General features: G+C 49.7%; 3 protein-coding genes across 3 annotated transcripts; 1 reads left to right on the top strand and 2 right to left on the bottom strand.

Moving 5' to 3' along the window:
* Window positions 1-20,433: 20,433 nt before the first annotated feature.
* On the bottom strand, window positions 20,434-23,431 carry CAMK2N1 (calcium/calmodulin dependent protein kinase II inhibitor 1; the record flags this gene model as incomplete). The annotated part of the gene is made up of 2 exons (XM_081057103.1): window positions 20,434-21,751; window positions 23,266-23,431. 2 exons carry the CDS (start codon window positions 23,429-23,431, stop codon window positions 21,681-21,683), a joined length of 237 nt encoding a protein of 78 aa, XP_080913229.1. The 3' UTR covers window positions 20,434-21,680.
* Window positions 23,432-34,647: 11,216 nt separating this feature from the next.
* MUL1 (mitochondrial E3 ubiquitin protein ligase 1) lies at window positions 34,648-65,603 on the bottom strand. Its single transcript, XM_081057101.1, has 6 exons — window positions 65,404-65,603; window positions 42,091-42,401; window positions 41,875-42,008; window positions 38,302-38,389; window positions 37,771-37,891; window positions 34,648-36,593 (listed from the first exon to the last, which is right to left on the bottom strand). The coding sequence occupies exons 3-6, from the start codon at window positions 41,992-41,994 to the stop codon at window positions 35,864-35,866; spliced, it is 1,059 nt and encodes a 352-aa protein (XP_080913227.1). The 5' UTR covers window positions 41,995-42,008; window positions 42,091-42,401; window positions 65,404-65,603; the 3' UTR covers window positions 34,648-35,863.
* Window positions 64,524-67,035, top strand: FAM43B (family with sequence similarity 43 member B). Its single transcript, XM_081057102.1, has one exon. It carries the CDS (start codon window positions 64,981-64,983, stop codon window positions 65,965-65,967), a length of 987 nt encoding a protein of 328 aa, XP_080913228.1. The 5' UTR covers window positions 64,524-64,980; the 3' UTR covers window positions 65,968-67,035.
* The last annotated feature ends 4,060 nt before the right edge of the window (window positions 67,036-71,095 follow it).

Raw genomic sequence — 71,095 nt, 5'->3', positions numbered from 1 at the left:
AGTCAGCTTAAACCATTCCCCCCGAAGTATTCCCCACCACCGCAAAGTAAAAGGTTCTGGGCTCTGGAGTCACCCAGCTTTAAAGCTCAGTTCTGGCATTTACCGGCCAAGTTACTAAAACTCCATCTTACTTTCCTCATCTGAAATATGGTAAGAATAATCTTACCTCATGGAGTCTTTGGGAGATTTTAGTTTCATTTACTCAGTTAGTTAATGTATGTGCTACACATGAGCACCACGCTTGAAACAAAGTGAGCATTGGGTAAAGGATGACTACTTCTAGTTCATCTTGTTTAGCTTCATTTGTGCAACTTTCTTGGTTTTGAAAGAATGGATGGATGGATGGATGGATGGATGGATGGATGGATGGATGGATGGATGGATGGATGATTGGTTGCATGAATGGATAATTACAGAGATAGGTGGGTGAATGGATAATGGATGGATCATGGATGGTTGGGTGGATGGTTGTTTGTTGGATGGATGGATAGGTGTTTTGACAAATAGGGGTCGAACGATAAGTGGATGGATGGATGGATCTAATGGTTGGCTGGATATTTACTCGTTGGATGGATAGATAAGTTATTAGATGAGCTAGAGATGTGTAATACATTGTCCCTGTCCTCACTGAACTCACAGTTCAGTGGAAAACAAAGACACAGAAACAGATTATTACAACAGAGTGAGGCATAGAATCCAGTTCCCTCAGGGCCTAGGGGCAAGTAGGAGTTAGCCTGGCAGAAAAAGAAGAGAGATGATGAAGGCAGTTCCTGCCCTCAAGGGACTCACAATCTAATTAAATGGCCACTTCAGATTCTCTTTGAAACTGAGCCAGGTATAAATAAATCTGTAAACAACAGTTAAGTAAGCAAGGTGTTCTTTAAAAGGCAGTGAGCTCAGATGTATAATAACTCTTTATTCAAAACATCATTTTCTCCTTGGAACAACCTCAGAGTTAATTCGCCAAATTTGTCAGAATACACACATTTCTTTGTCCCTGCTGCTCGGCCTCACCTCCTCCCTGGGCCGCCTGTGCTAGCTACTGTGATAGGAAAATAAATATACGAAGCCGTCTCCTGCATGCATACCCGCAGCTGTGTATTACGAGGTGAAACAGGCCCACTCATCTCCCCTGAGCAGGCAAGCAGAAACAGAGACCAAATGTCCACAAGCTTGTGTGGTGTTGGCCTTCCCATTAGTGGTTTAGGTTTTAGTCTTAAGTGGGAAATAATTCATGGCGTGAAATTGGAAAAATCCCCAACCAAGAGTAATTGAATTCACCCCAGACTCAGCCCTGGCTGTGTCTCTGCCACCTGTCATTGTGCCATCTGGGGGAGAAGGGGAGCTCAGACCTCGAGGCCCTATTTGTCAAACAAAAGGATCCCACAGGATGATTTCTAAGCTCTCGGTTTTGATATTTAGCAACACACATATTTTTATGTGTAGGTTAAAAATGAGGGAATTTCAAGAGTTCTTAAAAGACCGAATGGCCTGAGGCAAGGTCGCGTCTAGCCCCTGAGCCTCTACTCCCATCTGCCCCGGGAAGGTGATCATCCAGCCTCACAGCGGAACTGTGGGGTTCAGATTGATTGTGTCTGTGAAGGTGTTGACCAATGGTAAATCTCTGCACTGGTGAACAAGGAGATGGCTTTCGGGACATTCGGAGGGTGTGGCCATCCACGTAGACGTGAAATACATCGCATCAGCTCTGACGGACACTTAGAAGTCCACTGCCCATCTCTGCCTGGGGAACAGAGGCCCAGAGAGTGCAGGGACATCTCCCCGAGTCCATGGGGGGTGCTGGGACCAGAGCCAGGTCACCTCATGACCAGGACACTGCTCGTCACAGGTCCTGGCCTGGCCAGAACCTCCATCCTCCAGGGTCTCAGATCTCGGGGTTAAGGCAAATCAAATTCCAAATCTTTTCTGCCCGCAGTTCCCTCAGTGGCACCAAGCACATGTGAGGCAGCACACAGGCGAAGACACCCACCTTGGCAGCAGTAACAATGGTGTGACATCGGCAGCTGAGCAGTGGGTGGCTGAGGGAGGTGTTGTTTTCCACTGTGCAAAGCTGGCACGCAGGGGAGGCTCATGAAGACTGCTGCTGCTGCTGCTGCTGCTGCTGCTGCTACTATCCCGGCTGCAGGCCAGATGGGGAGGAGGACAGGGGACGAATGGCAGTGGTCCAGAGTCATCCTCAGCCCGACTCTTGGGGCAGGAAAGAGTCTTAACTACTTACCTCCCTTTGCTGGCTGCCTGTACCGGGCCAGGCTCCAGGGGGTGGTTGCAAGCTGGGCTGTGGAGTCAGGCACTCTGTTCAAGTCCCAGTTTTGCCATTTACTACCCTGAGTGCCTGCAAGCAGAGAGCTAATCTCTTTACTCCGGTTTCCTTGCGTGTAAAAATGATTTAATCATGGTGTGTCATTCAAAGGGCTGTGGGGAAGATTTCAGGAGGTAATGTGAGCAAAGGGCTATCCCAGGTGAGACTCCTGAGAAACAGCCTCTAAGATGAAGACTCGGACCTGGGAGGTTTGTCACGGAGGCTCTCGGGAAAGCACCTGTGAGGGGTGCAGGTTGCAGGATTGGGTGGAAGGAGAAGCTGACCTGGTCTGCAGTTACCACAGTCTGGAGCCCTGGGACAGGTTTGCCCTTCGAGTTCTCCCAGGCTGAGGCCAGGGGGCTGCACCCTGGAAGGGGTGTGCCCTCAACTTGGGCTGTGGGCACTTCTGAGGAGGCACTCAGCCATGAGCTCTCCGCAGGCAAGACTCCTGGAAAGTCGAGGATGAGCAGCCCAGTCCTGAAGCGGGGACCTCAGCAGTGTACCATACCACCCACTACAAGGGTTACGGACTCAGAAAATAGTAGCTGTTAATGCCGTCATCATCACCATCACCATCGTCTTCATCTGGTGTCACCCTCAAAACTGCTCTGAAAAGTGGCTGCTATTAATATGAATATCATTTTACAAACAAGGCAGCTGAGGCTCAGAGACGCTAAGTGATTTACCTGAGAATGCACAGCTGGTGCATGACAAAGCCGATTCCAATGCTCATGCCTCGTCACTCCAAGGTGAAAGTCTGTCCATCCCAGTCAGCCTTCCTTTCAGAGCTGGACAGAAGATGGCCACCCAGCTACCCCATGAGTGGAAGTTCTCTCCCACTCGGTGGCCAGATCCAACATGAGACTCATGATGGAGCCAAAGTCTGTCTCGCCAAAGCATTCACCCCCTGAAGCCCTAGATCCATGCTGAAGAGCTCCAGTTCCCCTTCACACGAGCTTCAACCATAAGCGTCCACCTCCAGGGTAAGAGAAGAAGAGAACACCAGGGGAAGGACCTTCAAAGCCCTGAGTCTCGTATAGACACCCACAGTCCTGAAATACCCTTGGCCAGATCCCTTCCTGAAGAGGCGCTTCAGGAGGAAATTTGGCCCCAGGTGGAAATTGGAACCCATCGCTGTCCCACCCTCCCCAGCCCCCAGCCCAGGCATCCTTTCCATCACATTTGGTGTGTTTCCGACCCACACCCCCCACCCTGCTGGTTTTCACTCCACAGGTCTTCTTAGACCCCTCCCTCTTCCTGATGCTCCCTTTCCCTGTCTCCTTTCCTGGCTTTCCCCCCTTCACCCTTTGGGTCCCAGCTTAGATGCTGGCTTCCCCGGGAAACCTTCTCTGACCTCCAAAGCCCAGGTCAGGGGCCTTTTCTCAGTGCTCCCCAGCACCCTATGCTGCCCCTCCCCCACCACAGTGAGAGCCCTGTGAGGCCCGGACGTTTCTTGTTTGTTCATCACATCCAGCACAGCATAGGCATGCAGCCTGTGATGAAGAATGAGTGAGTTTTTGTTTCTAATGAGAAACAAAAACTCATAGACGGAGACAATAGTTTAGTGGTTACCAGAGGGTAAGGGGGGTGGGGGGTGGAAGATGAGGGTAAAGAGGATCAAATATCTGGTGATGGAAGGAGAACTGACTCTGGGTGGTGAACACACAATGGGATTTATAGATGATGTAATACAGAATTGTACACCCGAAATCTATGTAATTTTACTAACAACTGTCACCCCAATAAATTAAAAAATAAAATAAAATTTAAAAAGAATGAGTGAATGAGTGAATGAATGAAGTGGTGAAAGAAGGAGAGTCACTTGGTGTGATTTACCCAGTCCCTTAGAAATGACCCAAGAAAGGAGCGAGCCCTTACTCCAAAATCCGAATATTCCAGTCTTGCCCTGGCCCCTCCCCTCTGCTCCACGTCACTCCCTAAGCTGACATCCAGGGGATCTCCCCTAGCCCAACCCAATGAGAACCAAACTGGCTTTCAGACAGGCATGTTGAAATTGTCTAACATCATAGCCACTAAAGTCTTTAAAAACTTGTCAAAGCCAGATAAGGAAATGAGACCCAGAGAGGGTACATAAACTACCGAAGATGACACAGCAAGCTAGTAGCTGAGACTGACGGGCTGCTCCAATCAACCAGCCCTCCCCAGACCCCAGCAAATCCAACCAGCTCTTTTCCACCATTGTGCTAGACCAGCAGTCCCATTGGCCCTGCTCTCTGGGGGTGGTAGGTGGAGGACTCACCTTCTCCCTGTCCCTGCCACCAAGAGAACACTTGGAAGTTCTCTGGAGCCTGTAGATCCCTTTCCCTCATCCCTTCCCCCACCTCCCTCTCCTCCCTCCGTCTTCTTGCCTTGCCTTGCCTCTGGCCAGGGGTGGCAAGTGTAGGAGGTTGGCACCAAGGGAGGCTGCAGGTGGAAATAAGTTCTAATCAAACACAGAATCATTCTGTCTTCTCCCTCTTCTCGGAGGACAGTTTTGCCATGTATTACTCATATGTTCAGAGAGAAATCTGAGGTGCTCGCTTCGGCAGCACATATACAGAGAGAAATCTGAGGCTTCTCAGAGCCGGAGGGGAACTTGCAGGTTAAGGAGGATAAAAATATTTTCTTTCCCCCCCAGGCTGTTTCTTGCTTTGATTATCTTCTCTCTCTGCCTCTCATTAGGGCAGGACTTTTAGGAGATAGATTTCATTTGGCCCTTTTCTCCCCATTTTAAAGGTACAGGACATGGGGGGGGCGGTGCTGACAGCGGACTAAAGCCCAAAGGCACAGGACTGACAAGGTGGGGGGTGGAGCCAGCCCTGTAAGTTGGGTGGGAGACAAGAGGGGACACAGGTGATGGCTTGTCATCATCACAGAGGACAGGGGCTGCTAGTAAGGAAGCCACTAGAGAAAGGACAACCTTTCCCAGAAACAAAGATCAAAGGAGTTCAGGATAATAACTCTGTTATTCTTGAGAACCTTAATATCTCTCTGTCCTTCATCACAAACCCACCAATCCTCTCTACCCCCAAAATGGACCCAAACACCTCTTTCTTTTCTCACAGCACCCCTGTTCTGGCTGTCATCATCTGCTCTTCAGACCACTGTAGGAGTTCCACCATCTGCGAGGGGGCCCCCCACCCCCAACCAGCAGCATGGGTGAACTTTCAAAGGCTCAAATCATGCCACATCACAGCCCTGCTGAAACCAGAATCAAAGGCAACCATGACCTGAGAGGCGCTACCTGTGTCCTCTCAGATTCCCTCATCTCCAGGTCCCAGCCACCCTGCCCTTATCCCTGTCCCTAGAACATCCCAAGTTCTCTTCCCCAGGTCTTGTGGCAAATGCCGCTTCCCCAGAGGAGCCTTCCCCACCCAGCTGAGCTAAAGCAACCCCCCATCCCTGTCACTCTACCACGTTATCCCCCTTCATCTCTTGCTTTGCTCTGTGTCAGTACAACTAACATGGTGCAACCAGCAGTGCAACTAACACGGTTCAACTCACACAATGCAACTCACACAATGCAACTCACACAATGCAACTCACACAGTTCAACCAACGCAGTTCAACTAACACACTACAGCTAACACGGTGCAACTAACTCAGTGGAAATGACTTCTCCCAAAATTCCCTCCCTTGGATAGGGCCGGGGTAGCGTGGGGAACAAGAGACATCTTCCATGAGATTTGGAAGGTGAGAGTGACGCAGCAGCTGCATGTTTTTATGACACTCGGAAGGCCAGGACAGGGTGCACCTTGCCTCCAATCTGCTGCCCACCTTGCTGGTGAGGGGTAGCACCTGGACCTGCCTCTCCCGCAGCCCCACCAGATCTCCCCTTCAACTTCCTCTAGTCCTAGGCCAGGTATGCATGCAGCTCCATGGTGAAAGGTGCCCACTTGTCCAGCAGGTCACTCACAGCATTGAGGCTGGACGTGGGGAGATGCAGGTGTGGGTCCCAATGTCCTTGCTCTCCCTCTCATCCAGCTTTCCTTCCCAATTGCCCGTTGGCCGATCTATCGCGACTCAGGCCTCACCCCAGATGAAGAGGCAGCAGCCGGCACAGACTGCCCCACGAGCTCCCACACTTGAATAAGGCCGACCCCCTATAACAAAGCCTTAGTCTGTCCCATTCATAAAGCTGCTACTTCTCCGATTGAAGCCCGATGGATATTATCTCCATTTTAGCCTTCATCAGTGCCGAGTTAGTTTAGTTATAATGTGCTCGTTGACTTTCTCACCACACTAGACGGGAAGATCCTGGAAGGCAAGGATCCTGTCCATCTTTTCACAGTGGTATCCCCAGCACATAGAACGGAACCTAGCACAGAGCAGGTGCTCAGTGGTTACTGAGGGGCAAAATAGCTGGCAGCACTTGAACAAGGAGAAGACACTGCAGACGTGAAAAGACAACCGGCCAACGAACTCCATGTACACACAGTATGTTCACAACACCGAGGAGACCCTTGCCTTCTGCCTCAAACTGCATCCTGACCAAAGCTGTTCCCCCCGCCAAGACTACCCCCTCCATCTCCCTGCCCCGTCTTCCAATGAATGACCAAGGCTCCCTACCTTTCCAGCCCCACCTCTTCTAACTCCCAACTCCCTGCGTTCTGGTTCCTGCCTCATGGTCACATAGGTGGCCATACCCAAGGTCATCGAGATGACCACCACGCTCTGGATCTCCTCTACATTGTTAACCACCATGCTGTCTTCAAGCTTTCATCCCATCCAGTTCTGCTCCCATCTCTCAGAGCATTTCTCCTCTGGCTTCCCAATCTTTTAACAGATCGTTCACAGGGTTCTCTCCTCCGTGCCTTCCTCTGTTCTCTTCTGCCCCTCACTTCTTTCTATATCCCCCCAGCCCAGGCAATAACACCTGCCGCCATCTTTTGACTCATTGCCTCCAAGATCATCTCAAATCTTCATCTCCCAGTTGCAACAACTCTCCTGATTCCCTCGTTTCCACTGGTCTGTGAGATCTGTGACATTTTGAGGCAATATTTGGACCCCGAAGTATCAAAGTAGATGTGTTCAATGATAAGTTTATGCTTTTCATTATCAAGTACCATTCCCAACCCACATCTCTGACCCTAATGACATTGAGTCTTGTAAACAGACCCCTGGGAAGGGGAGAGAAGTGCCTGGAACCACTCATCAGATGCACCCAAGCTCAGCACCAGTCATCCATGACACCCTTTCATATGCAGGGTTCAGCACATGTAGGATTTAATACACAAGTGCTGAATGGATTAGTGCATGGGGGATAAGTGCTGATTCAACCTCAAGGAAGAAGGTTGGAGTATTTGGTGGGAAGCCAAAGCGTTCCTTCAGGCAAGGAACATAGAAATACAGGGGTGTCTTACATAAATCCGCAAGGGAGAAAGTAAGGGAGGGCACCCAGTAATGGTGACCGAGGATGTTGGGGGATGTTGGTGTAGGTGAAATATTTGCTCTCAGTTTGTAAGACTTCCTACAAAGTCCTGTCCAATTAGATCCAAGAGAGGACAATCAGATACCCACCAGTCTTAACCTACTCTGTGGTGATATGCCACCCCCGCCCCCCAGACACCATGTCACAGCCAGCCCAGGACTGCAGCCCCAAGGATCCCAAACCACTCTGAATGCTGCTACCTGCATCTCCAGCCACCTGGGCCTCTGCTTCTGCAGGGGGAACATCTGCAGAGCACTGGAAGCTCCTGGAATGACTCTCACACTAACACGGTGCTTGGCAGTTTGCAATGACATCCAGGCACGTATTACTGTGTCCATTTAACAGAGATGTCAAATGATTTACCCAAGAGCTAGCAAGAGGTTTGGTGAGATTTATACCCAGTCCTGTCTGACGGGGACCTCACCATCCTCACTCCAACACGATGTCTTTTGAAGAAAGCTGAAATCTAGACCACTTGAAATTCACAGTAAAGGCACACATGCAATGTTTGATCATGCAGTCAACGCACATATTCAGGGCTCAAAATACACAATAATTGCACACAACTGGTGCTGAGTAATGCAGTCAGTGTTCCCAACAGGTGGTTTCATAGTACACAGTAAGTGCATTCACATGATGGTAACAAATGCTACCAGAGAGGAGTGTCTCAAGAACATGTTACTACCTACTGGCCCATTTACACAGCTGGATTAACAACCCAATTAGTTGCCATCTAGCAAGAAGCAGGGCTCTGGGGACAAATACATTTGACAGGTAGTGGGTATGGATAGAGGGTCAGGGAGAGTGGAGAACTGGGCCAGGAAAGGCGACAGAGTAGAGAATATGGGCCAGGGGTGTGAGGGTAAACGTGCCAGGGACAACAGGCATGCCAGGGACCAGGCCAAGCTTACAGGCCAGCTGTGCCAATGACTCCATTTGACCGAGGCCCTTACCACTGGTCAAAGGAATCCGGTGGTGATGATCGTGGCCATGACTGATGAGCAGCCTCTCCTAAAGCTCCCAGTGTGTGTCAGATCCCTCCTCTCTGTAGACAGAACCCTGCACTTTCCCTGCCACCTCAGTGTCGGTCATCTGTCTGACTCCCAAATTTAAAACCAGGCAGTCTGACCCGAGGGTCTAATCACTTATCCACTATTATATTGCTTCACTATGGCTGGATGGGTGGATGGCTGGATGGGTGGATGGGTGGATGGATGGATGGATGGATGGATGGATGGATGGATGGATGGATGGAGAGATAGATAGTTGGAGAGATGGTTAAGTGGATAGAGGCATGGGTAGATGGATGGATATACAAAAAAACAGGATGAGCAGATGAGAGGTGGTAAAATGTTACAGTGATGGTTATCATGGTCATTTGAGCCCATATCACATCCCAAGAAGAATTAAATCAAAGCCTAGCATAGAAATAGACCCCGTAGGTCAGAGATCACCATCCCAAAAGCCCAGAACTCGCAATTCTCAGCAGAAGGGCCTGCAAGATCTATGTGCCTTACTCCCTAAAGGGATGGTCATCCTTCAGCACCCCTTCTTTTCACCAGGATAGTCCCCAGGATAGAGTAATGCATATAGTCAAGACCTAACAAAATTCCAGTTGAACTTGACAAGGAACAATTATTGAACACCTACTGTGTGCCCAGCACAGGCGTTTGCTGACCAGCTGGCCAGCTGGCTGGCTTCCTCTGGCAGGCTGCCGGCCTAGCCAGCCAACTGACAAGGCCCCTATCAGCTTACACAGCAGTTGGCGTTTCCTTCACTGTAAATGTCCTTGTCTCACTGGATAGAGGGAGGGTGTGATGATGACAGGAATGATCAGAATGATTTAGTTTCATTTCTGATGTATCCTGCCTGGGGAGCTCTCGCTGTCATCAGGCGATGACAGTTTATGGTTGTGGGTATTTATACAGCTCAGCTATATGTTTCCATAAGCATCATATAAAATTATAAACAAGCAGATGAGAGACGAAAGGGACAGCCTATCTGTTTGGAGAAAGATTACGTGGGAGCTGCTGACCCAGGCAAAAGTAAAATATTGACATGGGTGTGTTCTCAGGGTGTCCCAGATGTTACAAATGGAGCCGACTCTCTGCGATCACCCCTGTTGAGTCCAAAAGGAAAGTGTTCCTGAGTGTGTCCCCCTACTATGATGGTTTTGGGGAAAATAGTTTGTCCTCTCATGATAATAAAAGTAACCCACCTCATATTATATGATAAAATATTTAGACAATTCGGGGAAGTGGGGGGAAAAGAAAATAAAACTCATCCATTTAAAAATAATCCTCATCACAAGAAAACACCATCAACCTTTTCTTCCATCTTTTTTATTTTTTCTTATGTGTATTTGCAATAGCAGAGATGATGATAATTAATAATAATAATAATAATGAAATCTTAATATCTGCGAGGCATTGTTCTAAGTGCTTTACGCGTATTAACTCATTTGATCCTCCCAAAGGTTCTATGAGGTAAGACTGTTGTTACGCCTATTTTACAAACAATGACACCGAGGCACAGAGAAGTTAGCTTGCCTGCGGTCACAGCCCTTTGAGGCAAAGCTGGATACAAACCAGCCCATAGCACTGTTTCCTATCAAAGGTCCTTTATGCCTTGAGCACAAGACATAGGCGCTTTCTCCCGTCAACAATCTGCAGAAACATTATTTTTAATGGTTGCTAAATATTCTAAGTGGATGGACCACAGTTTACTTAGTCATTTCCCTATTTCGGATGTCTTTTTCCTGACTTGTCAGTGTTCTAGACCATCACCAGCACAGTGGTGAACAAACCTTTGCAGACGCCACCGTTGCAGACGGAACCTAATTTCCAGAGATTAGGTTCACACACAGCCACCCCATCGCCGCCGTGCAGAGCTGGCCCAGCTCCTCACGCGGACTTGAAAGCAACGACCCCTGCCCCCCAACTCTCCACATGCCCCGTCCCCCAAGACAGAAAACTGGAACCAGAATTCAGGAGGCTCCCACCCTGGACCAAATATATCCACACCTGCCTCGAACAAGACAGTGGGTGCAGAGCACCTGTCCTATGGCCACCTGGGCAACGCACCGCATCTCTTCCAGCCTCGTTTTTTTTCCTTGTAAAATGGAAATACCAATGCAAACCCTGCCTACCTCAAATGGAAAGTTTTCTGTGAGGATCCAATGACATCATTGCCATAAAAATGCTTCTGAGACTGAAAAAGAGCTCTACATACACAAAAGATTGTTGTTTTTTATTATCACATTCATTCGATAGCATTCCCTGAGGAGCTGCTCCAGGACAGACATTTGTGTGAAGTTCTAGGGATGTGGAGACGAACGAGAGAGCCCCAATGCTGCCCAAGAGGCGAACACAGTCTGATGGAGGAGGACAGACCAGCAATAACACAGTGGGATGAGTGCTTGGCCAGAGGGAAGGATCAGGGCAGCAAGAGCCTAAGTGAGGGACCTAATTCAGGTGGAGGGGACTCAGAAAAGGCTTCCTGGAGGAGCTGCCATGTCACTTGAAACCTGGAGAAGGAGTAGGATCTGGCTAGGTGGCGAGGGGTAGGAGGCTGAGGGAGCAGCATATGCCAAAGTGCAGAGGCATAAAAAGAATGACATTCTGGAAAGAACGGTGTGGCCAGGACACAGTAGGTTTACAGAGAATTGGAATGACAGGAGGCTTGCAGTATAGGCCACACTCCCATCTGTTCTTTTAAATGCTTTTGATCAACATTAACGGTCTGAAAGGTGAGGGTGCTACACAACCCACTCCCAGGAAGGTGACTTCCCCAGGCACACTTGTGGATGAAGGCAAAGCATCGCCTACCTTACAGCCTAAGGGCAGGACAGCATTGTGGGAAGGCTCCCACAGGGACGGGTGTGTGGGCCAAGCTTCATAGAAAAGTACAGGATAGTCTTTAGAGGCCTCCTCCATCCCAGCCTTTGCCCACCCTTGGCCCGCCTTCCTCGAACCCTGGCTCTATTGCATCCCAGCAGGGCTACCCCAAAGCTCGAACTTGATGGGTCTCCAAGAAGCCCAGGGAAAGCACGTATTAGGTGCTGGGAATTCTATCATTTTGTCACCTTTAAATCCATCAGTCCTTTGAGGCCTGGATTCATGGTCCCGTTTCACAGATGAAGGTCAAAAACTGAAGTAACAGCCCCAGGTCACTCCGGAATGTGTGCTTAGGGTTCAGATTAACGTAGGCAGCACACAGGCCAGGACTCTTCCTCTCCGTTGGTGCCCTTGGACAAATTACCACTTCTTTAAACCTCACTTTCACACCTGTCCACGGGGGGACAATAGTGCTACTCCCTGTGGGCTGCTGAGACAAGCGCCGAAAGCATGTAGAGTGCAGACCGCCAACAGCTCAGACATGACCTAACAGCGCCTCTGATTCTCCCACATGCCCTGCAAGTTCCCACTTTCCTGAGGTCAGGACTAGGGCTGGATTCAATTTGAAATCTCTCTGCATTCACCAGATTAGTGGACAAGTCCAATGTCAGACACTAGACACATGTGCTGACTAAGTTCTGGGTTTGGTCAGAGTCCAACATGACAATCCTTTCCAGCTCAGCTGGGATTCCAGGGACACCCCTGGCCCTGCCGCCCTCTGGGCATCTCAGAAACGCCCCACGCAAGGTCCCTTTCTGCCAGTGGCAGAGCGAGGCCCAGTGGCCCAGAGAAACTACCCAGGAGCTTTCCTGAGGCCTCAGCTGGAAAGCAAGGCGGTGAAAGTCCTGCTGTGACGCCACACAAGACCCTCAACATTTCTGTGCCCCAGTTTCTGTCCAATTGCAGGAGTTTCGTGGGACCACTGAAGTCCGAGGAGGGTTTATGTTTGTATTTCCTCCTCAAGAAATATTTTTTTCGACACTGTTCTAGATGCTGGGAAGAGAGGCAAAAACAAGACATCGCCCTGGGGACGTTTCCATCCTCCTGTGCCTCTGTTTCCCCATTTGTTAAATAGAGAATATCATAATGCTCCCCCATGAAACTATAAGAATTAAGTAAATTCATAGATAGAGAGGGCTTGGTATGAGGCCTGGTGCTTCAGTGGCCCACCAAATGTTCTTGAGCAGCATTCCTCTTCCTGGGTTATAGGCTCAGGTGACATCATATGTGTAAAGCACTTAGGGGTGTGACTGGCACTGTGCAAGCATGAAAAAGATGACAGCTATTTCCTCAAAGGTTAGCCAATATAATCAACCCGTTTCGGGGAGGAGGGAACTGAGGCATGAGAAGTTCAGTGATGGCCCCAAATCCCACTTTGGTTAGTAGGCTTTTGAACACATCCTAACGAGGATTTCTCAACCTAGGCACATTTGGAGCTGGATAATTCTGAGTTGTGGGGCCGTCCTGGGCACCACCGGACGTTTCACAGCACCCCTGGCTTCTGCCCACTAGATGCCAATAGCTCTAACCCCCTGTTCACATGTGACCACCAAAAATGTCTCCAGACGTTGCCAAATATCCCTTGGTGGGCAAAACTGCCCCCTGTTGAGAAGCACTACTGGGAACTGATCCATGAACTTCTATTTCAAGAACGTGCAGGATCTGACCTGTACCCCCTCCCCTCCAACCCTGGCAGCACCGTAAGTGTTTGTTCCAAGCATTCCCCCAAGGACCTGCCCTTTGTCAAGCAAATCGCAAACCTGCCAGCCTCTGCTCATGGTCTCCCCTACACCAAGACTGCCCTTCCCAGCCCCATCCCAAGGCCCACTTGAAGTCCCACCTGCTCACTGAATGGTCTCCCTGACCCAGAACTCATTGTTTTTGTGCCCAGCCCTCCACCTTGTAGCATAATTAGTCATGCACATGTCTGTCCTTGCCTGCTCCCTGTTCCTGACCTCCTTGACCCCCAACTCCAGACAGAAACAACTTGAGGGCAGAGGCTGTGCCTAACTCACCCATGTGTCCCCAGCAGCCAGCACAGGGCCAGGCACACAGAGCTGACTCATTGCTCTACGCATGTGGTGAATCACAGATGTGACCGGTTCCCAGGCAGCCTGTGGGCTGCTGGTACAAGGCCTTCAGGCTAAGGAGACAATGTGGCATCTGGTTAGGACTGCCTAAGAGTGACCAGTGTGAGCCAGACTGGAGCTGTTTCCATTTCTGGCTCCTTCCTGAGGACGGATAACTCAAACCCTGTAATCCTCAGTTTCTTCATACCGTGTTTCCTTGAAAATAAGACCCAACCTGAAAAGAAGCCCTAGCATGATTTTTCAGGATGACATTCCCTGAACATAAGCCCTCATGCGTCTTTTGGAGCAAACGTTAATATAAGACCCGGTCTTATTTTCAGGGAAACCCGGCATGTGCGATGGGGATAATATACAGTGTCCGTGATTCTAGGATTGTTGTAAGAATTACTAAGTGCTCCCGACTCCCAGTCCAGGGCTCACTCGTTCTCTCTCCGCTTACAGGACAAGGGTTCCCAGGTAAAGGTGGACGGAGGGGGGAGGCTCCTGCCCCGTGTTCCTCTGAGGCCTGACACGGGAACTTCTTGGATAGGAAGAGGGGCTGCTGCAAACCAGGATGTGAAAAGGCGGTGGGGGCAGGGAGGGCGGAGGCAGGCGGGGAAGCCGCTGAGGAGGCCGCCAGACAGTAAATAATTCACACAGATGAACTGGAGATAAGTGAGGCTTCTGGGGGATAGAGTTCAGGTCGGAGGAGGCCCAGGAGGCTGGAGGGGACTTGTGGTGTCCCCTGTCTAAGAGGGGAGAATTAATGTGGCTCCGTCTACCAAGAAACCGCGGCCCCAGGTGTCGGCTCGTGGCCACTCCCTGCCATTGGCGAGAGCTACCCGGAACTGCCCCGCGGGGCCACCGGCCTCCGCCAGCCGCCTCCGCCCAGCCGTTCCCATGGCAACCGCTGGCCTGGTCCAGGGTTCATGGCCAACCGGATCCTCAGCCTCCCCTCCCCCATGGGAGAATGGGCGTTTTAGGCTCAGAACCCCGCGCTGTCTGAGCTGCCGGGAGCGAGAGAAAGTTGTCTAGTCCCACCGACCCCCTCCATATATTGGAGCAGTTGAAACCAGGGTGTCTTGGGGTCAGCCTTCCTGGGTTTCAATCCCAGCTCCACTTTCTAGCAGGTGACTTCACTGCTCTGTGCCTCAGTTTTCCTTATCTGTAAAATAGGGGTGATAATAATAGTAACTCCCTCCTACATTTGTTGTGAAAATTAAATGAATTAAATGTAAAGCGTGTAGAACAGTTACTGGCCAATAGCAAGCACCTCATAAATACGATTTTCCATGTTGGGAAATGAGCTCCAGAGAAGCAACATACCTGCTCCCAGTGATACTCACACAGCCTGTTACCGGCACGTTTGAGAGTGGAATGCAATTGCCAGTGCATTTTAAGACACCCACTGTGAATGTTGGCAGCGTTCTACTGGGGTTCCCCAAGGGTTTCCTAAGTTTCCTGCGGGCCACCCCTTCCTGACTTCTGGAAGCTTCACTATCATTGAATGGTCACTGACCAGGCAGTGAGGTCCCTGAAGGCCAGAAAAGGCATTGCTTTAGCAAGCCCTGTCTTCCCAGTGCCACGCACAATACCGAGCCCCCCACGCACACACCCCCACCCACAGCTGGCAGATGAGTCCTTGAATGAATATGGAATTAAACTCTTTAAGCCCTTAGCCACCTGCTTTCTGCCTTACAGGACACCCTTTCCCTGACAACTTCCTGTCCTCACTGTCTCCCCCCACCCTCCCTACCCCCATCTCCACTCTGTTAGGATTTCCCATGGCACATTTCCCAGGTCCTCCTCTTTCTTTCAGCCTGTCCTCCCTGTCCTCCCTTTCCCGTCGGTGACCCGCTGTCCTCAAAAGAGCTGTTTCTGGGTCAAAGGCCTTCCTCCAGGCCCTTGGGTGTGCACTGCCCCACGTTAAGGACAAACCCTCCCATGTGAGGGGTAACAAGATAAACTAAATCTTCACCCCAGAAAGGGGGGGGGAATGGATGTGGGCCCAGTACTGGCAGGTGGGGCTGTCTGTCTGGGACTCTTGGTCTCACTGGAGAAGTGGTTCAGGCTTGAGGACACAGGCTCTCTATCCCAGAGGGCCACCCCACAAGCTCCAGCCCAGCTGCCAGGTTTCCCTGGATACAGCCCGGTCTCCGAGGATTTATTTTTGCATACGGTTTGGGAGAATCTCTGTTGCTGGAATAAGGACAACCTTTTTTCCCCATCTCCTTCCCTTCAATAGGCATATTTTATAAACCAGAGCAGCTGCCTGAAGGTTTCCAAGAGAAAATTCTGCACAGTTTCTAAGCAGAATGACAGTTCTCCTCCACAGGAAGTTGCTTTTATTAAGTTTTTTTTTTTTAATCTTTGTTTTGTAAGGTTCCACCTATCAGTCATCAGGCAGTATCTTGGGCTTGTGGGCATTTTTTGTTTTTCCCCCCTTGTGCTTTGCCTGGAACTCATGATTACATCAGAACCACGATGGGCTTGCCCAACACAGGGGCAAAGTTGAACGGCTGAAAAGTGAGCCACTCACATCGCCTGGGCAGAAGAATCCAAAGTAATTTATGGAGATATTCCCTCCTCAATGAGATGGAACATAACTGCCCACTCCTTAAGTGGGCTCCACATAATGATTTCCTTCCAAAGAGGACAGTAAGGAAAGGGGCTGGGGAGAGAAGCTTTGCTGTGGAGGAAACTGACAAACATTGTCTCTGTGATCAAAGTCACCATCAACAGTGATAAGTCATGGTGATAGCGTGTACCCTTGATACAATGTGATGAGAATTTCCCTCCATGATCTTCCTCCCAAAACCCATAACTCCAGTTGAACCATGAGAAAAACATCAGACAAACCCCAAATGAGGGATAGTCTACAAAACACCTGACCAGTACTCCATCAAAAACAAGGAAAGTCTGAGGAACTATCTCGGCCAAGAGGAGCCTAAGGAGACCAGGTGACTACAAGTAAAAGTAATGTGGTATCCTGGATGAAATCCTGGAACGGAAAAAGGACATTACATAAAAATGAATGAAATCCCAATGAACTATGAAGTATAGTTAATAGTAATGTACCAATGTTATTAGGTTGGTGAAAAAGTATATCATTTTTTGCGATTATTTTTAACCCTTTAAACCGCAGTTACTTTTGCACCAACCTAATAGTTCCTTAGTTGTGAAAAAAATGTACCATAGTAATATCAAATGTGAACAATAGGAGAAACTGGGTCACGGTAGATGTACTATCTTCACAACTTTTCTGTAAATCTAAAACTATTCTAAAGTAAAAATGTATTCTTTTAAGTGGGTCTCATGTTTGGGTTTCAGGCGATCCCAAGACCCAGTTCTCTTTGGTGCCCTCTTTTATGCCAGCGCTAAGGATCTGAGCCACTGACTTTATGGGTATCGAAGCCCCTAGCTCCCAATAACATTTTCATGGAAACTATCATCATTTTCAAGCCCAGGGAAAACTCCCATTTCCTCACCACTGCATACCCAGTGAGCCTGGCACAGGACCTGGCCCATAGTACATGCTAAGTTGTTATCTGTCAAATGAATGAAACTTGAGGATCCAGGATCCAACAAGGGGACCCAGGCACAAAGCCAAGCTCTTCCCTTCCCAGGGCAAGAGGTCAGTATCTGCTAGTCTCCATCCAGAGAGGGAAGACTGAACAATCTGGTTAGAAGGGGGTAGAGGACATTGCTTTGGAGAGTAAGCACACAGATTTACTTAGGATTACATTAATTGGGGGCTTTGGTGAGCTGATGGAGATAATGAGAGGCAAGCTGACTCCTCTACTCCCCAACCCCGTGGTGATGCCTTCAGGGCCCCTCAGTACCCTCGGGGTCAGCTTCAGGCTGCCAAAAACCACCTGCAAAGAAACTTCATGCAGCAAGAACTGTTTGCTAGATCTTGAAAGTCCATCGCCTGGCACACAGTGAGCACTTCACATGTGTTCATATTGATGGCTACCATTTATTATGTACCAGGCCCTGTACTGGGGAGGATGAAGGGGCTTCCGTTTAATTGTCTGTGCAGTAGGCATTGTTGTCATCCCCATTTTACAGAAGAGGAAACAGAGGCCCAAAGAGCTTGAGAAACTGGCCCCAAGTCACAACTAGAAAGCACAGGAAAGAGGTTTCTAATCCAAGTCATCTAAGTCCCAAACCCATGCCCCTTATTCTCACACCTGTCTGCCCCTTCTACCGGGCCCTTGAGCCCCGAGAATCTACTGCCTGCTGTCTGCAGAGGCACCCCGTGTTCGTGCCTTCCTCTGTGGCCTCCAGACAGCAGTAATTTTCAAGTCTCTTTCTTTTAAAACTTAATTTGCCAATTTCTCCCTTAGAGGTGCTTTTTGATATTCCTTCAGGCTGTCAGCCTGGACAGGCCACAGAAGCAGAATCCAAAGCGATGAATGCTTATTACAAGCATTCAATTAGTGGAGTTGGAATAATGCGGCCCTGGGTGCGCCATCCATGCATGGAGGCTTTGAGACACCCTCCCGTACCTCGGCCTTTTAATGGCTTTTTCCATATTTATTGCTACCTAACCAGATATCTTGTACTTGGTATAATTTGATATCTGCCCAATCCCCAAAGTGTCTTCTCAACAAATTTTACCCCAATGTTAGAGTGTATTTAAAAGATTTACATTCCCTTTTGCTGAATGGAATCCTCGGGAAAGGCAGACTGTCTTCCCAGGGAGAAGATCCTGCCTTGGCTGACAGGGTGGGCCTCCAGCAGGAACATTTTAATCCATCACTTATTAAAATGAACCTGGATCCTTGGCCAAAGGCTCCCACACTCCCCCGTTCCCAGCAGAGGGCAGCTCTAGGCCATAGCTGACCACATCCAAGCCCTGCCTCCCTCTGACCCCTTGCATAGTTCCGTGGAATACTGGGAGAGCCCAGCCTCAAAACAGCAAACCAACAAAAGGATCTGTAACACTGAAAGACCGTGCTGCAGCTGGGACTGAGCCCGGGTCTGGAATCCGATGGCTCTGAATCCCCATCCTGGAACTTGAGCTCTGGGTTTGAGTCCTGCCCAAGCAACTTACCAGCTGAGTGACCTCATACAAGTCATTAATGTGTTGGAGTCCTGGCTTCTCCTGTACAGTCAGGATAATAAGAATGCCTGCTTCATAGGGCTGTTGTGAGCAAGGCATATAGTTCAGTGTAATTAACGTGGATGTGGTGTGGTTCTATTAGCCCCTCTGGGGTGTCAATTTCCTCACCTACTAAAGACAGTTCATGGCAGTGGGTTTCCAGGATTGCTGGGTGGATTATGTGAGAGGGTGGAAGGGCAGTGCTTTGATCAGGCAAGAGGTAATTACTCCTGGGTGCAGACACGTCTGTGACTTCTGAAAGAATCTTTCCATATGGCTGTTACCTGTCTTAGCAGATTAATGGTGCACAGAGGTGGGCCCTGCCCCTAACTCTCTTTAAGGCACACCCCAGGCTTCTCATGGGAAAGGGGGATTGCTGGGCTCCGTGGTGGCTAAAGGCCCATCAGCTCTAAAAGACTGGGTTTCTCTGGGGTCAGCAGGGAGAAGAGCCAGGTTCAGGGACAGTCACATGCCTAGGAAGATCAAACTCGCATCCCTAAATCATCCTGCTGGTACTGCCAGATCCAGCTTGCCTGCCATTTCTAATAATGACTGATGAGACGATGAGCTCTCTACTGGGCCCCTCTGAGCTCTGGGCCTCCGCTGCCTGGGAAAGGGGATGAGACATCACCCCTCCCCCACAGGCCCCCTGGAGCCCCTCTTCCTCCACCCTCACCCCCACCACAGGGCCTGTCTTACCTGACGTCTGAGTCACAGGCAGGCTCCTGTCACTGTGAGCTGTGTTGTGACTCCCCAGTTGACAGTTTTACAACAAACATATTAAAAGCTCCCGGCACTGGGGCTCCTGGATGTGGAACAGCCCAGGAGGAAAACCTCTCCCGTCCTTTCTTCAGCCAAAATCCTTCTCCCAACCCCTCCTCCCCCAGGGGACTGCTCCAGGGTCATTAACTGCCCTGAGTATAAGGGGCTGAGAATTTTTCTTCACAGCCTTTTTGAGGTGATGGGAAAAAAGCTGCCGAGTAAGGGAGCCTGAGACATCCCAGGCTGTGGGCCCCAGAGGACCAGGCTCATCCCCCATGTGGGAACCTGTGAACTCCGGAATGAGCAGCATCTGGCTCCTCAGCCCTGCCTTTGAAGACAGGTGGCCCTCGGGGAAGGATCATGTGGGCATTGGATCCTGAGCGCTACGATGTCATGGATATTGTGTTCCAACCCTGACATGTGGGAGCTGCATTATCCCCACTTTACAGATTTGGAAACTGAGGCTTAAAGTGACAGGACAGGCTCAAATCCACAGAGTTAGGTAGGAAGTGAAGGACCTGAGATTTGAAGCCAAGTCGGCCAGCCTCCAAACATTGCTCTTAACAATACTGCCTGCCTCCTAACACACCAGCCCACCTTTTCTCAGCAGTCCACCAGGATGGCAGAAACCTCAGAGAAGCAGGGAGAGCCTGATGCAAATCCAAACTGAATGCACTTACTCTTCGGGGATGGCCTTGATCATCCAGCTTGTCTTTCCTACCATCTGAGCCCAACCACAGTGCCCTCCCTGCTTCACAGACCAAAGCTACCCTTCCCTCCTTCCTGTCTGCAACCAGCAGACAAAAAGCATGTCCCCCCACTAACAACAACCAAAGCAAAGAGAGGAGTGAGACACAGGAACAGTTCTTTTATTGTACATCGGAGAAATAGCCCTGTGTGCTGGTTAAAGGTGCAACATACAGAATATCGAATTAAGAAAAGAGGGAACAGGGAAAGGGAAGGGAAGAAACCTCTTGAGGTCCAAAGTTGCAAACAAAAAATGGTAAAAGATTTCCTCACGCAAGAGGCATTTTTGCAAATACCATGCAAAACAGGCAGCTGGTGTGCCTTAAAAGAACCCCTATAAATAACAGAAAACACACTCCAAGCATTCCTTTACGTGGACTCAGAGCACAGGAAAAGAGAAGAAACCAAAATGCCTTTTGGCATTTCAAGATATTTGGCACTCTTGTGATTACATTTTTTACAGTCCATTAAAGAGAATCAACTGACACAATATTAGAGAAAAAAACAGGCTGCTCACACAACAGACTGCAGGGAGAGGTTAGAAAAAGCTCAAGCATTTTGTGTGTGTGTGTGTTGTGGTTTTTTTGTTTTTTTTTCCTGACATATAAAATGTGTTCATCTGCATTAACTTGGGCAAATAGCTTGCAGCAACAAAGAAACACAAGCTTTACAATTCATTTTAAAATAAAACAAGGATTCTTTCTATGTTTCATTCCTTCGCAAAGTTCTCTTATTTTAAAACACATTCCTGATAACTTCCAAAGATGACCAAAATAAAACAGAGTATCTATCGAGATCACTTTCTGATTTTCTTTGTACATCCAAGGATAACATAAAAAAATAAAACTGAACAGCATTTCACATCCAAGTGCAGCACAATAATTTTTGCAAGATTAAATAATGTAAACATTGGGAACAGCCAAATCAGCGAAGAATGCCAACACCTCAAAACACCGGGTGTTGCCGCTTCATTATTTAAGTGGTTCAAAACCAGATCTATAATTGCGCAATATTCACTGTATATAAAAAGAAATTGGTATTCATTTTAACAAATAGCTGCAACTGAGACTTCTTTATTTCTTTATATGTGTGTACATAGTGATTTTGTTATTTTTAATTTTTTATTTTATTTTTGTTTTTGCAGAGGAGCCCAGAGCCTTCTCCTCCTCCTCCTCCTTCTCACACCTCATCTGTCTCCCGGCCTGACACGAGATACAGGTTGTTGATTTCATCGTGGGTAGCAAGCTAGCAATAAATTTCAAAGTGCTTTCTCTTTCCATGCTCTTTTTGCCAATAACTGTTAATCGCCGTTCTTATTCTCTCCCTTAACTCATTGTCTTTGGGGGAGTTAGACACCAGGAGGTGCCTTGTCTGTCATATTTTTCAGCACGTCATCAATCCTATCATCTTCAATAACAACTGCAAAAAAGGGGGAGAAAAGGAGAAGTGAGCGCTCTTGGGCCTCGCCAGGGGTCTCCAACGTTTCTCGTGACGTCCGGGAGCCAGGGCAAGATTGGGGGAGGGCGGGAAAGGAGGGCTCCTTTCGGGCTGACACAGCCCTATCCTCTGCGGCCTCTGCTAGGGGTCCCTTTGTGGCTTTCCTCCGAACCACGCCCCCCACCCCCTGGCTGTGTCCCATCTGGGTTCTGAGAAAAAGATGCAGACAGGGAGCAAATCCCACTGCCCTGGCCACGTCTTCACCACCCACCCCACCGCCGACCCTGGGCGCATTTCTTTAGAAAGGAAGCCCCAGGGCAGAAGAGAGAGGGGAAGGAGGAGCCAAGGGCTCCTGGTCTGGGACCCTCGGGATGCTCGGAGCGCGAAGCGGGCAGCCCAGGCTGGGTGCGGCGGCGCGGACGGGGGAGGGGACGCCAGGGGCCGGTTCCCACGGCGTGCGGCCTGTGGAGGGGTCTGGCCTCGCCCGCGCCCGCGCCCCGGTCTTGCGCGGACTCGGCCTCTCCGCTCTCCCCGCCGCTGCAGAGGTCAAAGCCTCCCTTCAGTGTCTGCCTGGGGCTCGCCCGCCTCTCCGCGTCTGCCTGTCGCCGTGTCCTCCGCCTCTCTCGCCATCTAGACCTGGCCTCGCCTTCCTCAATCTCTCCATCAGTCTCTCGGCGCGACGGTCACCTGTCGAGGTCTCTGGGTCTCTCTGTGTGTCTGGGGTGTCAGTCGCCCTCATTGTTTCAGCTGCTTCTCTGTCTTCCCCAGACTTGCGTGCCCAGCTCGCTGTCTCTCCGCTCTGGCTCCGTCTCCGAGCTTTGTCTCGGTCTCTGCCTGTCCCGGTCTACCCCCCATCCCCGCCCCACGCCTCCCTCCCTATCTCCGCGTCTCAGTCTCTCCAGGCTGCTGTGGGTCTCCCTCCTCGTCCTCGCGCCCCTCAAGTTCCTCTCCGAGACTCTGCCTCCCAGTCTCTCCGGGGCTTTTCCAGCTCTGGCGCCGAGCGCCCAGGCTTGGCAAATTCCCTTCCCCTGCCAAGTCACAATGAAAACCCTTGCGACCCGAAAGCCCCCGGTCTTCCCAGTGGGAATGGGGGTCCTGCCGCCGCAGTTCCCCACAACGTCCCTTGGTGAGTCGTGGGACACCCCAATCGCGGTTGTAGAGCGAGTGCAGCTGCGACTACAATGCGCAAAACAGGGAGTGGGGGGAGCGCAGAAATAAAAAAGCAAACTTTGGCGCGGGTGGGGTTCCACTATAACCTTTCAGCCCCCGCTGCGGCTAGAAGCCGCCACGCCCCCTGAGTGACCCCACTGGGGACCAGGCTGAGGGGGAGGGAGTCCCGAGGCCAGCCCGAGCCGTACCCGCAGTGCGGGGTCCCCCCAGTTCTGCACGATGGGACTGCACTGGGTCGGAACAGAGGTGCCGGAGACCCCCGCAAACCCACGCCAGGCCTCGGTGCCCAGGAAAAGGGGTGTCTGGGGGGGAGGCCGCGAACTCACCCCGCTTGCTCCGGCCGATCTGGCCCAGCTTGGGCGGCCGCTTGTTCTGCCCGGCGCCGAAGAAGTTGTTGGTGTCCTGCAAGCGGCAGGAGAAGATCTGGCCCACGTCGCCGCCGTCGCCGTAGGAGCTCAGCTTCTCGTCGCCGTAGGGCAGCACCTCCGACATGGTCGCGTCCGGGGGCTCCGCGGCGGCGCCTCCTCCGCCCGCGTCCCCGCCGGCGGCGGACAGGGTCAGCGGCGCTGGGGCCGGGGGCGGCCGGCCGGGGACGGCCCGCGGGCTGCGGCGGCGGAGGCGCCGGCGAGAGGCGGGGGGACGCCGCTAGGGCGAGGGCGCGCAGCCCGCGCGAGCGACCCGGCGAGCGCCCGCAGCTGAGCTGCGCTGCGCTGCGGCTCCGCGCGCGAGTGACGGCTGCTCCGGCAGAGGCGGCAGGACTCACATCCTCGGCGCTCTCGGGCGCTGGGCGGGGGCCGCGCCGGGCGGGGCCGAGCCGGGAGGAGGGGGGTGTCCCAGCGAGCGCTCGGGGCGCGGGGCCGAGGAGGGCGCACCTCCGGGCGCCGGCGGGCCGGTGCTGCGGCGAGTGCAGGCGGAGCCCGCGCGGGTTCGCGGAGGCTGAGTGGGGAGCGGAGCGCGGCGGGGCGGCGAGCGGCGAGCGGCGGGGGGGAGGAGGCGGGAGGGCACGGCGGGGGGTGGGGACCCGGACGGTGGGGGGGGGACCGAGAGGGAGCTGGGGGGGGAAACAGACCGAAAGGGAGAGGGAGGCAGGGCAATGGACAGAAAGAGCCCGAGGAGAGGGAGAGAGGAAGGAGCAGCGGAGAAGAAAGGAGGGAGGGAACGACTAGGTCTGCAGCGGAGAGGCCGGGGAGAGATAGGAGAGGGGAAGGGGAAGCAACGGGAGGGAGAGAGAAAGGGTCGGGAGGGAAGGAGGAGAGCGAGAGCGGGCCGGGAGGAGGCTGGGACCCGGGCGCCAGCCCTCCTGCGAGCTGCGAGCTAGAAATGCCGGCCGCGGCGCGGAGGCGAGGCGGCGGAGGAGGGCAGAGGAGGGCGGGGAGAGGGGACCCGGGGCCTCGGGGAGAGATCCCTGGAAGCCAGACGACGTCACGGGGCCGCGCCGGCCGGCGGGGCCGCGGCTCGCTTCCTGCCCCCGCCCCCCGCACCCGCCGTCCCGCCCGCGCGGAGGGGCCCCCGCGAGCCCCGCCTCCGCCCGGCGGCCTCCGGGCGCCTCCTTCCTCCGCCCCCCCCCGACCTCCCTCCGGGTGTTTACCGGGTCCCGAGCCGGTGCGCGGCGGCTTCGCCCGGGACTCGCCTGCTCTGCCTCCCGCGGGGAGCTGGGGAGAGTGGGGGTTCCGGGAGCGGGAGGGGGGGCGGGCCGACGACGCACAAGCGGGGAAGGACAGATGGATGTCGGTCTCCTTGGAGGCCAGATGCTGGGGCAAAAGGTCGGAGGGCACCAGGGTGACCCGAGGACACGGCCTCTCCTGCCAACGTCAAACCAGGGAGCCCCTTCCCCACCACCCCTGTGCCCCACTTTGGAGTCTCGGGGCCCAGCCTCTTGGGCCTCACAGTCTCCCTCTCCCACTCCGTTCGCCCCGGAAGGCCCTGTTCTCGGGATCCCGCGGGGCTTGGGGGCTGAGGCGCTGTGGGGGAGGGAAGGGGATGCCTGGCTCTCAGCCTCCTCTGCCTCCGCTGGGGACGTCCCGGGTGCAGCCCTCTGCCCTCGGGGACCTCCCTTTCAGCAACAGCCAGGAGCCCTGGGGAAAGACTGTGGCTTCTGAGCGGAGGAGCGAGCTCCCGAATCCCAGAAGGGAGACGGGGCAGCCCAGAGGCCTGGGAGGCGCATCTGCCCAGCAGACGGCAACCCGAGGGGACTTGGTGCGTGAGGACGGCTTGTTATCCTTGCCCGGAGCCAACAGCACCTGCTCTCCCCCTAGAGACTACCTTGGCTCAGAAGTGCCAGCCTAACCACAGAAAGAGGCAGCCATCCCAACGTCATGCTTCCTGCTGAAGGCAAGGTTGGGAAACACGTCTAGGTTGCCCTGGTGTGGTCTCAACTGGCTCAACGTGCTGCCTTGCAAGGGCTCCGTCAACAGTGAAGGAGAATCCTCAGGTTCACTCTCCCCTTAATTCTAAAATTCTGGGTAGGTGGGGGACTGGAGGGAAAAGGGGGTTACCTGCTGGAGCTGCTGCCTGAGAGAAGCCAGCCCATTCCCCTCCCTAAACTGTGTAAAAGGGTCAACAGGCCTCCAGCCCAGGTACCTTGGGGGTAAAGGGGAAGAAAGGGGCTGAGAAACGGGAGACAGAGGCCCTGGAGCAGAAAGAATGAATGTGAACTTTGGATTCAGGCTAGGGATTCAAACCCATTTCCTAGCTGTGTGACTTTGGGCAAGTCACGTCCCCTCTCTGAACTTTCATAATTTCAGCTATCAAGTGGTGTTTGTGACTAGCAGTCTGTGTACCTCAAAGGACTGTTATGAAAACAAAACAACATCTGCTCTTGGTGCCTGGCTGAGAGTGGATGTGCACTAAACCTTTGAGAAATGACTTAGAAGTGAGTGAGAAAGAACAATAGCACTTCCTTCACTCCCATTTCAGAGCCATCAGAGCTAGGGGAATCCTCAGAGATGACCCAGTCTAATCTCTCATTTATAAATGGGGACACCCGAGCCCAGAGAGGGTCAGGGGTTTGCCCCCAACCCCACAGCTTGTCAATGCAGAAGCAGCAAGTCTCCTGCCTCCCCTTGCTTCACCCCGCAAGTCACTCCACAAGCTGCCTGTCTCCATTCATTAAGGCTTTCCTTTCCACATCTGCTTTGAGGTTAGCACCAGGCCAAGGGCTGGGAGAGTAAACAAAAGCGTAAGGAGCAGGATGATAAAGTTGTAACAAGAAGCTCAGACATTTGTATCACACTTTCTATTCCCATCCCCCCCCCAAAAAAAAACATTTTTACATCCATTATTGACCTTGCTTCTCAAAATAAATACCTTTTTTTCTTTTGTGATTTTTTTTTAATTAATTTTATTGGGGTGACAATTGTTAGTAAATTTACATAGATTTCAGGTGTACAATTCTGTATTACATCGTCTATAAATTCCATTGTGTGTTCACCACCCAGAGTCAGTTCTCCTTCCATCACCATATATTTGATCAATACCTTTTGAGATAGAAAGAGAAGATCCCTGTTTAACTGATGTAGCAGGAAAAGGGTAAGTGGCTTGCCAAGGTCACAGGCTAGTGATGGAGCCAGGAGAAGCCACTCTCCCCAGCTGGGATTCCAGGTCGGAGGGGAAACCCCCACAGTGGTGACAGCATGCAGGGCTGCGACCCACTCATCTTGTACTCACCTGGCTCCTTCCTTGCTGCTGAGTTATGAAGCAATTTACACATTGAGTGCCTACCACAGTCCCACTGCACAGAACGTAAGCAGAAAGGCACAGAGGGGCTGAGGAATCCCTGCACACACAGCAAATGAGAGGAGGAAGAGAAGCCAGGTTTTACACCCCGTCTGTTTTTACATTTACCTTGCCTTGTTCCAGAAAGGTTACAGGTGGCAGTGCCACACCTTCCCAACTCAGTACACATCCCCTTACCGAACCACACACCCCTCCCGGGCACATGGCACTTTATAGTTAGAAAAGGATTTCCGTGGCTACTGCCTCCTTGGAGCCTTCCATCCAGAAGCAGCAAGACTGGGATGGTCAGGCCCGTTTTATAGATAAAGTACCTGAAGTTTGAGAGTGATGTCTCCAAGTTCACACAGAAGTTCTACAAGGCAAAGTGTGAATCAGTACGGCACCCCTCCACCCCTCCCACCCCCAACATTTTTACATTACATTACAAAGGCCTCACTCATTCCTCCATTTCTGCCAGCCTTCAGTAGGACACCCCTTCATCCTAGACCCCTAGACCTGGATGCAGACACATCCTGGAGCCCCATTCCTGCCTTCCCCAACGCAAAGGGGGCTGGCTCAGAAGCCCACGGCTGTGTTGAAGAGGCCGGGTCCAGATGGAGGCTGGACCAAGTGAGGCAGGAGTGGAGGCAGGCAGCCTGGCAGCACACAGTCTAGTGCAGTAGTCCAGGGTGAGCGGGCCGGCCTTCCCGTTCAACTCCCTACCCTGTTGTTTCCCAACTCTGTCCTCATTGCACCTTTGTTCCTTGGTCTTCTCATCTGTCAGATAGGGATAATAATTGTTCCTATTTGGCGGTTTGTTCTGGGGAAGAACATGCGTGGATTATATGCTGACACATAGTCTAAGTCTGAAATAAATGGTCTCATTACTATTAACTATTGACTCTCTTTGTGGCCTTGAATAAGCTAAGTCTCGCCTCTAGGCCTCTGATTCTACGTCATCAATTGGGAAACGTAGAGAAGGAAATCCTTTTTTTTTTCAGCTGCAAAATCACCCAGGTCTCCCAAATCTACTTAAGACCAGCTTGAGGCAAAGGTAGGGGCCTTCCCCCTCAAACCTCTCCTGAAAGCTCCCTGACCTAACCTTAGAACTTTGTAGAACTGAAAACCGCAGGACTGGACTATCTCCATGGGCCCTTCCTGCACAGACATTCTAGGGTCCAAAATCTATATATGCGCGCCCCTGCTGTGTACTGAGCCCTACACCAGTGTTGGTGAGGTAGAAAATGGGCGAGTCAGCCCCAGCGATGCCCAGCATACAGTAGATACTTGGCACACATTAGCTCTCTTTGTTCCCTTCTCTCCCTGCTCCTATCCAGATGGGGAAAGCGAGGCACAGGCAGCTGCCTCAGAAACTACGAGAATGTGGCTGTTGGATACCTCAGCCCTGGTGCGGGCACCAGCTGGCAGCTCAGCACCAGGAGCCCACTGAGGTGGAGTCCTGGGTATGCTGAGCCTTGTCAGGGCTGGCTGCAACCCCTGCGGTCAGCAGGGAAGGCCAGGGTGGGGTGCTGTGTCAGGGGCAAGCTGGTCACCTCCAAAGAGGCTAAGTGGCGTGCCACTCGGGGACCACCACGCTGAGCCAAGGCTGGATAAAAACCCATCCCACCCCTACCCCTCTCATCTCAGTGACTGGAGCCTCGGTGCAGCCAATTCCCCACCAGTCTTGAAAGGGGGGCCTCCACCCCATCCCCACAACACAACGCGTATGCACAAACACGCGCAGTGAGAGAAAGCCTGTTAACTGACTGAGGCTGAGCTCTCAATTGTTGGGTGACACTGCCTCCCTGAGGACACCTGAGAGTCAGGAAACCAAGGACAATCCTCTTCTAATCTCTGCATTTGGTGTACCCACAGAAACTGTGAGTGTAGATAAAAAAGTCCAAACGTCTTGCAGTCCACGGCCCCCTTTGGGAATCTGATGAAAGAGATGAATTCTTTTCTTCCTAGACACGGAAAATTGAGTGTACAATTTCCATGGATCTCTGAACCCCAAAGGTTCAGATAAAGAATGCAGGACTACATCCTACAAATGACAGTTCCCACCAGTGCCCTGTGACAACAGAAGGGCTTCTCATACCTTAAGCCCAGAGGCAGCAGAACCAACTGAGGAGGCCCCCAACGCGACTGTCCCCCAAACCTGGGGTCAGACGTGCAGGGGCTCACCCCTGAGCAGATGGATGTGTCTACTAACTGCTGAGCCAATCTCCACCAAGGGGACCGTGCATGGTTCTGGACCCTTCCGTTCCCACATGATGGTACTCTCATCCCACACACGTGATGTCATTTGATGTCCACGGTAAGCCTGTGAGGTTGGCAGGGCAGAGAAGGGGTACGTTCCCCATTGTACAGTGGGGGAAAGTGAGTCCCAGATGAAGAAGATGAGCTGCCCTACGAGAGAGAGCCAGAACCGAGCCCCCAGGTCTCCCAACAGCCAGCTTAGTGCTCTGTTCACTAGACCTGATGGAGGGCAAATGAAATGAAGGGAAATCCGAAGGCCCAAGTTCAACCCCAGCTCCACTCCTTCCGACCTGCGTGATCTGGAGGCAGGCACTTCACTCTCTGAGCCAGAATTCTTCTCAGCTATAAAATGGGGGTAACCGGATCAGCTTCAAAAGGATATTGCAAGGCTCAGAAGTGGTGCTGATTGCATCACCAAATAAGGGCAGGGTTCAGCTCCATGCAGTGAGACCCACCATCCAAAGCCCTCCAGGACTTGCGGGGACGGACAGAAGGGCCTCTTCTTTCCAGCAAAGGAGCTGTCTCTGTAATAGCAAGGGTAGACGAGTGAGAAGCAGCCACTGCATGCCCACAGAGGCTCTCCCCACCCTCCCCTGACAGGCCCTCGGCTCAGCAGGGGATGGTGAAGAGGGCAATCCGACCTGGTAGGGTAGGCCCCAGGCACAGGTGAGAAAGATGTGAGGAGAGCCAGACTCACAGAAATAGAGCAGATAGAAGAGCTTCGGAGAGGAAGACAGATCCACCCTGCAGAGGAAGAAGCTCTTTTCACACACTCAGAGGCCAGCGACACACAGGGCAGACAAGAGAAAGAACTGCCGAGGAAAGCAGGTGCCAGTTCTGTCTCTTCCAAGAGGCAGCAGAGAAGGGACCAAGGAGCTTGGCACAGAGGAGAGAGAGCAAAAGGCCAAGACAGGACGAAAGAGATGAGAACAAGGAAAGCAGGCCAGGCTGGAGAGGCAGGATTTCTCCACTGGGGAGAAAAGCAAAATCTATGCCATACAGTTTTTTTAAGCACCCTTTACCAGTGTGAAGTCATTTGGGTATTTTAAGAACATGTGATGCATTATGCATATCCCGTTTTTTGTTGAAAGAAATCATGGTTAGTATATTTAAAGATGTGAATGCCTGGAAAATTATAGGGGGAGAAATGTGGGATGTTTCCCCCCCTCTATTTTCTGGGTTTCTCAAAACTTTCACATCTGCACCCATCTTCCTGGTGAGTGGGGTAGAGAAAGGAACTGGAGAAAACATTCCTGCTTCCTGCTTCTCCCCTTTACAGGCTCTGCCCAGCTGGGCCTGGGATAAGCAGCCGAGGGTCCTCCTCAGACTCTGCTATCGGGCCTCTGAGGCCTGTTCCCCATCCCTCAAGGAAGAGAAAATTGCACAGGCCTTTGGAAGCTCAGCCTCAGTTTCTCCTCCAGCCTGACTCAACCATAGGGGCACAGCGCCACCTGGAGGTCATAGTAGAGAATGCAGCGTTAGGAGGGATCGCATCACCAGTGCCGGGGTGGGGTGAGGTGGGGTGAGGAGGGAGTAGGAAGAAATAAAGATTATGAGCCAACTTATTGCAAGCATGTATACAGCTCCATCCTATGAAGCACCTTAAGTATTAGGGAAGACTGAGGAGGTAGGAGGCCTGCAGTTTGGGCAATTTGGACAATAATATTAGTATGACCTCATTTGTGCCCTCTTCCCTCTGAGTGTAATCTAGAGAACACTCAGATTACAGATCCAAGGTGCTTGGCACACTAGGTGCTTAAGTGCTTGTTGCATTCAGCTGTGCCCCTCCAGAAGCATGGCTCAATCCTGGAGGAATCTGGATTTGAGCCACCTAATGTGAGGTCATGGCTCTGGCCGGGTCAGAGGTCAAGGGCAAGAGCTGAGAGGCATGTTATTTCACCAGGCAGCCCCTCACCCAGGCCTGATCGGCCCCTCTGACCAATGCCAGTGTCACTGGCTCAGCCTTATGTGCCCCGTGCTTGGGCAAGGGAAGTGCCAGGTCCCTCGGCTGCCATGTGGGAAACAATAAGGCAGCTGCAGGGGAAGTGACTAATGAGCACTCCAGGGAGCGACTCAGGACATCACACGGGGAAGCTTATCCAAAATTGATAAGTTAACACTATCTAATTAGAGAGAATGTGCTGACTTCGCTGGCTTTCTGGGAACATGGTCCTGAGGCTGTGGCACACAGCTAGCCTGAAGAGGGTCCACATCTCATCTCTCGGACTCGCAGCTCTGAAGAGGGCCTCCAAACTGCCCTCTCTGGTCCCTCATCCACTCGTTTTCTCATGGACAAGCAAAACGTCAGCGCTGAATGGAGCCTTGGAAAGCTTCTCAGCCAAATTGCTCCTTTTATAGACAGAACTGAGGCCCAGAGTCATTAAATCACTCCATTAAGATCACACAGTAATGGAGCCAGGACCAAAGAGAAAGCCAGCCTTTGGGCTCCCCGTCCAGACCATTTGCCACCACGTGAAGACAGTCCCCAACTTTCCTATGTTGAGTCCTCAAAGCTCTGGTGAGGTCACTAGGCATGAGGTTTCTCTTACACAATCCACTCCCCTTGGCCTCAGGCCCTGAGAAGTCCTCCCTGCCACAGGCCTCATCTCTGGTCCAAAAGGCAACTCCCACAGGCAGCCTTCCAGGATTGCTTGCCCCACATCTATTTCATTCACTAGTTTACTCACTCATTCCATGTACATTCAATGGTGAAGAGCCTGGGCTCTGGAGTCAGACTGTCTGGGCTTAAACCTGTCTCTGTCATGTGCTTGACCTCCCTGGGCTTTGATTTCCTTTTCTCTAAAGTAAGACTACAAATACAGACCTCGGGCTGAGGATTATAGGACATCAGTCATGCACAGCACTTAGTGAGTACTGAGCAAAGAGCAAGCCCTAAAGTTAGCTCCAATGAATGTATAACGACAACCTCCAAATTGTCCTGGAGAAGAAATAAGATACAGTTCCTGCCCAAGATGTGGGCAACATGAAGAGCAGGTATTGGACTCTCAGGGGTGGGCACCTAACCCAGCCTAGGCGGGAAGGTTCAGGAAAGGTTTTCGGGAGGAGACACCTATAGTTGAGTTTTAAAAGGTAAGTAGAGGTTAGCAGGGTAAAGAACCAGGATCCCACAGGCAGGAATCAGCATGAGCAAAGGCTCAGAGAAAGGGGACAGCATGGCAGTTTAAGGACCCTCAACAGCTATATTGCTGGAGCCACAAGTGTGAGACAGAGAAGGACACAGAGGCTTGGAGAGGTAGCCCGGGCCAGGTCACACAGGCTTCCTATGCCATGGAGGAGCCAGGGCTTGGTCCTGGAGGTGACGGGGAACCTGGGGAAGGGCTTTAGGCAGAGGGACATGGTCAGGTTGGTGTTTTAAGTCGAGCGCTCTAGGCTCTGTGGAGTATGTGTTCTCTGCGGGTTCCCCTTCAGCAATGACTTACTGCCCTTGGCTGGTTTCTTTCGAATGGTCGGGGAATCTGCTCTAACCAGGCCAGTCTTAAAAGTCCCTGCCAGCTCCAGTATTCTGTGGACCACAAATATTACCAACAGCTGGGTCACCACACCTGTTCCATGGGATGAACTCAAAGACCCTGAACCCTGTGGACACAGAAACCGTCTTACTCATTTTTGCATCTCTGGGCACAGAATAATTCAGCAAATGTTTGTTAGAGGAATAAATGCCCATCAATGATACCAAACTTCCTTTGCGTGTTCCTGAGGCCCTGTGGGATCACCAGCATCAGATCCTTTGCCCAGCTGGAGTCTGCACGCCTAGGACCCGGGTCGGAAAGCGTGTCAGACGGGCCAAGTTGGTCACGTTGTTTGCTTTTTAAATTTTTCCACACACTGTTGTCTGCTTCTTGAATTTTCCATCATAACTCTGAAGGAATTAGGATTCCAAAGTCCCACCTTCCAGCTCCTGCTCCCCCAGGATAAGCTGGGGAACCTCAAAGTCTCAACCGACAGTATATAGAACCAGGGTGTCACTGGTGACTCAGCGTGCTGACTGGCTTGAAAAGCAGTGTCTGTAACACATTCCTTCCTAGCTTCTCCAGCTCCATGTGATGAAAGGCTAAGGGCCTTACGGCCAGACCTTGGTAGCCTTGAGCAAATCACACAACCTATAAAAAAGGGGGACTATGGTCTCCCCTATTGTCTGCCATCAGCCTTACAGAAACGATGCCTGTAAAGAATCTAACATCGCCTGGCTCGTGATGCTGTGTGGCTGTAGGAAAAATGTAACCGCACTGAGCCCCCCTTTCCTCACTTGTAAGGGGGGGACAACATCCCCTTTGTGGGAACCCGAGCATTAATGCATATAAAGTAGCTAGCACATTCATTCGGAACACCAGGAGCAGTTATTCCTGCCTAATGCTGTGGGCCTAGCACTAAGGCGACTGAGCACACGGGTTGACTTGGCAAAGGACTAAAATTCACAATAATGCCAAGGTCAGTTCAGCACTAACTTCCTACTTCATCTCCCTGTCACACCCCACCCCCAGCCTGGGCCCCACATGTCAGTTCCGGCCCCATTCAACCCTCCTGGAGGTGAGGCTCCTAAAATGGAAGGTGGGAGCTGCCGCAAGTGAGCGAGTGAGTCTCCGAGCCTGGACCTGAAATCCAGAACCTGCGTACAGGTGTCCGTGATCCCAGCCAGCCATCACATCCTGAGGCAGGGACAGTGGGTTGCTCCTGTATCCCCCGCAACTGTTTGCAGGAACTCTGGAGACGGAACAATCAGTCTGCCCAGGATTTGAGTTGGGCTCTGGTAGGGCAAGCTGCCTCCCCTTCTCTTCAATGCTTTGATCAGATTCACTCAGGAAATCTGTGCCAATGGCTGAACTCGGAGAGATTACCACGAAACTGCCCGCCACAAGCAATTCATTCCTCCTCTACTGAAACCTGGACCCTCTTACACAAGAACTGCAGAAAGGATGAGGAAAAAGGGGCAGATGCTTTTAAGGCACTCAAAGGTCATTCCCATCGGCCACCCTTACCCTGCCCCACCCCCAAAGCATCTCTATGTAAAACTGGGGTCTTAACACGTCACTGGACAGGACTCAGCCCTGCCATAGTGGGTTCTCACCACTTCTACCCATTCCTCCACAGTGGCCCCCCTCTAGCAACTTGGGGAATAGGTATCTTGTGGGGATGAGCAGTGAGGGAATTAGCCCCACTGCTGATGAGCACGTCGAGTGGGAGCTTCAGAAACAAGTTGAAGTTTAACTTCGGAACCGCCACTTACTAGCAGTGTGCCCTCAGCCCAGTGGGCTTCCCTTCTGGGCCTTCCTCTTCTATAAAATGCAGATACCTTGAGAGCCTTCGGGGCTTCTGTGAGGATTGACTCACGTTGAAATTAAAGTTCAAAAGAGCATATGCTAGTATAATGCTCGGTAAATGTTAGTTTCCTCCCCTGCTGTCCCCCACACCCCACCCAGTCCCTTTCTCTCACTGCCTGCCATTGAGGATGTCAGAATAGACTTTGACAGAGATGCCTCTCAGCGAAGCCAGGCGTGACCTACGGCTGCCCTCCGGGACAGCCCTCTCTCAGGCCGGCTCCTCCCCCAGGCCCCAGGCCCACGGAGCTGCGCACCGTCTGTGGGAGCCCCAGATCCCGCTGAAGAAAACACACACACACAGGCCTCAAGGTCTCCAGTTCACTGTGTCATGGTGGGGTTCAATGCCATCCCGGGATTCTCAGCCTGAGCAATGAACTCTCTCTGACAAAGCGAACACTGGGTTATAATGCGTTTAATTTGTGCTGTCCACACTGGACACTGCATAGAACTGGTGTGAGCCCCCTGAGAGCATCCCCTCCTCCCCCGCACAAAGGAGGATCGGGAGATGACTGTCCAAAGCCAGGGAAGGGAGGTAAGAAAGAGCTGTACACATGACCTTGACTCAGAGGTGGCAAGCGAGGTCCCCCCACTTCTCTTACACTCACAAACTCGAGCAGAAGTGCGGGGTGAATGGTACAAAGGGGCGATGCGATACACCCATGGGGTGTTCACTCTGCAGTGGGGGAGAGGGGGGCTTAGAAAAGGCTCTGTGTTCAGGACGCGGGGCCCTTTTCCTTGGTGAGAGCCTTGCAGAGCAGCTGAGACAGCCAGGAGGCGGGGGCAGCAGTCCCTATTGCTTCCGGTGGGAGGGGAGCCCTTGCCGGCTCGGCTCAGGCAGGGAAAACCAGATCCGTCCTTTGGCCTCTCAGGAGTTCCAAATTAGGGCGAGAGGCGTGCTCTGGTGTCCCCGCCCGCTCTAGGTCAGGGGAGATACCAGGGGGCTGCAGCCAAGCTGCCGTCTTCATCACCGCTGAACTGACCACCATTCCAAGTGTCCTTCAAGTGTCCGCTCTTGGTTCTACTGATCAGAGTTCTATCCTTTTAGGTAAAAGGCAGACAAATGCTAGATATCCCTTTCCTTTGTCCTGCCATACCCATGTACACATTTGGCAGGTAAGGGGGAAAGCGACACAAGTGACATGTCCAGCCCAACCACTTTTTCCTGGGGTGTAAGCAGAAGGAAGAAAGACGAGGACAGAGTCTCTGCAGAGGCAGCTCTGTGAGGCACACACCACACTCAGAGCTCAACTTTGCCTCCCCTCTGGCTGAGTCACTCAAGGCTGAACAAGTCACCAGGAAGGACCAGAAGACACAGGAACAGAGGGCTGCAGGTGACTGGCTTTGGCGCTTAAACAGTCACACACACTCACATCGGGTTCCTGGGAAGGGATGGCAGGCCACACACCCAAGGTGGGGCTTTGATTCTCAGCTTGTGCTGGAAAGGGTCCCCTCTCAGGTTGGAAAGGCAACATCCTATGATTAGAGGTGTGGGATAGAGGTGTGCCTCTGTCTGTACCTGGAGGGACCCGCTGCTCTTCTAAAGGCCTCCAGATAAAATCCCCTGAAGAGGGGGACGTTCCTTTCAAGTGTAGCTGTGGGAGCTTCCAGACTGTTAGCTATTATACAAGGGAACCACCCGACTGATCTCCTGCCTGCAGATGGGGCACCTCTTGGGCTCCGGCAAAGCGCGGTAGCACTCGGTGCAGGAGCAGACATGCCCACACTCCAGGAAGACGCAAGACCTGAAGTTGCCGAGACACACGACACAGGTGCTCTTCAGACTCTCCCTGTCCTCAGGCTTGGCTCGGCTCAGCAGCTGGGCCTCGTGCTCCTGGAACTCCTTCTCCATCTGCTGGAGGCGCAGTCGCTCCTGCCACTGCAGATACTGCTTTCGGAGGATGAAGAAGAGGGCAGCACAAGCCACAAAGCCAAAACCCAGCGTGAGGACTTTCCAGAGGCGGACGCTCGACTCCTGCCTCTGCAGCAGGCTGTCAAAGTCCTGGCTGCTTAGGTAGTACTGCATGCCCTGCTTGGGGGGCTGCAGGCGGATGGAGTTGTTGTCCAGGACCAGCTCACCCACCCCGGTGAGGGTGGCCCCAACCTTCAGCATCTCCTCAGTCTCCTGGATGCCTTTGGGCCGCTCCCCGCTGATGTAGTGGCCGATGACGTCCGTGAAGGACTGGACCGAGGGGTGGAACTTCTCATACACGGTCTCCAGGCCCAGATCCAGGGAGTCCAGGGGCTTGAGCACTCGCACGGCCACAGCCATGCCATCCTCGTGGGGCACCAGGTCAAAGGGCACCGTGTTGGTCCTCTGGTGTATGACCTTGGAACAGTCATTCCTAAAACAGTAAGACAACTCAGGATAAAATAAAGGACAGCAGACACCTCACGGCCAGGCGGGGATAGGGGGGGGTCGCGTAAATGCCCGGAGGACGGGATCAAGTCGGAAGTACCGGGAAGAGCACAACAGAAATCACTATTATCCACGTGCCTCAATTTGTTAGGTTCCCAGGCGGTATCAGTGGGCAACAAGGACAGTCATCGGTCACTGCTACTATTGATTTCCCTCGGCTGCTTTAAAATAAATAACCGATTCCTTAAAAAATTAAAAATAGAATGACCATCTGATCCAACAACCCCACTCCTGGGGATTAAGCCGAAGGATCTTAAAGAGCGAGCTGCACTCCCACATTCAGTGCAGCGTTACCCCCCATGGCCAAGACATGGAAACAACCTAAGTGTCCACCAACAGATGAAAAAAGAAATGTGATACACGTGTACACACGCGTACACTGATTATTCAGCCACAAAAAAGGAAATCCTGACATATGTGACCACGTGGATAAACCTGGAAGACACTATGCTAAGCAAACCGAGCCACTCACAGAGGACAAACATGCCACTTATATGAAGAATCTACAACAGTCAAACTCCTAGAAATGGAGAGCGAAACGGTGCTTGCCAGGGTCTACGGGGGAGAAGAAAATGAGAGCTGCTATTCAATGGGTATCAGGTTTCAGTTACACAAGGTGAACAAATTCTAGAGATGTGCCGTACAACAACTCTGCCTATAGTAAACGTACTGTACCACTGCACTTAAAATTCTTCCAAAGGGCATATCTCATGTGAAGTGTTCTTACCACAGTGAAAAATAAAATTAAAATGCAAACCAAAAACCCACTAGGATCACTTGGAAAAATGGTATTCCATCTACTGGCACAAAATTGCTCTAATAAATACCTAAATCATTAATCCATGCCACACATCAGTGGTTCACAAACTGTAGAGGGCATGTGAACAGATTCTGGGGCCCCTGCCCTGGAAATTTTGGTTTGGTAGTTCTGGAACCGACCTGAAGTGAGAGGTCCTCAACCACACACAAGAACATCATCAGCATTAAGAAACTGGTCCACACCCATCTCGGGAGAAATTGAAAACATGGAAACAGTACCCAGGACACCAGCCTTGGAACTGACCAACTGTCAGGTTTTGGGCTGGTGGAGAGAGGCTACGTACCAAAGGTGGGTTGTTCGATTCCATACCATCTTGTGCTCCTGAAGTGTCAGCCGCTGAATCACCCCTTTACAGTGTTCCACAAATTGGCTGTTAAGTGTTTCCTTAACAGATCGAACAGCTCCTACACAGAAACAAATTATTTTGTTTTCTGAAGCACTGTTCTGTCCTTTCCTTTAAGGTAGTTTAAATTTTGGTGTTCGTTTCATCATTAATTAAAATGATGAAAATGTTATTACCATCAGGTATGTTTTATGGGCACTCCCCTAAGCACTACATGGATCACATCATGTCAGTTTTACAACAACCGGACAAGGCAGAAATTATTTTAGAGATGGGGCAATAGAGGTTCAGGAAGGTTGGGTAATTTCCCCAAGATCACACAGCAATGATCTAGGTCTTTCTGACCCCACAGCCCAAGGTTCCGGACCACTGCCCCACGGCTACAAAAGGCCCTTGACACCAGCCAAGAAGTTCTTTATAAAACTTTTAGAAGAGGAAGTTACTTTTCATTTTACCAGTAAATAAACATACCTTCAATAACAGCATAAGGCACACATTTTCCTGGAGCTTCTGAAAGAATACTCTTCAAGTCTTCACCCAAGTGGATTCTTTTAGCTCCCTAAATGCAAAGAATATATTGAACTGGCTATCGAACACTGACAGATTCAATCAAACTTAAAGAGCAAAAAAGGAAAAGACTATTTACTTTTTTCACATTGAGAGAATGAGGAAATCAGACAGAAGGGGACTATGAGAGAATCAGATTTCAAAGCTGTGTCCCAGAAGTTTTAACCTATAAACATGGATGGGGCAGCGCCTCCCTCTCTGCCACCCGCAGAATGCGGTGCCATGTACACTCTCCGTCTAGTGGAAACATACACTCCTTTTCAACCTTTTTTATGAAAAGTATAAATCAATTTGCGTATCATAGACGGAACATAATTTAATCTCTTCTTGACAATACAGAACCCTGCATCCAAAGGGCTTATATATGGAAAACACCTAAATGAGTGACTAGTACATGGTAAGTGCTGGAGCAATGGCAGGTATTATTATCACATGCCTTTCAATTCATGCTCTGAATCACACATTATCATAAAGGGGTACCTTTGCCTTATAGGGCAAGGTGCCAAACACTATTCTATTTTCAGTTTGCCTTTCTTCCCTCTCATAAAGTGAGCAAGGCGACTTCTGCTGCTACCTTTCTCTAACAACCCCTAGTTCTCCCATCCCTTCCAATTCAGTTTCCAACCTGCTGTGCTTGGGAACCAACCACGCCTGTTACTGCTGCATCAAAAATAAGAGAAAATTAATGAAATTGATGAACATTTCCTGAGCATGTGTGTGCCAGGCACAGTGCTGAGTGCTAGGGATTCAGAAATGAATGAAGGATAATGCCCACTTTCCAGGTTTTCCCATCCACAAATCTTAAGGATGCCAGAGAAGCAACCTCTACGGAGGGGAGGAGGTACTGGGTACACCTTAAGGTCACTCCAACACTAAGACAGGAGCAAGATCAATAAATACTTACACTACAAAGATGGCAAAAAGTAACAGCAATAACAACTAACACAGTTTGTTTACTTGTTTTATTATCTGTCTCCCTCCACTGGGCTACTAAACTCTAGGAGAGCTAGGACGGTTTGTCTTGTTCACTGCTGTCCCCTTAGTGCCAAGAATGGTGCCTGACACGTAGCAGGCACTAAATACGTATTTGTTGAGTAAATTACTAAATAAACAACACTTAGATATACTATATACCAGGCACTACGCTAAGCACTTTAAATGCATGAATCTATTGAATGCACAGTAGACATTCTTATCCCCAATCAGAAGGAAACTGAGAAGGAAACTGAAACTGAGGAGATGAAGTGAGTTGCCACATAGCATAGGTCACATAGCTGGTAATGTGTCCACCACATGCTGGCCGGTTAGAAGTTTCTTAAAAGGCGGAAGGAGGAACATGATCAGAAAACCCAGGCGTTGAATCAAGCTTGAATGCATTTATTGCAACTTTGAGCAACTTAATTTATCTTAGTCTCAGCTTCCAAAACTGTAAAAGATGGGGCCAGCCCAGTGGCTCAGGTGGTTAGAGCTCCGTGCTCCTAACTCCGAAGGCTGCCGGTTCGATTCCCACATGAGCCAGTGGGCTCTCAACCACAAGGTTGCCGGTTTTACTCCCGCAAGGGATGGTGGGCAGCGCCCCCTGCAACTAACAACAGCAACTGGACCTGGAGCTGAGCTGCGCCCTCCACAACTAAGACTGAAAGGACAACAACTTGAAGCTGAACAGCACCCTCCACAACTAACATTGAAAGGACAGCAACTTGACTTGGAGAAAAGGCCTGGAAGTACACACTGTCCCCCAATAAAGCCCTGTTCACCTCCCCCCCCCAAAAAAAAAACGTAAAAGATGGAGAGCAGTCTCACAGAATTTTCATGTGGATTAAATGAACACTAAGGTGTGAAAGAACCTATCCCAGGGGCTGGCACATAGTAGGCATACAATAAGTATGCATTCCCATCACTGTAAGAGATACACAAGGATAAGACACAAACCCGACTCTGGAAGTTCTATAATCTGATCAAAAAAACAGAAGCTAAAATATTAGGCGTCCCAACTCTTTTTCCGGGAAGGGGCCATTTCTTCCTCATTGAGGAACTAACTGGCAACGCTTTTAAGATCACCCAAAAATGGGTCCTGGCGAGTTCACTGCTTCAAAGAGTCCCACATCCAGCCGACTTTATGCCAAGTTAATTTCTAGTGAGTTTCAGAGTCAGAAAGTGAAATATCAGTTACAGTCATAGCCAATCACGTCAGGAGCCACTTGGTGATTTAATTAGGTGCACAAGTGGACAGCTGGAATCTCCCTAGGAGGCCATTCCCACCACAAACTGCTTGGTAACTTGCTTCATTCCAGGCAGATTCCAAAATTTCCTTCACAGCCGGGGTTTCACACATTGGTTTCCAAAGCCCTAACTGAAAACAATCTGATAATGAAGTGAGTAGGTTTAGGCACCCATCTTTGAAATTCATGTCCAACTAAAGTCCTAATCGTTGTATCGTGAGACTGCAGCCAAAACAAATCCACAAATATTTATCGAGTATCTTTCTCTACCGCTCGTCAAACACCGGGTTAGAACCTAAAAGGAATGAAGAAAGATAAAGAAGACCCTGTCTCTAACCGAAGGAGGCCAAACATTCACAACAACGCATCCACAATGTGGTCCATGGGGAAAACCACCACCATCCTACACTGGGAATCAGGCGATCTACGCGTAACCTCATCAAAGCTGTCAGACCTTCCCCCTGAGTCTCCATTTCTTGATTTGCAACCCGGAGACGATTGTCATTGCCTCTACCTCGAACAAGCACGGTGAAGCAAACAATCACACGATGAGAATGTCCTACGTAAGCCATAGCGTGGAGCGCACGGGGCCTTATATTTAAAATAACTAAGCTAAGAAACAAGGAGGAGTCTGCAGCAGCAAGGAGCTGAGCAGCTGTACAAATGGAAGAAGCCTGGGGCTGCTGCGGGTGCTGTGGGCTCTGCCTGACCTGCACTCCCCGAGACATCTGCAGCCCGTCTCCCTCAGCTCCTCCCGGGCCCTGCGCAAACGTCACCTCGTGTCAAATAACAGCCCTCTCTCTCCAGCATCCCATTTCTCTCGTCCCTGCGTGGCTCTGTAGGACCTCTCCCCGCCTCTCCTACCATCGGACTGCCTTGTTCACCGCCTGTCGGGACGCAGGACAAGGGACCCTCCAGCAACGCAGGGACCTGACAGTCTGTTCTACCCACGCCATGTCCCCCGTGCCTGGAGCACCGCAGGTGCCCAACACGTATCTGTGCAATAAAGTAACGAGGTCAAGCTTCATTCCGAGCCACGGGAGGGGCTGAGGGGAAAAGGGACCGCGAGGCGGTCATCACGAGACCCGCCTCCTGATCCCAGTTCCTGCAGCCGTGGGCTGGGCGACACCCTCGCGGAAGCTGTTTCCTCTTCTGGCTCGTGTTCGACCGTGCAGTGGCCCAAAGGAGAGCCCTGGGCTGCCCAGCACCGGGGTAGTGACCACCCGGCTGAGGCCAAGTCCGCTCCAGCACTGACCTTGAGCTCTCGGACGACCCGGGCCTTCTGCCGGTACACGGAGTACAGGAAGGCGGTGACCACAGAGCTGGTGCCCAGGAGGATGAACTGGCCCAGCGACGGCCGCCCGCCGCTCTCCATGGCTCGGCCGGACCCTGCGCGCAGGAGGCAACGCCGACGTCAGGGCCTGCGACCCTCGCCCCTTCACCTGGCACCGCTCCCCGAGGCGGACCTTACCGGAAATCCACGGCGGGTCTCCAGGCGATGACGCACACGGCCGGACCGGAAGTGGGCGGGGAAAGAGCAGACCGGAAGGCGGTGTTGCCAGGGTGATCGCCGCGCCTCTGCGGCCTCCCCAGGGGCGGGGCCTCCCGAGTTGGGAGCTGAACTGAGAGGAGCGGGGGGTCCTCTCTCCTTCATCCTTTCGCCTCCAGTGCGAGGCGCACGGCCCGGTAATTGGCTGGCCCTCGTCTCCCTGATCTCAGTCCCGCTGATTTCCTGGCGTTATTGTGTTGCTTGATGGGTTGTTCGATGTCTCCTTCATTAGACTGGGAGGAAAGAAGAGAATTCATGTGTAGTAAGTACTTAGGAGTATTACACATTTAAGCTTCAGGGCAAACCTTGAGACTTGGATTTTATTCTTCCACTTTACAGATGAGAAAACTGAGGCCAGAGAGGTGAGTCACTGCCAATGAGTGGTAGAGAGGAATTTACCGGACTCCAGAGCCCTTACCTCCAAGAGAGCAGATTATATCACCAAAGTAGCCCCTTAATTTACCATCAATACACATAACAACATGTTGCTTATTAATAATTACAGCTACATTTATTGAATGCCTCGTATATGTCAGATACTGTGACAAAAAGCTTCACAGACATCATCCCATTTAATCGCCACAGCGCGGCTATCCAGCAGACTTCAGAGGCTGTTTTCTGATTTCTATAGTGATCTCCTTCCTAAAATAATCAAGAGATACCCAAAATCTTATCTAAAACATCTACCTGCAAAGCATGTGTTCATCGAGATGCCTCCTACAGGTTATGCTTTAAATTCTTGAAAATACAGGAATGTACCCATTGGCTCACACCAATGTATGTAAAATGCATTTGAAAACTAAATTTCTCCCACTGAAATTAATAAGCATTTAACCAACTGCCTGCAGAATGTAATATTATATAAACTATTAATTGTTGAATTTATTATTCATAAAAAATGTCAGTACATTAAAAAAGTAAAAACAAAACTAAACTGCTCCCAAAAAGTAAAATCTCTTTATTAAAGCAGGTGGCTACCCTGACATTTTTCAACCCCATTCCTTAAATATGATTGGAACCAAACAAGAATTACTTTCTGTGAACGTGGGGTTAGAATCTTCAGATTGTCAACACCACCAGATATGTTTGCTGATTTTCAATCCAAGGGATGATCAGGAATTTGTAACACACACACACATTGATAACACGTTGTGTTGGCAAAGCTGTGGGGACACAGACTCACATATATTGCTTGTGGGTATAAAATTGGACACTTTATGAAGAACAACTAGGTAATGCTGATCAAGGTTAAAAGTGCCCACACCCATTAACCTAGCAATTCCACCTTTAGAAATTCTTCCTACATAAATACTCACACATGTGAACATGACAAATTTACAAGATTATTCACTGTAGCATTGCTTTTAATAACAAAAGAATGAAAACAACCTACATGTTATCAGTAGTGAATTGGTTACATACATTTTTAAAATATGTGTATATGAATGAGCATAGTGAAGTGAAACTGCAAAACTGGGGATGAACCCATTTATTTTAAAAAGAAGGGAGAAGAATATGTATGTTTGCATATTTCTAAAATGGCTTATAAAAAGCTGATAATATTGTTTCCATAGAAGGGAATTGGGTGGCTAGAGAACAGAGTGACTTTTTACTCTTTTGTGCTTTTTGAGTGTGAGAGTATGGCATATTTCAAATTAATAAAACTTGAATTAAAAAAAGAGGAAGAGGAACACACCAGTTGTTCAATAATCAATAATTACAAAGGCCTCCTGCATCCCAGGCTGTGGGCTGCGCACAAGATTGCTGAACAGCTAGGATCTGCCCTTTGCCTGTTTAGGGGCTTGTGGAGAAGCAGACAGGGGCGGTTATCTATTGTCCCAAACCCATTGAAATTAGGGCAAACAAAGTGCCTCGGCAGATAGAGTGGTTCAGTTTCTTCATTAGGAAAGGGATCTGAGTTCTGTAAACAAAATGGAGGGTCGGGTAGCAGGATGGGAGCAGGGAAGATTTTGCATGCTGTGGGGTGGGGAGGGAACAAGGTGAACAAGAGTGCAAAGCGAAGCAAGAGTTGACTGGTATAGCCTGAGCCCAGGACTTGTGACAGAGAGTCGGGAGCAAGTAATTGGAAAGGAAGGTTGGGATCAAATCTTGTAGGTCCCTAAATACCAAGGCAAAATTTTAAACTTCATCATAGGGGGATGGGATCTAATAAAGCTGAGAGCAAGCCAGCCATGACTTAATGTGTTTTGTTTTTTTAATCATCTAAATTTCTGTATCCTTAGACCATAGTTGGGGGAAAGAACAATAAGGGGGCCATAAAATCAAAGACTAGGGGAATGTCTCCCCTGCTAGGGGTCCTTGTTTACGGATTCTATTTGGGAGTCCTCGTTTTGTTGCACCTCACAGATGTTTCATATTTTACAAATCGAAGGCAAGACCCTTCACAGCAAAAAGATTACAACTAGCTTTATTGCAATAACTTGCTTTATTGCGGTGGTCTGGAACCGAAGCCGCAGTATCTCTGAGGTAGGCCTGTATTCTCCAAGCCCTTTTATGGATTCCTTGGGAGCTTGTTAAAAGACCATCACTCTTAAATGACACCGTTTGGTTTTAAATAACCCTACCACTTTTTGCCAAAATGCTGAAATCCTTCATTAGCCATGCTGAGCACAGTCTTATTGGGACATTTTGAAACTTACATCATGTGGACCTTGTTAGGAGCGATGAGTGATGGGCAATTCCAGCACAGCCAGATGTCCCTAGGGAGCTATTCTCAGTTCAGAATGGCTGTCCTCACTGAATCACAAATTAAAGATGAGTCTCTAAGTTCGAGAAAATGAAGTTTTCCCAGGAACGGGGGCAGTCAAAACGACAGTGGATACAATTAACCACAAGGAGGCGCCAGGAGCACAAAATGCAGAAGACTAAAAGGGAGGAAGGGTGTGGGGCCGAGGGAAGGGAGATGAAGGATGGCGAGGCTCTGGAGATTGAAGGGACGCCCTGAGGCTAACTGTGGACCCAGTTAATCCTCAGGTTTGCTGTTTACCAGCAGGCCCTGTAACCATCACCTGTTACTACCTTTACCACCAGCCTCACCTGTGACATGCAGGATTCCCCCCACCACACACACACACACAGTACCTGTTGGTCGGTGGCAGGTCCTGGCACCCTGGATATTGGGAAAGAGTGAATTAGGATAGGCTTGCGAGTCAAGCACCCTAAGTCCTGAATCGCTCTACCATTTACTAGCCATGTGATCTCTGGCAAGTCCCACCACCTTCCTGAGTCTCAGTTTCCCATCTGTAAAATGGTAACTGAAGTAGATGATTCCCCAGGTGTCTTCCAGCTGGGATTCTGGTCAAGCTACTTGAAGGTGGGAAATTAAAACGTTCTCCTCCCCAGGTACTAGGCAAACCACCTTCACTGTTCTGAGTCTTCATTTTCTCGGCTGTTTCTGCACTGATTGCTGTCAGCTGAGATAAGCTGATGGGTGGGAGACTGCTGTAGGCATGTGCGGAATTCTCCTTTTATTATTTGTGTTCTTGGCTTGCAAAACATAGGCAAGGAAGTGGATGAATCTGAACAATTGTGTTTTAACCAGTTAAATCAGTTCAGCATCATTTGGTAGGTAATTTTGTAGTTCTAGGGAAAAGACTGTTTACTGTAAGTCACAAGGTAAAGAAATGTTTAATAATGAAAGTATGGCTGAATGACAAATGGGTAATACAGAAACATAAATAATACAGAAGTTCAGAGGAAGAAAACAACATTGCCATGGGCTTCTATGGTTAGGGAATAACAATAGTAGTATCATTTACTAAACACTTACTATGTGCCAGGCACTGAGCTAAGCATTTTACGTACCGAATCATAAATTTTTGATTTGAAGCAACTTTGGGGGTCATTCTACAATTATATACTTAAGTGTATAATTATTCATTTAAGCTGCATCTCCCCTGCTGAATTCTAAGCTGAATGAGCCCAGGAGCTGTATCTGTCTTGTTAACTGCTGCATTCTCAGTGTTTAGCCCAGTACCTAGTATATAGTAGCTGCTCAATAAATATTTGTTGACTAAATAAATGAATGCATGAACAACCCCATTCCAAACTCACTCCCAATAGGAGAAGCCCCTCTGCATTGACTCAGAGAGGGACATCAGCCTTTGCTTGAACAAAGCTCTCCTTGGTGGAGAGCTCACTACCTCCCAAGGAGTCTATTGTCTGGCACTTTGCCTTCTTGGTCCCGATTCTGCCATCCTGAGCCTTTGTCCATCCTGAGGAAGAAGCTGGATATGGAGCCCTTCTGCCCATCTCAGTAACTTCCCTTGAGTTCTGCCAGTGATGAGCCCACCTAACTCTGAGGGAAGAAAGAAACATTATAGTGGCTAAAAAGAGCAAGGTCATCTTTTCCTCAAGATGGGAGGAAGCTATCTATGTGTGAGGCGAACAGAATGGAACTTGGAGAGAAAACAGACTGTAGGTACTGGAGAGGAAGGGATAAATGTAGGATCTTCTGGGGAACCATGTGCTGCAGGGAGATAGGCCTTGGCCTAAACCCCAGCCAATCATGGAGGTCCTGTTCTCCTTGCCAGGGATTGACTTAGGAATGAGCATGTGATTCAGTTCGGGCCAATGAGCTAGGAGGGGAGGTCTGCTGAGGGACTTTAGGGAAATCTTAAGAAGCACAGATTGAAAGAGATGGTCCTTTTTTTGCCTCTGACCAATATATCTGGAGGCGATGCAACTGTTGGAGCCATTTTGCTGCCACCAAGACCAACATATGGAGAAGGGCAAAGCTAAGAGAATCGTAGGGAAGTGGAGCCAGAGCTTTGATCAAACTGTGCCTGAAGACACTCAACTCTTGAACTTTTGTCAATGAGATGTAATCCCAATGAATTGGCCATTGGTAAGTACCACCACCAAGAGCATCCAAACAGATAAATAGATTTAAAAAAATAAAAAACTGGGTGGGTGATGAGGGTAAGGGGGATCGAATATATGGTGATGGAAGGAGAACTGACTCTGGGTGGTGAACACACAATGGGATTTATAGATGATGTAATACAGAATTGTACACCTGAAATCTATGTAACTTCACTAACAATTGTCACCCCAATAAATTTAATTTAAAAAAATAAAAATAAAAAATAAATAAAATTAAAAAAAATAAAAAACTAACTGCATTAATTAGGTCCCTTTCAGTGTAAGTGCAGAAGCCCAACTGTAATGTCCTTAAGCAAAACATAGAACATGTTGGTTCAAATAACTGAAAAGTTCAGGGTTGGCTGGATCCAGAGATTCAAATCATGTGGAGCATGGTCCCAGGATCTCAAGGACTCCTCAGAGTCATCTCTGACACCCCCACTCCCATACGGTCCCCAGCTTTTTCCAGGCAGACCCACTCGTTGCCCACCAGACAGGCTCTGCTACCTTTCGGTTCTGTGGCCACCAGTCACTCACTTAAGACCCTTGAGCCTCCATTTCCCCATCTGCTCAAAGTTTACCGTGTACAAATAGCTCCCAAGAACACATACATTAAGGAAACTGTGTGTCGAAACATAGCTAATATTTACTGAGTGCTTATTCTATACCAAATCCTCCTTTACATGACTTATCTAATCAAATCCTTGTGATAAACTGTGGCAGAGACAGCTAATTATACCCCAATATTGGTTCCATCCATTCTTTCCTGGTAACGAAAACTCTCATTTTTAGCTGGGCACATAAAAACTACATTTCCCAGCCCTTCTTGCAGAGGTACAACAATGTGATTAGGTTCTGGACAAAGGGGAAGGAAGGGAAGTGTCCCATCAAACTTCTAGGGAATGTGCTTAAAGGGAAAGAGGCACATCTTCCTGTACTCCTTTCTTCCTGCTGGCTGGAATTCAGTCAAGATAGCTGGAGCTCCAGCAGCTATCTTGGATCATGAGGTAGAAGCCAGGTGTTAAGGATGGCAGAGTGCAAAAATAAAGGGGGCTTTGGTCTCCAGTAGCTATGAAGCCACACTGCACTTCCTACATTTTTATTAGAGAAATGAACTTTTGTCTTTTTGAAGCCACAACTGTTTGGGGTTTTTTGTTACTCCGAACTGAACCTTATCTCAACTGTAATCCCAACTCCCCTGTACAAGCTGTCCCTACCCACTTCCCTGTCTTATTCTTCTCCAGTGCACTTATTACTACCTAATGTACTATACTTTAATAATTTGCACGTTTATCATTGGTCTGCCCTAAATGGAAGTTCACAAGGGCAAAGATCGTCTGTGTTTTGTCCACTTCCACATTCCCAGCTCCTCAATAGTGCCCAACACATAGGAGACGCTCCATTAATGTCTGTTGAATGGATGAAGTGAAGGACAAGCAGCCCTGAAGGTACGTAACATTATGATGTTACAGATGAAGGTGCTGAGACTCAGAGAGGGCCACACCGCTAAAAAGTGAGGGAGCCTGGATGTGAAGTGAACCCAGGCAGTCTGGCTTCAGAACTCACGCTCTTTCTTAAACACTAAGCTGCCACCCAATGCAGAGAAGTCCCTCGAAATTCCTCCAACTAGACCCATACCCTTGCCTCTAATGGGAAAAGCTGCACTTCAGGGAGGAAATGTGAGCAGGAGTGTAAGGCCGAGAGGAACCTCTGAGGCTAATAAATATTGGGAACGTAAAAAGGGAAATCTCGTGTTTCCTTGATTCTAAGACACACCATCCGTGTAAGTGGGAGTAGGGAAAGAAACAAACTTATACATGGACCATAAGGCACATCCCAATTTCAGAAACATGCATGGGGGAAACGTGTGTCTTCAATCGAGACCATGCCACTGAGAAACTTGTCAGGAGACCTTTTCTTAAGTCTTCCTCACACGGATAGGATATAGTTTGGCCAATCTCTTCCATAAAAGAACCTAAAACAAAGCTGGGTTGTTTGATTTCCACCCCTCACCGACATCCCAGCCAGAGTTAATCACTCCCTTCCTCCCTGCACCTTGCACACGCCTCTATCTTTCAAGCTGCAGTGTAATCTGTGTGTTTACTTATCTCCTCTGTAAGATTCTAGGCCGGAGAATGAGGATCACGTCCAAAATCAGGTCCTATTTGCCTCTGAGGCCCCAGCACAGAGTCTGGCACCTAGTGGCCTCTTGGTGAATATTTCCTGAGGAGTAGATGAATGGGAGAATGGTGAGGCCTACACCTGTCAGCCCGTCAGCCCACAGGGCGTGAGTGTGTGTGTGTGCCCATGTATGCCCCTCGTAGAACCCAAGCAAGTCTCCAGGGATTAGGGCATCAAAGAAGGGAGGGGCAGAAGACCAGCCTCCTTCCAAGCACTGGCGGAAAGGCACTAGTTATGTGACCTTGTAGAAAAGAGCTGCTTTTACATTGGAGGAGGGGGCCAGCCTCTGACCCTGTTCTGGCTCCAAACCTGCAGTGTTCTCACCAATTCTGGGAGGAAACCTGGAGCTGCTAACCTCACCGTCGCCCGCCCCAGCTCACAGGCAGGAAGAAGGCAAGACACATTTTCTCCCCAAAATATGCAGAATGGCGGTTGCCATGAGCACTAGGATCCTCATGTTACTTGACATCCGTGTTTTTAGAAGTTCGGTTGCCATGGTAACAAAATACTGTTTGCCAGACTGAAGATGAATCTCTGGCTCAAATCTGAGGGAGATGAGGCTCTTTCTAGACATCTCCTGGAGTGTCAGGGTGGGACCGAGCCTTCCACCTCAGGACTCAATAAGCATCAAAGTATTAAAAGGAATTGCATTGAAGCAGCCTACAGAAAAAGAAAAAAAAAAGGCTGATGGAAGGGGAGTGCAGTTCCCATCAGCCTGCCTGGGTTGGGGGGGCTGCCCAATGCCCTCCTCAAAGCCACCCCAGGCACTGGCAGCACTGCCTGCCACACAGGTGGCAGGTGCTTTCAGAGTTACCGTTGCTGGTGGCACGTATCTCAAGGACAGACAAATACAGGCATAGCCCGAACAACAGATGTTCACGCCAAATATCGTTGACCCTTGAAAAACACAGGTTTGAACTGCACAGGTCCACTTATACATGGATTTTATTCAATAACTATACCATCGGCCCTCTGTATCCTTGGGTTTCCTATCTGAGGATTCAACCAATCACAAACAGTATTTTCCATCTGCACTTGGGAATCCGTGTATGAGGAGGGCAGACTTCAGTTATATGTGGAGTTTTGACTGCACCGGGGGTTGGCACCCCAAGCCCCCATGTTGTTCAAGGGTCAACTGTATTTATTGAGCATCTACTGCTAGCCACGAATAGTCCTAGGCACTAAGGGTACAGATAAAAATCCTCCTGGAAGAGTCTAAGTCCTGCCCTAAAGAAGACAGATGATAAACAAATAGGGAAGGAAAATATGGCTTAGCAGAAGGTGTGGTGGGTTGATGTCCTAATCCCTGTGAAATGTGTGAATATTTTACATGGCAAACGGGATTTTGCAGATGGAATAAAGTTAAGGATCTTGAGATGAGGGTATTATCCAGATGGGCCCGAGGGAATGACAAGGGACTTCATAAGAGGGAGGCAGGGGGTCAGAGACAAAAGATGCTTCACTGCTGGCTTTAAAGATGGAGGAAAGGGCCACGAGCCTAGGAATTTAGGCAGCCTCTAGTAGGTAGAAAAGGCAAGGAAACAGATTCCTCCCTGGAGCCTTTAAAAGAAATACAGCCCTGTGGACTTCTGACCTCTAGGATTGTAAAATAATAAATGTGGGTTGTATTAAACCACTGTATGCAGTCATTTGTTAGTGACAATGAGAAACGAATACAGAGGGTGACAAGTGTCCGTGGAGAGAAATACAGCAGAGAATGAGGGCAGAGTGCTGGTACAGGGGTGGGGAGGTGGTCATTTTAAATGGGGTGGTCAGCAAGCTGCTCTGAGAAGGTGGCATTTGAACAAAGATGTGAAGAGAAGGATGAGGGGACCTGTGAGTGTCTGAAGAACTTTCCTAGCTGAGAGAACAGCCAGTGTGAGGACTCTTAGGTGGCAATGGGACTGGCCTGTGAGCAGACCCTATGTGGTGTGGCGTGATCGCATCAATGGGAAGAATAATAGGGGAGGAAGTCAGCTAGGCTGAGGAGCAGCTCATTTGAGGCCTATGTGTCCCCACAAAAGTCATGTGTTCAAACTTAATCCCCAATATGATGGTATTAGGAAGTGAGGCCTTTGGGAGGTGATTAGGTCATGAGAGTGGAGCCCCCATGAATGGGATTAGTGCCTTGATGAAAGAGAGCCCAGAGGGCTCCCTCACCCCTTCCACCACGTGAGGACGCAGGGAGAAGGCAGCCATCTATGAACCAGAAGCAGGCCCTCACCAGACACCAATTCTGCCTGTACATTGATCTTGGACTTCCCTGCCTCCAGAACTGTAAGAAATAAATTTCTGGTATTTATAAGCCACCCAGTCTATGGCATTTTGTTCGAGCAGCCCGAGCAGACAGAGAGCCACTGAAGGGTTTTGTGTAGGGGGGACATGATTGGACTTACCTTCTAAAAGGGTCTCCGTTCTGAGCATACACTGAGTAGGACCCAGGCAGAGAGAGCAGTGCGGAGGCTACCGCATCAATCCAGGTAAGAGGGGAAAGTGGCTGGACCAGGGAGGGAGCCGTGGACTTGGTGAGAAGGGGTCAGATCCCGGATATACTCGCAGGTGGAGCTGACATGAATGGGCTCAGATTGGTTAAGGGTTTAAGGAAAAGAGGAGTCGAGATTGATGCTAAAGTTCTTGGCCTAAGTACCTGGGAGGCTCGCATGGCCATTCCTTGTTTGGCCATTTTAATGATGAGAAGTTTATTTGACCTCTAAGTGAAGGGTAGGACAGAGTCTAGAGTTGAGAGAAGTCCAGTCTACAGATAGGATTTCGAGATCATCAGCTTATAAGACGGTAGAAGAGCTAAGAGCACGGAAGAGATCATCAAGGCAATATGGGACACTCCAACATCTCAAGGTCAAGGAGAGAAGGAGAACTCGGCAAAGGAACTTGAGATGAGCGGCACTGAGAAAGGAGGACACCAAGTGAGGACTTCAAGGAAGTATGTTCAGGAGGAAGGGGTGCTCAGCTGTACCAAGTGCTATGGGGAGCTGAGGAAGGGGAGCTCTGAGAACCCATCACTGGATTTAGCAGCTTGGAGATCATCAGTGACCTTGAAAAGCGCAAGGAAAGCTAAGAACAGATGTGAGCGGATCCAAGAGAGTGAGACAGAAGACACTGAGCTCAAAAAGCAGAGAGCACTGTTTCAAGGTTTGCTAGAAAGAAAAGCAGAGACATGGGCAGTGACTGAAGGGCAGATATAAAATCAAGAGAGGGTTTCATTTTATTTTTGTGTGTTTTTGTCTTGTATGATGGAAGAAATACAGCATGTGTATATGCTAATTGGAAAATGACCCAAAGGAGAGGAGGGCGGAAATGAAGACACAGAAGAAAGTGCAGGGTCTCTCTGGAGTGACACCCTTAAGGAAGTGAGCAAGGATAGGCTCCCAGCTCCAGTGGAAAGGGTGGCTTCAGGCAGTCAGTCCACAGCAGCGAGAGGGAGGCAGTGTATTAACACAGATACAGGTGGGCGAGTGGATGCGCTGCTGAGTCTGGGCAGTTCTGTCCTTATTGCCCCAATTTTCTTGAGGAAGTCGGAAGCAAGAGACTTAGCTGAGAATAAAAACAAGGAAGGAGGCGTGGGGGATTTGAAGAGAGAGGAGGAGGTGTGAAATCATCATGTAGGAGAGAGGAAGAGTGAATGGACTGGGGAAATATAGTACAATTGCCTTGCAATTACTTGTCTCAAGTAAGGGTTTACTTCAGACGAGTGGTGGGGAATGTAAAGTGAACTGTGGTTTCTGTCTTTCTCCAGCCAGACGGAGCTGCCTGGGTACAGACATGGAGGAGGGTGGACAGTTGGATGAAACAAGATTTGGGATTTTGCTCAGGTTAGTAAAATAAACTGGGGGAAAGACAATGCACTTGAGGGTCTTGCGGGAAGCAGAATAATGCCCCCACCCAAAGACGTCCACCTCCTAATCCCTGGAATCTCTGAATATGTTAGATGACATAGTACATGGGAATTAGAATGAAGGTTGCAGATAAAATGAAGGTTGGTAATCAATTAAACACGAAATGGGGAAATCATCTTGTATTGACCAGATAGGCCCAATGCCATTCCAGGGTCCTTGTATGGGGCGGAGGAAGGCAGAAAAGAGAGGACCAGAGAAATGGCAGCATGAGGAAGACTCAGCCCAATGTTGCTGACTTGAAGATGAAAGAAGGGTCAATGAGCAGAAGAACATGGGTGCCTCGAGGAGCTGGAAAGGCTAGGACACAGGTTCTCTCCTAGCGCCTCCAGAAGAAACATGGCCCTGCTGACAGCCTGACATCAGCCCAGTAAGACCCATTTCAGACTCTTACCTCCAGAACTGGGAGAGAATGCATTTGTGTTGTTTTAAGCTATTCAGTTTGGGGTAATTTGTTACAGCAGCAATAAGAGATTAATACTGGGATATGCAAGGAAGTCATGGGATTTAAGTTGAGTGAGGAGGGAAATAAACTATGAGAAGGATGAAAAGGTAGTCTGACCAGTGAACTGGAGGTCCAGGTGGAGTGAAAGAATCGTTGGAGATGGAACACCAGACAGTCAATTCTTGTACTGTGGGATGCTTTACACTGGCATTAGGAATGGGTTGCGGTTATTGGTCATGGCAAGGTGAAAGTTCTGAGAGGGGAAATTGTGCCGAGATGGGCTGGAAGACAGGACCCTCAGAGAATGAAGTAGGACACCGGCATGTTGGAGGATCATTTTTGTGGATATTGAAATCAGCAAGAATTCAGCAGCAGTGATACAGCCGTGAGCCAGGAATTAAAATCTTTAGGAAAGAAGGCCCCGGGGACTGAAACATGACTGCAGCAGAGAGGAGCAGTGGATAGCATGGTCCAGTGACATGGGAGATTTTAGGGAGGAAAAAGAGATTTTGTTTTGTGATCAACATTGGGGAATAACAAGGCCCTCTGGCCCTCTGCAGGCCCAGTCATTTAAGGGGTATGGGGTGGGGACCAGCCATCCATTGAGAAGACTGCAGGAAAACATTGCATGGAAGTGCTATAATTTAACCCCTACTGATCTGTCTTTCTTAATAGTCTCCAAATGCCTCCCAATGAGCCACTCTCCCAGCACTCACATCCTGATGGAGTCTCCTCCCCCACTGGGTCAGGGCTGGCCCTGTGTGACCAACAGAATATGGCAGAGAAACACTCAGTGACTTTGAAGACTAATCCTTAAAGGCTTTGCCTCTTCTATTTTGGCCCGTTGGCTCATTCACCGTAGGGAAAATCAGCCACAATGCCATAATGACACTCGAGCAGTCCAATGAAGAAAAACTGAGGCCCCAGCCAACAGCCAGCACCACCTTGCCAGGCACATGGTGACCCCTGCCCCAGTGGACCCTCCAGCCTCAGTTGACCCTGCAGGTGACCGCAGTCCCAGCCAATATCTGATGGAAACCTCATGAGAGACCCCGAAAACTGTGGAGCTGAGCTACTCCCCAATTCCTATTCCAAACAGACCCACAGAAACCATGAGAGGTAATTAAATGATAGTTGTTTTCAACCACTAAGTTTGGGGCGGTGTATTTTATTACATAGATAACTAAGAGACTAGTTCTTTTTTTTTCCCTTTCTTTTTTCCCTCCCCTGGCAACACCTCAAAGTTTCAAGTGAAATGACTTCCTCAGGCAAGTGACCTCTGATCCCCTTGACTAAATTAGGAGCCCTTTTCACAGCACTCTGTTCTTCGTACCACAGAATTCGATACTTATTTGCACAATAGTTCGTTGAATGTATATTCCTGTGCCACACATCCTTCTAAACAAGACCATGAGCCCCAGAGGAGAGGAACCATACATGCCCTGCTCTTCTCTGTACCCTGTGCCTGCCACATATCAAGTGTTCAGCAATCATTTGTTGAACGGCTGACTGAATGAATGAAGAGTGACCATACGTTGTTAGATTAGGGGGTCACGTGGAGGGATTCATGGTGAGATCAGGGTCAGTACAAAATAGATCCAATCTCAGAATCCCCTCTTCTGGCCCTGTCTTTGATCCTACCTGCTCTAGCTCAGGATCTGGGGGGCTGCCGGTTTCTCCTCTTACATGTCTCATTCCTGAGACCCAGCTGTACCCTAATACTGGCCTTGGTTTAGACTGTTCTGTTTGTTATGCAAACATGATTTTGCTTTGAACTGGACTATAATTTGATGGATGCACCCAGAGCTTATCTCTCAAACACAGGTGCACTGAAAGTAACATTTTCATCCATCACCTTTGCTCATCTCCTCCATTGATATCACTCAGTACTTGGGCATCTGATTGTAGACTAATGCTGTTCTGAAGGCTCCTTTATGCTTAAAGTCCTTCAGAATGAACGGTAATTTTTGTCACATTCCTGTTTTTCTTTATTCCTTAGTCACAAATACACAATGTTTCCAAAGGTTAAGAGCATACCAAAACGATTTTAGTTACTACTTTGCCAGTTACTAGCTGGGTGGCCTTCGGGAAGTTATTTAACCTCTCTGAGCCTCATCTCAGCTCTCTCATCTGTAAAGTGGGAATTAATAGTTCCTACCTTGCAAAAGTAATTGTGAAAACTGGCTATGATAAAGGAAAATGTTTTGCATGTGTCTGGCACATAGTAAGCTTTAAGTGAATACTGGTTTGTTATTGTTAGAAATGAATAGAGCCAAATGAATTAGAAATGGATGCAGCTTTGAGTAAATCTGCAGCAGAATTGTGGATTGTTGGTGAGTATTCTAGAATAAACATAGACCCTTCCTTTTTTTTTAATCATTCAAAATTGACACATTTTATTATACACTATCTATACACTTTACCACCTATTTCATCAGAAATGTCTTTAGCATTGGGAAGCCGTCAAGCTCACAATTCTCATATCTTTCCATTTATTTAAATCTTCTTTACTATCTCTCAGCAATGACATAGTTTTTTCAATATAGAGATCGTTCACATTTCCTTTAGATTTATTTAAATTCCTTTATATGTATTTCTAAGCTGAATCGACTCTTCTTTTTTTAACAAGAAAGCAATTCTTTTTTTTTTAACTTTTTATTTATTTTAAGTATGGTTTTCCAGGACCCATCAGCTCCAAATCAAGTAGTTGTTTCAATCTAGTTGTGGAGGGCGCAGCTCACAGTGGCCCATGTGAGGATTGAACTGGCAACCTTGTTGTTAAGAGCACCGCGCTCTAACCAACTGAGCTAACCAGCCGCCCTCAGACTCTTCTTATAAAAAAAAAGTGCACACAAATGTATCCCAATCTAGTACCAAAAGGCAGGCAGGCAGACACACACACACACACACACACACACACACACGCACCTTCTAGCAACCAGCCTGGTGCAGGAGCAGGTGGAAGGTAGGCCGACCACTCCTTGGTATGGAGATCAGTCTCGCCCCAATCTCCACTCCTGCTTCTGTAACCTTCACTGGGAACCTTTCCCACTTATAGCGCCAACTGACTCAAAGGTTGTTTCTACCTGTGGGCTCAGCATTTGAGAGACACTGCGATTTGCACAGTAAACGTGGGGGTTTATGATGTGCTATTTTTCAAACTTATTGGACTAGATGCTCCCAGTTCTACCTCTCCCTGTTTTCACATTACACACGCGCGCACACACACCTATAACTGAGACACACATTCACATGGTAAGTCACAGCTCATTTCTACTCATCACTTATATAATCATTTACAACCACCTGGATATTAAGAAAATCGTGCTTTAAGAGCATTGAAAACCTGGCCAAAATCTCTCTAAATGAAACAGTTCCCAGCCTTCAAAAGAAGCATTGTACCAATTGCTATCTACATTTTTCAGAGAGGAAAGGCAGGCAGCCCAAGGTCACAAAATGAGTCACTGTCGGAAGTGAGAATTAAAAAAATAAAAAAATAAAAGTGTATGTTCTGTCCTTTAAGAATAATATAGTGACCAGCCATCAATTAGGGATTTGCTGTAAGCTGTTTTTCCTGTAATGGAAACAATGAAAAACAGAGTCAGATGGTGGGAGCACATCTCATTCAGCTACTCAGCAAATCTCTTTTGAGCACCTACTAAGTTCCAGATGCTGTCCTCTGACATGGTAGCTTCCACCATAGTGAGTGGTCTAAGAGAGAACAAACAGAAGCCACAATGTCCTTCATGTCCTTGCCGCTGAAATCACACCATGTCATTTCCTCAATATCTTGTTCATTACTTAAGTCAGCCCTATTCATTGAGGGAGGGAACTACACACAGGTATGAACTCCAGGAGGTGAGGATCCCGGGCGCCATCTTGGAGGCTGGCTACAACAGGAAGGCCTTACATATCTCCCCACAGGGTCTAGTTTGGAACTCAGCATTCACTTAATAAAATGATTCCGAAGATGGCAGAATGTCCATACCAGAGGGAACTATGGCAAATTAGTCCAACTTCCTCAATTGACAGAAAAAGGTTACTGAATGAATACATAATACATATGGATTAATCAATCAAGTGATATGCATTGAGGTACTTGTACATTCCCAGGGACAAATGATAATGAGACCAAGTGAATATGACAGATGAAGCGGGAGCAGTTATCAACCATCAGGAAACCACCGAGGAGAGACTTCCATTAGACATGGAAAATTTGAGATTAAATTCCCCATGCCTCATTAAAATGACAATAAAGGAATAAAAGTGGTATAAACTGATGGGGGGGAAGAGGCGATGACAGCAGCTGAGAGGTGTTAACAATATTTTTTTGGGGAAAAAACATATTGGAGGATGGAAGGCACATGGACAAGGGGCAACAAGCTCAGCAGAATGAAAAAGATGGAAACCCAACAAGACTCAAACCAGAGCATGCTGGGGAGCCCTGGGGACCCAGAAATTCCAAGCACCAAACATCTCTGGTGATAGGGTGCAGGTGGTACACTAAAACCAAGGATGGGAGGAAGCCTGCAGTGAGACCCCCCAACACCCTCCCCTCTCCTGAGCAGCATGGAGAGTCCCACCCCACCCCTGCACCAGAAGCGTGGAGCTTTGCCCTCTGGGGAAACTGACCCAAAGCACCTGTGGACTGAGGACCCCAGGCCCAGCCGAGGATGAGGAGGCACCATGCTGAACATAGATTGACTGGCAGCCTGTGTACTGAGACAGGAAGCAAGACCCTCATGTCCCTCCACCCCCGAAGGCTGGCAGCCAGATTTGTACAGCCCTGTTCCCCAGGGGCAGGAGACTCTAGCAGTTCTCTCTGGAGACACTGGCCAGTCCCCCAAAAAAGACCGACAGATATTTGAGGATTATTAAAGAAAAAACAGCTGGACAGTACATAAAGTAGTCAAAGCAGATTTTAGCCAGGAACAATTGCAATAGAGGAAAAAAGACCTCATATAGAACAGGGCTCTCAATTCCTAATATAGCAGGGACACGTGGGGATTTACAGCCAAGGAGCAGGCTGGGGGATCAGTACATGGAAAACTACTGAGAGAAAAATTACTGAGGGGTACGAGGGGATCCTGGCTAAACCAACTCAACAGGATTCCTGCTGAAGACAGGCCAGGGTGACGAGACACCACCTGGAGGATTGAGGGGGATGAGAAATTTAATCAGATATCAAGGGTTGGGATTCCATCTAAACTGACTTCACAAGATTCTTGCTAAAACTGGGAAATGCAGGACTGACTAGGATGAGGATTGTTGAGAAAAGGGTTCAGAGGAGCCTGGCTAAAGTTTGATCAAGGAGAGAGTCTTTGTCAGGATTTTCTTACATGAAATAATGAGGCCCATACATAACAAGTCCTGTTCATCCCCTTCCAACAGCTTAAAAAGTTTTCAGTTAGCTTTTGTGCCTCTCAGACACAATGATTACCAGATGTCAGAGGAAAGCTGTAAACATGAAAGTCAAAGATTTACATTTTTTAAAATTAATTATAAAAAAAATTCAAAACAGGAAAAAGAAACTCAGGGAGCACAACAATGCAAGAAACGGAAGAAGGCTTCTCAAAACAACTATAACTAGAAACCCCTAAAGATCACACACACACACACACAACTTTTAGAATAAACAAATTTAGCAATGTTACATAATACAAAAGCAATGCACAAAAATCAATTGCATTTCTATACACTAACAATGAACAATCTGAAAAGGAAATTAAGAAAACAATTCCATTTACAATAGCATCAAAAGAGTAAAATACTTAGAAATGAACTTCACCAAGAAGGCAAAAGACCTGTACACTGAAAACTACAAAATGTTGCTGAAAGAAATTAAAGAAAACACAAATAAATGGACAGACATCTGTGTTCATGGATTGAAAGACTTCATGTTGTTAACATGTCAATATTACCTGAAGTAATCTACAGATTTAATGCAATCCCTATCAAAATTCCAATGGCATTGCTTGCAGAAATAGAAAAATCCATCCTAAAATTCATATGAAATCTCAAGGGACCCCAAATAGCCAAAACAATCTCAAAAAAGAACAAAGTTGGAGGTCTCACACTTCCTGATTTCAAAACTTATTACAGAGCTAAATTATCAAAACAGTATAGTACTGGCATAAAGATAGACATACAAACCGCTAGAATAGAAAAGAGACAGAAACAAATGCTTGCATATATGGTCAAATGATTTTTGACCAGGTGCCAAAACCACCCACTGGGGAAGAGACAGTCTTTTTAATAAACGGAACTGGGAAAACTAGATATCCACATGCAAAAGAATATGGTAGACCCATACCTTACACCATATTCCAAAATTAACTCAAAATGGATCAAAGACCTAAAACTATAAACTCAGTAGAAAATATAAGACAAAAGCTTCATGACATTGGATTTGGCAATGATTTCTTGGATATGACACCAAAACATAGTCAACAAAAGTAAATGCTTCCATATATGGTCAACAAATATGCATCAAAATTTAAAACCAAAAGGTGGAAGCAACCCAATTGTCCGTCACTGGATGACTGTATAAACAAAATGTGGTATGTCCATATAACGAAATATTATTCAGCTTTAAAACGGAAGGAAATTCTGACACATGATACATGGAGGAACACTGAGGACATTATGCTAAGAGTAATAAGCCAATCACAAAAAGACAAATACTATATAATTCCATTTACAGGAAGTATCTAGAGTAGTCAAATTCACAGAGACAGAATGGTGATTGCCAAGGGCTAGGGAGAGGGGAAAATGGAGAATTGTTGTCTAACGTACATAGTTTTGATTTTGCAAGATGAGAAAGTTCTGGAGATTCAATGCACAACAATGTGAATATACATAACAACCCTGAACTATATATGCTTAACAATGGTTAAGATGGTAAATTTTTATGTGTTTTTTACCACAATTAAAATCTTTTCAAAGTAGCCATAATTGACATTCTTAGAGACAACACGAATAGGAAAACAAAACAAGAAATTGCTCTTAAAAGTGAAAAATTTTGAGAAGAGACATAAAAATAATCTAATAGAAAAGCTGGAAGATCAAGTTGAGGTAATGTCCCAGAAAACAGAACAAACCGTTTTTAAAAAATGGAAAATTGAAAAGAATGTTTTAAAAAATTAGAGGATCAATTCAAGAGGTCCAACATCCAATTAAAATAGAAAAAAACAAAACCAGAAAACAGAATGGAGGAAATTATCACCAAGAAATTTCCCCAAAATTGATTTCCAGATTAAAAGTCCCACCGAGTGCCCAGAGTAAATACACATCATTATGAAACTTTAGAAATCTGGAAAATTCTAGAAACTGCCAGAGAAAAATTGGGTCACACATACAAGGTTAGGAATCAGAATGCCATTTGACTTTTCAACAGCAACAGTGGCTCGTGTCCTCAAAATCCTGAGGGAAATTTATTTCCAATCTAGTATTCTACACCCAGCAGAACTATCAATCAAAGCTACTGGAGTATATGCTCTGCCAAAACAAATAAATAAACCAAGGAGCGCGGAGAGGAGAAGGCAAAGGATCCAGAAAACAGGATCCAACCCGGGAAAGAGGCAAAGGAAATTCCCAGGACAGCAGAAGAGCAAAGTCCCAGGACAATAGCTACTCAGATCTGTAGTAGGGTAAGCAGTCCATATTGGAGCCCAGGGAGGAGACCTCCAGGAGCAGTGTCTCTAAGAAACACGTGGATCTGAAAGATCACCTGGTGTGTTCAACCAGGTTAGACAGTGGGGGATGAATTAGTGGGGTATGAATTAATTAATAGGAACGTTAGGAAGTTGTTGTTTTGTTTTGTTTGTTTTAATGAGGTGATTACATGCTCCTGGAAAAGCAAAAAAAAATTGTTCAATAAGGGAAATGGAATCATAGCACACTTCCAGGCCCCGCTTTGAATAATATTTGCATAGTCATAATAATTAAACACTGAATACTAATGCAACAACAGCAAAATGTCCTATGTAACCTGGACAGAAGGAAGGAAAATGTTTGTGACAGGGGTAGATAAAAGGGCATTAAATCTTCATCTTCCATAGCAGGGAGGCAATACACAATGTCTTAAAAGGCAGAAAATCTGAATTAGAAATGTTACTTAAAAATAAAAAGGCATAGGACAGACGTGCCATCTCAAATGTGTAAAAGAGTGGTTGTCTTTGGAAGTGAGAATTGACCTTGGGGAAGGGTACGGCAGCAATCGACTTATTTTAAATTATGTCTACTATAAGCCAGCTATTTGACTTTTTGAACTAATACAAGTATGATAGAAATAAAAATTAAATTGAAAAAAAAAACAAACTCCAACTGCATGCCAGTCTATGAAGTAGTGATGACTGATTGATAGAAAGTTGGGAGCTTTTTCCATGCGCTGGAAGGGAGGCTTAATGGAGAAGACAGGTTTGAATTCTGCCTGGATGAGTAGGATGAGGCCGACTTTTCTGGTCATCTGAATAGAAAGGACGGTGGAAGCTCTGAGGGCAGCTGAGGCCTCTAAAGGAACAAGTTTGGAGGAAGAAGAGCAGAAGGCCACGGCTGGGGGTGTATAAGGAACCTGTGAAGTGAGGAGTGGTCCTGGAGGTGGTAGGAGGGGATGGGAATGCCTGCCAAGGAGGCCCAGGTGAGTGGTTGACAAGGTAACAACCATGTCAGATGCTGCTTTGAGGTCCAGGGGACTTAACATAAAAACAGACTATTGCACATTGTGATCTCACACAGTCCGGGGTCCCCCTACCCCAAAAGTAGTGGGAACAACAGAACCAGGACTAAGTGAGCAAGCCTAGGGAGGCTCGCAAGGGCAGCACACACCTGCCTGTGGCCTCTTGGTCTCTCTCGTTCTCCGGCAGGCAGGGGGCTTAGTTCCCAGATGAAATGCATGCAATATTTATACTTAAAATTGTTGTTTATCTAAAACTCAAATTTAAGTTGGTGTCCTGTGTCTTTATATGTTAATGCTAGCAACCTCAGGAAGCAACCTTGGACAAGAGCTTGGAGGTATCTCAGTCTTGCAAAATGAGACTTTGCTGCTGGCCACTCCCACCAGCTCCCTGCCATGTTGGGGGAGGGGAACCCCCAAGATAAGGTCCAGAAGGTGGACCTAGGTGACCTAAGGCGAGAGACAGAAGGAGTCTTCATTGAGCCGTCCTTCAGGTCCAACCACCTGAAGTTCTTCCTGTAGGGAGCTAGTTGAGTTCATGTCTCTAAGGGCCCCCAGAGGCAAATCTGGAGCCATGAAAAGCACTCAAATGATCATTGTGCTTCTCAGAGCTTGTTCTCTTGTGGGTAAATGAGGCCACATCTATATCTCCAGGGTGGGAACACCGGGAAACATTCATGTCCTTCTTGGGTGATGTGTCCCACAAGCACGTATTGCTTTTATAATCAGCAAAAGGTAACAAAGACATTTCCATGTTGAAAATAAAATAAAATAAGGCTGCAGTGGGCCAGATAATCTGTGAAGCCCATCCAAAGGTCAGATTCTATGATTCTAAGTTATTTCCTGTTCTTTACTCACATGTCATTTTAGGAGCATTCAATGATGGAGGCTTGTTGTGTGTGTGTTTTGTTTTGTTTTTTGCTTTTATTCCCACAAGGATTCTGAACCTAGCCCTTCACTACTCATGCCCTCTGTCCCGGAATGTTGCCCCTGCTATGAAGCACACCATCTTCCCACTGCCCCCACTCTTGGAGGTCACTTGCTTTGGTTTGGCCGGTCCCAAGACTCTAGTCTCATTCCTGACCTGGAGGATGGCCTGTTGCCCAGATGACCTGTTCTGAAGCCAAGGAAAGGGCTGAGGTGAGAGTCCACTGCAGTGACTCCTGGGCCTCCATCAGAGCAGACCCGGAATTCTAGGGAGCTTGTGCCTTAACAAATCCTAAAAGGGGGAGGTGTGTCCCCACACCCAGGGACAACTGTCTCTTTCCTAGCACACTAGAATGCCTCCCTAGTAAGAGCCCCCATTGGAGGGTCTCAGGGGAGGATGGAAAATGCCCCATCCATATACAGCATCCAGTGGACTCAGAAGAGTGAGGGCTCACTCATGGGTCACCTAAGCCTGAGTGGAGCCCTAGTTCTATCTCCTACCAGCCTTGTGACCTTGGGCAAGTCGCTAGACTGAGCCTGGGCTGCCCTGAGTTTTAAAAGAGACAATGAATGCAAAACCCCAGAGGTGTTGGGGAATACTGGAGGAATTCACAAGCAGGAGTTTTATCTTTTTAATTCTCAGAGAATCCAGAGGCTGTACTTTGACCAGAAAGAAGGAGCTTTTCATCTGCAATGCCCACAGACCCAGAACTGCTCTGGAAGCTTCCCGCACCCTCAAAAGCTACCCTCCCTGCTTCGTGCCAGGCGAGGGGCACTACCAGACACTGGAGCAGTGACTTGGCCTCCCAGCTCAGGCGCAGCGGCCTGGCCCACGACCTTGGAAGAACCTGGGAGAAAGCTTCACCAGGCGACAGTACTTTTCCACTGCACTGCTCAGGCCACCTCAGCTGGCTTTCTGCTGTGCAGACAGGACGCAAAGTGCGCCAGGCCGGCCTCATCAGGAACCCACCCAAAACCACTCTCAGAAATGGGGGTAGGGACATGCTGTGCTGAGGTGGCAGGGGGAATCCTAGAAAGAGAGGAGGGGGATCCCGAATGCGCCAGGGGGAGCTTGGAGACCAGAAGAGAGGCCAGAGAAATCTGCATCGGCAAAGCCCTCCAGCACATTTTAGAAGATTCCTACTCTTTAACCGCCCCATCCACCTCCACCCCTCCGATAATAATGATTAAACCCGTGCTACCGCGGTTGTGCTGGGTCTGGGTCCAGGAGCAGCGCTAGCCTGCGCGGGGGAGGAGAAGGAGGAGGGAGAGGGGAGGGGACAAGAGAGCTAGCGGTCCCGCCCGGTGATGCAGGCAGCCCTGGGAGGTGGAGCCGCGACGCCTGAAGGAGTCCCCACCGCAGTCGAGCTCTCGTTCTACCCCCACGGAGCTGCCAGCCACCAGCCCCGTCTCCGGCCACCTCCCTGCCGCCTCAATTTGGGCGGCGGGGACCGCAGGATCCCCCCTGTTGGGGCCTGGGGGCGCCTCCACCACGCCCAGCCCTTGCCCCTCCTTGCTACCCGGACTGCTGGAGCGACTCCCGGGGGAAGCTGTTCCCGGACGCTCGGCCACCGCCCGGGCATCTCGGCTGCCAGCCCGGCTGGGCACCGGGCATCTGCGAAGCTAGCCCTGCCCGGCCCTGGGCATCTCCCTGCACCGACTGTCTCCGGCGCCGCCCAGCTTCCCGCGACTCCGGGGCCTGGGACTTCTGTGCGCCCTCCCCTCCCCCAGCCGCTGGGTAGGAGGCCGGTGAGTTCCCGACGCCCCCAGCCCCTTTGGCCGCCGCCACGATGCTGCCCTGGAGACGTAATAAATTCGTGCTGGTAGAGGACGAGGCCAAGTGCAAGGCTAAGAGCCTGAGTCCGGGGCTCGCCTACACGTCGCTGCTCTCCAGCTTCCTGCGGTCCTGCCCGGACCTGCTGCCGGACTGGCCGCTGGAGCGTCTGGGCCGGGTGTTTCGCAGCCGACGCCAAAAAGTGGAGCTCAACAAGGAGGACCCAACCTACACGGTGTGGTACCTGGGCAACGCCGTCACCCTTCACGCCAAGGGCGACGGCTGCACCGACGACGCCGTGGGCAAGATCTGGGCGCGCTGCGGGCCGGGCGGGGGCACCAAGATGAAGCTGACGCTGGGACCGCACGGCATCCGAATGCAGCCGTGCGAGCGCGGCGCAGCCGGGGGACCTGGGGGCCGCAGGCCGGCGCACGCCTACCTGCTGCCGCGCATCACCTACTGCACGGCGGACGGGCGCCACCCGCGCGTCTTCGCCTGGGTCTACCGCCACCAGGCGCGCCACAAGGCCGTAGTGTTGCGCTGCCACGCCGTGCTGCTGGCGCGGGCGCACAAGGCGCGCTCCCTGGCCCGCCTGCTCCGCCAGACCGCGCTGGCGGCCTTCAGCGACTTCAAGCGCCTGCAGCGCCAGAGCGACGCGCGCCACGTGCGCCAGCAGCACCTCCGCGCCGGGGGCGCCGCGGCCTCGGTGCCCCGCGCTCCGCTGCGCCGCCTGCTGAACGCCAAGTGCGCCTACCGGCCGCCGCCTGCCGAGCGCGGCCGGGGGGCGCCGCGCCTCAGCAGCATCCAGGAGGAGGACGAGGAGGAGGATCGGGACGCGGAAGAGCGCCAGGAAGGAGCCCCCCAGAGCGAGCGGCCCGAGGTGCTCAGCCTGACCCGGGAGCTGAGGACGTGCAGCCTGCGGGGCGCCCCGGCGCCTCCGCCGCCCGTGCAGCCCCGCCGCTGGAAGGCCGGCCCGAAGGAGCGCGCGGGCCAGGCGCGCTGAGAGTGGACCGGCCGAGGCTCGCCGCCCCAGACCCGGCCGGCCTGACTTACAGCCTCCAACCCTGGCCCTGCCTGCTTGGCTCCCCTCCCCGCCACCCCCATCCTCCGGCCCTTACCTCCCTCGTGGTCTCCGTTGTTGTCCGCTCTGCGCCTCCTTCTGGCTCAGGGTGACGCCTCAGATGACCTTAATTATTGGGGGACAAGATGGGCGAGCAGTATTCAGTGTTCACCTCTCCCCCCATCCGGAGTTCCTGGGCACCCTCTATTGTGGAATTGCCCCGTATGCTTTACACCAAGCCTCTTTGATAGACCACTTCCTCCCTCCCAAGCCATCTTCTCAAGAGGAGGAGGGAGAAGTTTCCAGAAATCTAGGAGGGTGGCCAGGTGGAGGCAGCGGCCCTGCCCTTGGCCAGTCTAGCCTTCCTCCCTGGGATGAGACCAGCCCCGAGGAGGCATTCTTGTAGGGGAAGAATAGTGGCCCTGGAGGACAGGCCAGGCCCGAGGTGGGCACTGAGTGGGCTGCCATACCCACAAGGAAGAGTTCTCAGGCCCTGTGCCTGGACTCTCTAGCCCTTGGAGAACTTCTGGGACTTCACTGCTCTCCCTCGAAGAAGACTGGGATGGTCCTACCAACCCAGACAACAGATTAGGCCAGGTAACAGCTCTTTGCACCAGGCAGCTCCCCAGACCTCTGCCCTGGCACCTGGCACCCCCACAGGACGCCTCACCCACCCCATTTCTCTGCAGACAGATGTGTGTGGTTCCCCACTAGGTGCGTCACAAGCAGGACGGAGACAAGACCTCCAGGGGAGGTAAGGAGAACCTTTGCAGGTGCTTGGAGGCACCACCTACCCAGAAAGTGGACATAGGAGGGATGGCCCCATGTCGAAAAGTGTGTCAGAGCAGGAGGGTCCTGATAGCAGCTGGATTCTCAAAGCAGGATGAGGAAGGAGGGTACATTACCCCAACAGAGGGGGTGGGGCCCTACCCAAGTGTCTCTCAACAAGGCCACAAAAAGCCCAAAGATCTATGTGTCACCAACTGATCATTGTAAATAAAGTAGACCTGCTTTTTCACCCTTGTCATCATTCCTGTGTTGTGTTTGATGCCAGACCTACTGGGAGTGAAAAGATTATGGTCAGAACCCTACAGGAAAGGAGAAGACCCCAAAAAGTGGCTTCTTTAGCAGCTGGAGCCAACCCTCAGGATTGTGGACAGAGAGGGTTGCTGCCAGGAAGTTGTTCCCTTAATGTCAGGGAAGGAGACAGTAGCAGGTGCCTTATCTGCAAATCACGTGTCAAGCCCTGGAGGAGTGCTGGCTGTCTGATTTGGCCTCGCAAAATATCTCTCCTAGGCACTCAGATGCAAGTGTCCCTAGGACCTTTGGCAGGAAGGGGGCACTGGGTTGGGGGCTTCTCACCAGCCATGTATCTTTGAGAAGACTCCTGCGTATGTCAAAGTATGTGCTATATGTTGTGTCTCCTTGGGGCTGAGAAAGAAGGCAAGGCTTTACCGTAACGGCGAGCGATGGGCAACCCAGTTTTCTTTCAGAGGAGCTGGAGAAATCTGTCCAGACCTTTGTGAGTCTTGAGCTTGGAGATCTTTATTCCTGTGCTGAGCTGGGCACTGATCCCGGAGTTATCCAGAGCCCAGACGAATGGTCTCTGCAATCAGCAGGGATCAGGATTGTTTCCTGGAGCTGCTGTAACAGAGGGTACCACTGCCACTTCACCCTGGTGGAATCCAGGCAGGGTCAGGGGACTTCGAAGGGGAAAGCCGGGGTTGACACCACATGTTTGACGTGGGGAGAGGTGACAAGGAAACCCCAGGCAAGGATGCCCTGCATGTTCATTGCTTGCCTCTTATGTATTGACAGGGCTTTTATTGTTGTTTCTCCCCATTTGCAGGGGAGGAAGTGGGAAGATGTCAGACTTGGGAGAGGATGATGGGCTGTGGGCAAGGGCAGCCTCTGGTGTTTGAGAGGACCTCACCCAGAAACAAGGTCACAAGCATGCCCTCTTTTTTTTTTTTTTTTTTTTTTTTTTTTTTTTTAGTTCTCTCAGATAACCGCCGTTACCAGTTTATTTATTTATTTTTTTGTTGCGAGCCTGCTGGCCCATGTGGGAATCGAACCGGCAGCCTTCGGAGTTAGGAGCACAGAGCTCTAACCGCCTGCGCCACCGGGCCGGCCCAGCATGCCCTCTTTAATCAGGTTCACACTGCAGATATTTCCTAGTCACCTGCCTTGGGACAGGAGGCACTGGGGTCCAGGAGTCCCTCCCTTGTGGCCCCCACAGTCTCGAGTGAGAGATGCATATGGTTAAAGGAGCAGTTGCTATATAATAATTCACAGGCATGCTTCCAGGCTCAGCCCCTGCTCTCCAGTCTTCTCTGGCAGCCTCGTACACACACACACACACACACACACACACACACACACACACACAGTCACCTCCTTCCTTCTCTCACCTGCCCTGTGCTCTCTAGACCCATTATTAGAAGGACCAGGTGAGAATGTCTCTGCCTCCTTACCACCTGTGTGATGTTGAGCAACTCAGTCTCTGAGCCTCCCCTTTATCAATGGTAAAATGGGGAGAATATCTACCTCTCAGGCTGCTTGTAAGAATTAAATCAAATCATGTCTGTGAAAATGCTTTGGAAGGGGTGGCCGGTTAGCTCAGTTGGGTAGAGCACGGTGCTAATAGCACCAAGGTTGCCGGTTCAATCCCTGCATGGGCCACTGTGAGCTGCGCCCTTCTTAAAAATAAAAAAATAAAAATGTTTTGGTAAATAATAAAACACCCAGCACCTGGGGAAAACCACCATCTTACCCAGAGGACCCATCCCTTTAGGTTAGGAGTTTAGTGTGCCTTCCCCACACTCCACTCTCCCTGGTAGCATGGACCTGGTCCAACTTCCCTCCTCCAGTAGGTTGAGGATGAGATAAGCCATGGGTGAGCCAACACAGTGCCAACTGCCACCAGGCCAGAGAGTGGGGGTATTTGGGGCTGTAAAGCCACCAGGCCCCAGGCATCATTGCTATCTGAGTCCTAGATTCCCCTGGAGCTGCTGTGGGGAATGGTGGGAGATGGAATGGGAGGGGCCACAACCTACTTTAACTGGAGTTGCTTATCTGTTTTCTCTTTGAGGTTCCTGTGAGTGAGTCTCTTTGAATAATGGGTTGCTACAGATTTTTCTCTTTAAACATTGGGTGACATGCTCTCTAAACTTCCCTTCCAGCCCTGATGCCACATGTATCTAAGGTTCGTTGGACTGACGAGGCCTGAGAAGTAATGTTGGAGGGTGTCCGTGTGGCAATGGAGTGCTTTCTAAGAACAACAGGCAGCCCAGGACAATGTGGGAAGTATGTCAGCCACTCACGGGACAGCCACTCAGGGGACAAGACTCTCCCCAGGACCTCTGGGGCCTTATTTCCAGCTCTCTTGATCCCACTCCAAAAGGGCTAGGTTGTGACTGATGTGACTTGCGCCATAGCACATAGCTTATCCACCAGTGCCCCCTGACTCCCACTGCTTCTCTTCCACCCGTGGACCTCCTAAGCTTGTGCCCATGCTGTTCTCATGACCCAGAATATCCTTCCCCTTGGCTACACATTTTTAAATCCTACCTCTCTTCAAAGCCCAGCTTCAATTCTACCTCCTCAAAACTTTCCTTAATGCGTACCCCTCCTCCACTCCCGCCCAATCTGGGGGTGATCCCTCCTCCCAAACTCACACAGGATGTAGCCTGTACTTCCCTTGTGGTCCTCATCATGTTACACCTGGGAAGACTCTACGTAAATGTCTTGTCTTTCATACTGATCCATCTTCACTTCCCCGCCCCTTTCCGTACCTTGACCACAGCAGCGCAGAGCATTGGTGCTCAGTGATAATCTGGTGAATGAATAGATGAATGAGTGAGTCAGATGGAAGGTCCAACGTGGGACAGGAAAGCAAGTGGGTGGAGATGGTTCCATCTGCCAAGCTTCTGCCTGGAAATGCTGAAGGAGAACTATGCTCAGACGCTCTGTTCAGACGGACAGCTATTCTGCATGGCTGGGTAGCAGGAGGACCCTCCAGACAGCTGCAGTCTCTAATTCAACACACAGGCAGTTGAACCCAGGCTTGGGTCTCAGCCAGACCTGAGTGTCAGGCACTGCCACTTGATGGCTGTGTCACTTTGGGCAGGTTTCTGAAGGCTCTTGGAGCCCTGATTTTCCATCTGTAAAAAGAGGGATAGGTGAGTCTAGACTTTATGCAGCTGTTGGGAGAATGAAGTAAGGCAATACATTTGGGTAATATATTTAGCACAGGGCCTGACGCATCCAATAAGTGGTAGCTGCTGCCATTATATTTATTATCATTTTACCTGGAGTTCTCCTAACCTGACAGCTCTGGGATGAGGGGATCAGGTGCCTGGGCTCTGAGACACTAACCATGTTGCTTGCTTATGCACTGGGGTGGCTATCTGCCCGACGTCCCATTCATTTCTAAATCATGGGAACAGATTCAACTACAGCTTGTCTTATTTTTGTCTTTAGCTGTTCAACTAACATATGCGTAAGCCTGATCACCTTAATAGTAGATTAGATTCAATATCATGCTTTTTGTGTATCTTTTTCACCTTAGCTCCCAGCATAATGCCAGGCACACAGTTAAGCACACAGAGGTGAACGAATGAATGAATGAATGAATGAATGAATGAATGAATGATTAGCTGCTGCCAGCCCCAGTGTTGGTACATAGCCTTCCCAGTCAAGGTCTCCAGAAAGCTGAGATGTCATTCCTTTGTGAGTGATGGCTCAGCTTACCCCAGTCCCTGTTTGCCCTTAGCTATAGGCTACGGAGAAGAGGAAGCTGCTACTGGCTCAGGGACCAGCTCGTGCCCAGGAAAGGACAGCTGAAAAGGATTGAGGGGGTTGACATGCAGATCTGGCGACTCTCTGAGCCACAACTGTACTCTCTCCCCCTTTGCTCCACAGCCTGCCAGTTTGTAGAGCGTATATGGGTTTGTTGACTGACCCGGAATAATTGAGTCTCATCCCCACTCAACCTAAGAGTGGGAAGGAGTTGGGCAGGCAAGGGATTCAAGAGGGCGCTGGTATTCTCCCTTGCTGCCCCTTGCTGGAG

The sequence above is a fragment of the Rhinolophus hipposideros genome (genome assembly GCF_964194185.1).
Source record: "Rhinolophus hipposideros genome assembly, chromosome: 8".
NCBI lineage: Eukaryota > Metazoa > Chordata > Mammalia > Chiroptera > Rhinolophidae > Rhinolophus > Rhinolophus hipposideros.
Note: the sequence above shows the minus strand (reverse complement) of the source record. Positions and strands in the feature narration are given on the sequence as shown.

Coding starts and splice junctions, on each gene's coding strand:
- MUL1 (XM_081057101.1), bottom strand. CDS start 41,994: ATGGAGAGCGGCGGGCGGCCGTCGCTGGGCCAGTTCATCCTCCTGGGC. Junction 38,390..41,874: donor GGGTCGTCCGAGAGCTCAAG/GTCAGTGCTGGA, acceptor CTTTGCATTTAG/GGAGCTAAAAGAATCCACTT. Junction 37,892..38,301: donor GCCTTATGCTGTTATTGAAG/GTATGTTTATTT, acceptor GTTTCTGTGTAG/GAGCTGTTCGATCTGTTAAG.
- FAM43B (XM_081057102.1), top strand. CDS start 64,981: ATGCTGCCCTGGAGACGTAATAAATTCGTGCTGGTAGAGGACGAGGCC.